Below are 72,089 nucleotides of genomic sequence, written 5' to 3'. Positions count from 1 at the left end.
ATCAGACAAAGACAAAATGTGAGTACAAAACATAGTAGCAAATCAGAAAAATGTATATACAAATTATTTGACAGATAACAAAGTGCACAGGCACTGAAAAAAAAATTCTTTAGCATATTCAGAACAAATAAACAGACTGGCAAAAAATATTATGTTGACAAGTGACATGAGTGTACTTAATGAACATATCAGGAAATCATAAAAGTTATACAAATCATATTGAAAAATGAGAAAAATGCACAGGCACTGAAGTTCAGTAAAAAACATATTAACACCTAACAGAAGTGCTCATGCACTGTAGTTCAGAAAATAAAAAATGTATATACAATATAAAAGACAAAAGTGCACATATACTGTACTTCAGAACAAATAAAAAAAAATGTCTTTAGCATTTTGGTAATAAATAAACATAATAGCAAAAAAATCATGTCCAAAGTGCACACGCACTGAAGAAATGTCTTTAGCATTTTCACAACAAATAAACATAATGGCAAAAAAAAAGTCATGTCGACCAGTGCCATAAGTGTACTCGCACTGGAGTTCAACAAATCGAAAAAATGTATAACCTATGAACATAAATGATGTTACCAAAAAAATTATTTTCTTTATGTGACAACAATCAGGATAGGAAAGGGAAGGATTGCATCATGGTTGTAGCACTTTAGATTGCACACAGCTGTTCTGAAAGTCCATATCTTTCCACAGAAGTACAACACCAAGTGACACAACTTGAAGTTCTTTTCCCATCAGAATTTATCAGTGTAGCCAAGACACTGAACTGTCGTAGTAATGTTCCATGTTTTCATTTTGGCAGTACATTAGGTACACCAAACAGTGGGACCATAATAACGTCTTCATTGCTCACGGTGGTGGACAGCATGTCGTGTCAACACCACGCTCTTACAAGGCACACCAACGTAGAATTAGTGCAAAAACCAAATATAGTGCTCCATGATCACTAGGATAAACAGGACAAATGGACATTGCAGTAATTCAGGGTAGTTAGCTTATGAGGTGAAGGACATCAAGTCACATAATATTGACAATTACAGACTTAATTAGCAGTTTGTGGCATTCATAGCCCAGTTATTGAACATTTCTGTACCAAGTATGTAGTATTACAGAAAAATGTTCATTAATTGTTTTACATAGGATCAGTAGCCTTCTTTTCCTGGTTACAAAGTATTATGAAATAATCACATTCTTTTCAGTTACAGAATATAATTAAGAATCATTAACCTTCTCCTAATTACAGTTAATTAATCATTTGTCATTCCAATAATAATCATTTGCCTTTTCCTAATTACAGTTGATTAATCATTTGTCGTTAATTAATCATTTGTCTAATTACAGTTAATTAATTAATCATTTGTCATTCCAATAAAAATCATTAGCCTTTTCCTAATTACAGTTAATTAATCATTTGTCTAATTACAGTTAATTAATCATTTGTCGTTAATTAATCATTTGTCATTCTAATAAAGTAAGAATCATTAGTCTTCTCCTAATTACAAAGCATTATTAAACAGTACCATAGTTAATTAATTATGTGTCATTCCAATCTATTAAGAATCACTAGCTGGCATCATGGGTAATCGTATTACAATAAACAGTGGCGGTCCTTGGCCAGTTACAAAGTATATTTAGTATGACAGAATAATGTTCATCAGAAGTCTTAGTTGAAAAGGAGAGTCAATTATTGGCCTAGCATTAACATAATACATTGAGTGATACAAATTATTGGCACTCATTGGCCATTAACCAAAACATGAAAACTCAACATGAAAAAAAAGGGCTAATTAATGGCATAATTAATAACAATTCTTCAAGTGACATTAATTATTGGCACTCAGTGGCCAGCAAGTATTGAATAGAATCATCATTCAGTATTATTCAGATTATTACGAAGTCATTATTAAAAATCAGTTAATTACAGTCATAGCATTAATAATCACAGGCATTATAAGTAGTCTCATTACCATAAACAGTGTTCCTCCTTCAGTAGTATTCAGATCATTACAAAGTCATTATTAAAATCAGTTACTTACAGTCAAATCATTAATAATCATGGGCATTATAAGTAGTCTCATTACAATAAACAGTGTTCCTCATTCAGTAGTATTCAGATCATTACAAAGTCATTATTAAAATCAGTTACTTACAGTCAAATCATTAATAATCATGGGCATTATAAGTAGTCTCATTACAATAAACAGTGTTCCTCATTCAGTAATATTCCGATCATTACAAAGTCATTATTAAAAATCAGCTAGTTACAATCAAAGCATTAATAATCATGGGCATTATAAGTAGTCTCATTACAATAAACAGTGGCAGTTATTAGCTAGTGACAAAGCATTATCTTAAATATATACTTTTTTTTTGTCTCATTAAGAAGTCATTACTGAAGCGACATACTATTCAGAGCTAATCAGTATTATTCAGAATTATCATAAACTAGTGACATTATGTGGGACTGGTAATACATTTTTTTGGTAGCAATGCATTGCGTTGGGATCGATAATTAATTGCTGAGACATAACACTATTTGTTTTTGACCTACTGCTGCAAATGAGGATAGGTGACGTCACTCGTCATGAGTCAGCTGTAGCAGGGTTATGTAACAAGGCAGTATATGTGATCACATTTATAAATGATAAACACAAATGGGTAAAAAACAAAAAAAATGCAAGTACTAGAACAGGTATAATAAGTAACAGGTTTAGTAAGTATCATGAAAAGCTTCTCCTGGAAAAAATACAAAAACGGATTATTGACCTGAAAGAAGAAACGCACACTATGCTGAAAAGTAGTGAACGTCGAATTAACAGGTAGTGAAATGTGTATAAAGAATGTGTTCCATAGCTGTCCTTTCCAAAACTTTCCGTCATCCTACTATGCAATATAACACCTGCTGTCAAAGCAAACTGCAACAAATACTTAAATAACTACATAACATAAATACATAACTTCAACATTATCCTCATCTGCAAAGAAAAAACTTCATTATCCATCTCATCATAACACCATTATCATCATCACCTGTAAAGAAAAACTTCATTATTCATATCAGCATATTCTTCATCATTATTCATCAGCACTAAATATCATCTGCAAAAAATCACTTCATTACTCATTATACAACTATTCCTTATCTCTAGCATATTTCATCACTAAAACTAAGATGTGTAGTTCTCTCTGACAGCCTGCATCAATCACCTTGTATTCTGAAAGAAAAAATTAGTTAAGACTGCTATTCTGTGATGAGTATAGTATAGTCTTGTTAATGCTTGTTAATCCTGATCCATTTACTCTTCCTCATAAAGTTATTGCATCTCCTTTCGTTTATCCCGTAGGTGAAATTCCCATTTCTGTTGAATTTATTTCTTAGAATCATCATTCCTTTCTGAAATTGATGAACAAAGATTAATGTCCTGCATTTAAATCATATACCCACTAGATAATGACTGGTTTATGGTGACATAATTAACCATACAGCATAACATGACAGAAAACGTAATATGTCAAAAACATTGACAGTGTTCAAATGCAAAAATATACACAGAATATCACAATGCAGCAGCAAAAGGAAAAATGTAAAACAGTCACGATGTTGAGATATCATAGGGCAAAAAAAAAAAAAGTCAAAGTCGACTGGTGTGTGTTATATCTTAACTATTTCACAGTGCATATAAACAAAACTGGAATACAATCATACATAAAAAGACAAAATGTGACGTTCGTTGTGTTCAGCTTGTATGTAATGTAGTTAATCGAGGCGAGAATTAAAGACTTTAATGGAGAGAGAATTTGATAAAATTAATACGTCATTACATAGAATTGCATAATTATTCATAAAATACGTAAGTTCATTTGGAAAAATATGCACGGTCTGATGTGTAACGACAAGAAAAGCGACCTGCTAACCTTACCTTGCCGGGCACTTGCCAAGAAAAAATACGATACTCGTCAGTAATTAGTCAGGTGAAATAATTGCATTAGTAAATGGCATCATAGTATGTTGAATCATACAGTGGTTTCATTCAATAAACGGTTTAATGTTTGAGATATGGTGATTGCCTTTCGATTTTCTGGTTCTCAAAGTTTCGACGTGTACAACATTGGGGTGAGGGATGCTGCGAATCCGATATGGACCTGCGTATAGAAGTTCAAATTTACTGCACTTACCTTTTAATTTGCTGGATAAATAGTGTGTACGTACTAGTATCTTCTGTCCAACGTGAAAGTCGCGGCGTGTACAAACCTGTTTTTGCTGTCTTCTCCGGCGCTCTGCGGCACGTTTGATGTTGTTCAGCGCAATGTCAATTATTTCGTGGTGTCGTAATCGACGAGATGTAGGAAATGTTATTAATTCTTTAATTTTGTTAGGTGGTTCAGCATTTTTCAGTATAACAGACGGAGATAGCATAGTGGATTCATTTGGAATGGAATTAATTACATCTTGGAAGGAGAGTATGTGTGTATCCCAATCAATATGTTTTTTGTGGCAGTATATTCGGCACAGTTTACCAATTTCTTTCATTAATCGTTCACAGGGGTTCGAAGAAGCGTGGTACTTGGATATATAGATCGGAGAAATGTTTCTGGCTCGTAACATGCGTGTCCATATGGTACTACGAAATTGAGATCCATTGTCAGAAATTACTTTCATCACATGCCCTACATGAGATAGAAAATGTTTTACAAATGCTTTCGAAACAGTTTTAGCAGTAGCTTTGCGTAATGGAGTGAAAGTAACAAATTTTGAAGTGAGCTCAACAGCGACAAAGATGTAGCAAAAACCTCTGTTAGTTCTCGGAATCGGACCAAAAATATCTACTGCGGCCATGTGTCTTAATTTAACAGGTATAATGGGATATAAAGGAGGAATATGTGAAGTGGTGTCTGATTTAGCTTTCTGGCAAATTTTACAAGACGCTAAAACTCGTCGTATACGTTTCTCCATGTTGGTAAAATAACAGTTCTGTCTCAGTATAAGAAAACATTTTCTTGCTCCGTAATGTGCGTAACTTAAATGAGTGTACCAAATTAGTTTGTTAACCAGTTCGTCAGGAATGCATAATAACCAATTGTTGCTGTCAGGATGAGAGCGGCGAAACAAAATGTCATTGCGTACAGTGTAGTGGTTCCTAATCGTAACATTTTTCCTATCTTGCCAAAGGTGTTTAATTTCTCTCCACACGTTGTCTTTATTTTGTTCTCGTGCTATGTCCTGTAATGACGATGAAATAAAATTTTCAAATGCAACTTGCTGAATGTACATGACACTGAAATTTGTTTTACAGAAGTTGGTTGCTACGTCTTGCTGATTGTTGCCGAGAGAACGCGACAGTGCGTCTGCTATAACATTTTGTGTGCCGGGAATGTGAACAATCGTAAAATTAAATTCCTGTAAATACAGTTTCCATCTACTTAATCTATCGTGAGTGAATTTGGCTGAAAGCAAAAATTGTATGGCTCTATGGTCAGTGTAAACGGTGGTGTGTCTGCCATAAAGAAAATGCCTAAATCTCGTGAAAGCCCATACAACACATAATGTTTCAAGTTCTGTAACAGAATAATTTCGCTCAGCAGGTGACAAAATGCGGCTTGCAAATGCGATGTTTTTAATTACTGTGGAACCATCTTCTTCTATTTCCTGGAAAATGTGTACGCCTAAAGCGGTGTTGGAACTGTCGGTAGCAATGGAAAAATTTCTGGTAAGATCTGGGTGCGATAAAAGTGGAGCATTCAACAGAGCATGTTTCAGGTTCATGAATTCAGAGTGTGCTTGCTTATCCCAAGACCAAATACTGTTTTTACCTGTTAATTGACATAATCTGGGTGTGTCTAAAGCAGAGTGATGAATAAATTTACGAAAAAAGTTAATTAAGCCCAAAAAACTGCGTAATTGCTTCTTCGTCGTAGGAACACTAATGTCACGTAGAGCTTGAAGTTTTTCCGGATCAGGTGCAATGCCTTTTGCTGAAATTACGTGTCCAAGAAATTTTATGGAAGTTTTGCCAAAGTGCGATTTACTAAGATTAACTGTAAGTCCTTGTGCATGAAAAGTCTGTAACAGTTGTTCAAGAATCAGATTGTGTTCAGACCAGTTAGCTTCTGCGATAAGAATGTCGTCTACATACGTCGTGATTCTGTCTTTAAATAAAAGCTGCAGAAGAAATAGTTAACCCGAATGGTAATTTGCAAAATTGATAACAGTCGCCAAAACAGAGAAAAGCTGTATATTTTCTACAATTCGGATGAAGTTGAATTTGCCAAAATCCCGATTTCAAATCTAATGTGGAATAAATAGCAGTGCCGTGAAATTTCTGTAAAAGTTCCTCTAATGTCTGTGGTCGGTCTGTTTCATTAATAATAATGTCATTAATGTGACGTGAATCAAGTACAAGGCGAAGTGAGCCATCCTTTTTCTTAACAATATGTAGTGGGTTTATGTATGGACTAACTGCCGGTTCTATAATTCCTTGGTCGAGCATATCCTGCAATTCTTTTTTAACCTGTTCTCTGTGAATGTATGGAATAGGATAATGCTTTGCTTTAAATGTGTCGTGCGGTTTGACTTGAAATTCATACATAAAGCCGGACATAGTACCAGGAATGTTGTCAAAAACTGGAGCTTGCTGTAAAAGAATTTTGTGTAATTGCGTTCGTTCGTCGTCTGTAGTTGCACTGCTTTGTCTAACTTTATCGGAAATCATTTGCATTACGTCGTAGTCAACTTCGTCTGGAGTATTATAGTTGTGTACGTACGTATCCGTGAACAATGTGGGATTACAGGCTATGTTACGTGTTGCGGAAATGACCTCTGTGCGGTTAATTGTTTGCTCTTCCGCAGATAGTGAGTGCTGAAATTCTATAGCCAATTGTACATTTTCATCCTTTAACATTAAATAAGAATTTTGAAAATCGATAACTGCGTCGTGTTGTACCAGAAAATTCGTACCTAAAATTACGTCTGTTGTTAATAAAGGAACAATCCAAAAATTTGCGTGGAAAGTATGATCTCCAATACAAAATGATAAATGCGTCTGTAATTTAACGTCTACTCCTTTACTCGATACTGCTCCCTTCACTTTTGTTTTGCCTAAAGGTAATGTGGGATAAGTATTCGCTTTGTTGCATTCGTTAAAAGTCTCCTCATTTATTACTGATATAGGTGAGCCGGAATCGATTACTGCTGAGAATTTCGATGAACCAATTTTAATTTCGATAACAGGATGTGAAATGGTTTTCTGAATAACTGGTCTTTCCTGCAAGAGAGTGTCTCTGATATCGTCAAAAGTAATTACATTTTCGTGAATAACATTTTGCGTGTCTAAGGTAGTGCTTGTATTATTGCAAGATGCGTCCTGTACATTATCTAGTCAGATTCTATCTGACGTGTTATTATTATTAGGAGGATTCTGTGGCATTTCGACTATTTGAACTGTTCTATTACTTCTTCCAGACATGTTACGCTCTGGATGGTACCTACTGTCGGGTTCATTCATGAGAATATGTTCTTGCGTATGATTTTGCTGTTTGTGAGACCGACTGTTATTATATGTACGCTGGTAATTGTGCTCATCGTTTTTACGTCTGTCGTAATAGTCATTCCTATACGGTGTATTGCGATGGGAATTGAAATACTGTCTTCTTTGTACATAGTTGTTTCTCTGCTCCCGTGCGTTACTATTTGTTGGACCAGGGGCTATACGTCCACGCGGCGAAACATTAAAGCCTGGTTGACCTTGTGTATTCCATTGTTGGTTAGGTATGTTAACCGGCTGGTTTTGATGTTGTTGTTGTGAAACACCTCTATTGTTGCTAAAGTGTTGTTCCTGTTGTTGAAAATTTTGACGGTATTGATAATTAGAATTTTGCCTGTTATTAAAGTTTTGGTAGTTGTCGTTCCTAAAACGTCTGTTATCTTTCCGATTGGAATTACGTCCCTGATCATAATTGCAGTACTGTTGTTGACCTTGGTTGTTACTCGAAAAGTTTTTGTTTACAAAAGAATAATCGGATTGCTGTACTTCCAAGAGCTGTAAAAGATCTCTGAATGCTGAAATGTTTTCTTTTTGCTGGCCCGTTAGAAGTGACACTCGTAATGACCGTGGTAATTTAGAGATGCATAGTTGTATAAGTGCGGATTCACTGTACGGTTCACTTAGGTACTGGTTTTGTTGTACCATGTGCTCAAAAAATTGCGTTACACTGGGAAAATTTGAGTTTTCATAGTTTGGCAAACTAATTAGTTGATCTTTAATTCCGCGCTGTGTCGTCTTCGACCAGTACGCTGACAGAAAAGCATTCTGAAATTCCTCTACCGAGTAACACTGTCTCGCGATCGGTCTCATACGAGTTGCCGGTTCGCTTCCAAAAAACTGCAAATAAATTCAAGTTTATGTGTTACAGGCCAAGTCGGTGGAAGAGCAAAGCTAAACTGTTGAATCCAATCCAGTGGGTGAATCTGCGTTCTATCGTTTTTAAATATTTTGAACTTTCTTACTGACAGAAAATGTTTGTAATCGAAATTATCATCTCTGTGTGATGCAACAGGTTCAGGATCGTAAGAGTATCTATTGAACTGTGGTTGTTCGGAATCTAAGTCCCGTACTCTCTGCAGATTACCCAAATTATACGCGCTGCGTGAGTCTGACACATGTTCATAAAGTGGCGTCTGTTGTGGTATGTTATTCACTGAAATGTTTTTCATCTCTGTTACTTCTTGTTGTAAATTTGATAACTTCCTACGTAACGTGTTGTTAGATGAATCGATCTCATTAATTGTCTGCTGTAAATTTTGAAATTCAGGTGTTTGGATAAATGCAACCGGTGCAGTATCGTCTGATTTATTGTCATTAGTATTTTCGATAACATCAATACGACTGGCCAATTCATCACATTTTTCAGTCAGTATCTTAACCTGATCATCGGTTTTAGAATCAGACGCATTAATCTGTTTTTGCAACTTACGCGTAGTTTCGCTCAGTTTTTTAACATCAGCTTTGATGACATCGCAATCCTGTGTTAGATCTAATTGTTCGAATCTGTCTGTCACTGTTTGAATATTTACTGTGTGTGTATCTGTTTTTGATTTAAGATCAGAAATTTCATCCCGTAATTCCGCGTTCAACTGTTCTATGGTATTAATTTTGTCGGACACTGTAGTAATATTATTGTCTACATACGTCTTCGCTTTCGCGAACATTTTACGTTTGTCCTCTTGTCTTTGTGCAGTGATTGTTTCCATAACCTGACGTTTTACTTTGTTTTGATCCTGAATAAATCTGCGGAAACGCGTATCACTGTTCTGTATGTGCTGATTAAAGCGCTCGTTAATCTGAGTGTTCTGCTGTTCGAATTTCGCGTCTATCTTTGCGTCCATAGTGCGCGAAAGTTCTACCGTCATTGCTCTAAACTCGTCCCGTAATTGTGCAGCTTTTTCAGAGCATTGTTTAGCGACTCCGCTAATCTCGTCTCTGAGTGTTTCTGTTGCGGCTGTTTGCATTTCCCTTAATTCTTGCGCAACAGACTTAATTTCTTCGCTATTTTTTTGAGAACAAGCCTCAATTTCCACGCGCAACTGTTCCTTAGTGTCATGACACTGCGCGGCAACAGCTCTAATTTGTTCACTAAGCTGTCTAGAATTGTCGTCTAATTTTTCATTTAGCTGTTTGTTATCTTCCCTAAGTTGTCTAAAATCTTCACTTTGTTTTTCATTCTGTTGTTTGACCTGTTCACTAAGTTGTTGTTTGAGATTTTCGTTATCTTGTTTGCTATCCACACTCTGTTTTTTGACCTGTTCGCTAAGTTGTCTGAAATCTTCACTCTGTTGTTTACTCATTTGTCGCAACAAAGCCATAATTGGATTCGACTCAAGGTCAGCATTTCTATTCTCTGTGCTGTTCAACAGTGGATCTGGAATTGTTTCACTTTCTGTAACCATTTGGTCATTTTGAGATCTACAAAAAGGTTTGTCAGTCAAATGTATACTATCAGTCATTGTTTCGGAATTAAATAAATCTGTCGTACCTTGTGTATCCTGTTCATTTTCATTAGACAAATTTGTCTGTACATTACTTAGATTTTCTAAATCGGGTGTGTTAAGCTCGGCAGCGCTCATTACTATAGACCGCTCCGCGTCATCAATTGTCGTCAAGTTAACAGACGAGACAATTGAGTTCGTTTGTTCATCATTAAGGTGAAAGTCATCACTAGTGGTTGGAATGCACTGATTGTTAGTGGACGCAGGATTGTCATGATTACACTGCGTGTCATATGTCCTATCGGTAAAGTTGTTTGAGTCGGTAATTTCATTCAAAATACCTCGCGATACACTATTCACAGTCTTTCGCGGCATTTTAACAATAGTCAAAATTATTCACAAAACAAATAAGCACAATGCAAAAGTAACACACAAATACAACAGAGCAAAGAATTGCCGTTGACCTGTAGAAAGAAAGTCATAAGTTAATAAAAGCGTTGCGCCAAATCCTAATTATATCTAAGCAAATAAGAGCAGATATCTGACTGTTGCTCAAAAGACTCTCAACGAAATACGATCCTGGACTGGGTGTCGCCAAGTGTAACCTCCCCACCGTAATTTTTAAAAGGAAAAAGACAATACTTAATACAAATGGGAGCCAAGTGTAACCTCCCCTAGCAATTAAATTTAACGACAATAAAAGTGAGAATCGCAATCTGACTTAAGTATAAGTTTTTCATAAAAAAAATTAAAGTCCATTCAGTGACAAGAAAATTCAATTAAACCGAAATATCGGTCCTTTGCCCTGTGCAAAACAATCAGAGTTAAAGTCTTACCTCAGAATAAATGGATGTCACATTTCTGCTCTTTTTGTTGCGCACCGCTTGGAGGAACTGCATTGCAAATGATAATATTCCTTTTTTTTTTTTTTATTTGTGATTTTACTGAAAATTTTCTTTAAAAAAAGTGGAGTGAAATGGGAAGTGCAACGAATCTTTAGTTCAATAAAAATTAAATTTTTGAAAAAATGCTTTTGAAATAAAAAATTATTATTGGGGGACTTGTTGGAGAATAATTACAATAAATAAAATTTTTCATTATCTAATTATTATATTAATTAACAGTATACCTTATTCACCATCTTGACCAGTGTTGCCGACCGCCTACATCACACAACCGCACTGGGCTGCTACTACTGACCGACCGCTCTGCATGACGACTATTAGCGTACAGCACGCGACGACTACTGACAGAGTACTGCTCTCAACTAGACAGAGCTACAGACTCGCAACGACTAACTGACAGACTGAGAACCGCTCGCAACACTCGCGCGGTCAAGCGCATACTCTCTGGTCACAGATGCTACAATGCCTCGCCATCGCTGCTATGTTACATACGTGTTTCAGAGTGTATAATATCTGAGATTCTGAAAACAGACTTGGACACCACTGTCGAGTTATTGTACATCCTCTTAGGGAAGATATGGGGAGAGAAGAAACTGCCAACAGATTGGAAACGAGGTATTATCGTGAAAATACCCAAAAAAGGAGATGTTATTAACTGCAACAACTGGCGGGGTATTACCCTATTGTCAGTACCGAATAAGGTACTTTCGAGTATCATTTTAAACCGCATTAAGGATTCTGTGGAATCACAACTGAGGAGAGGGCAGGCGGGTTTTAGAAAACATCGCAGTTGTGTGGACCTTATCAGTACTCTCAGAACTATTCTGGAACAAAGTACGGAACGGCAACACACTCTCTACCTTACCTTCATTGACTTTGAAAAGGCTTTCGACTCCGTCAATCGAAGAGTCACGTGGGATACACTTGCAAGATATGGCATTCCAACGAAGATTATTAACATCATCAAGGAAATGTATGAAGACTACGAATGCCAAGTAGTACAAAATGGAAAACTAACAGAGCCTTCCCAAGTTAATTCGGGAGTACGACATGGGTGTATTCTCTCGCCGACACTATTTATTCTGGTGTTGGAACGTGTGATGGAGAGAGTGATGGGGGGACGGAAGAGAGGTGCGCAATGGGGGATGCGAGAAGGCTCGAGGATCTAGATTTCGCAGACGGCATCTGCTTAATGGCACAACGAGATTGAGACGTCGAAGAGAAACTGGCCAGGCTACAGAGCGAAGCAGAAGTTGCAGAACTCAAGATAAATGTTCGCAAAATCAAAGAAATGCGGGTAAATTCGAGCATCACGAATAGGCTGGCCATTAATGGAGAGGACGTAGAACAGGTCCAATCTTTCCTCTATCTCGGAAGTATAGTCACGACTACTGGAGGCGCTGAGGAGGACGTCAGTAGTCGCATCCGCAAAGCAAAGCGTGCGTTTGTACAGCTGTATCCTGTTTGGAGAAATAAGAACAGCTCAAAGAAGACCAAACTCCTGTTTTTCAGTAGCAATGTGAAGGCTGTTCTGTTCTATGGTTGCGAAACTTGGAAGGTGACTAACCACTTCAAAAACTAGCTCCAAGTTTTTATCAACCGCTGTCTCCAGCGTATTTTATATGTAAGATAGCCAGATGTAGTGACAAATGAAGATCTGTGGAGGGAGACAAATCAGCAGGAGGGAGACAAATCAGCAACCAATCAATACACAAATCAAGGAAAGAAAATGGAACTGGGCTGGGCATACATTGAGGAAACCAGATGGAGCTGTTGAAAGGGTGACGTTGGACTGGAACCCTCAAGGAGTTATAGACGTGGTCGTCTCAAACAGACCTGGAAAAGGACGATCGAGAGAGAAGCTGCAGAGGATGGGAAAACCTGGAGTGAAGTGGAGACACTTGCTAGCAATCGTACCAGGTGGAAGAATTTCGTCACTGCTCTATGTTCCAGAGGGAACGACAGGAACAAAAAAAAAAGTGAAAACTTATTATAAAGACCTTTACTCCCTATGTCAACATTGTTAAAGAAGGCGATTAACATTTTACACGTTTTTCTTTTTCAAGGAAATGATTTTGTCTAGCTTTGGTACAATATCGGGAGACTGCTAACCTCAAAGAATTAGTCAAATTTGAAGGCAAATTTTTAAGTGTGAACGGCTCCCAGTTTTAGCCAGCTTTAAAAGAGAGAAAAAGGGCTCACAAAGATACGTGGAACCAAACTGTTGTGTCTAGACAAGACAGCCTAGACACAATGAGAGGAAGCTGAAAGGCACGCGCTAAGCTAAAGCAGGATGGCGTGAGGTCTGAAACAGGATACGTAATGAATGCTATAAAGAAAAGTACGTAGCTTCTGGAATACGTAACTTTAATCCATCCTTTTGGTACATCTGGAGATTGTGGCGATACAAGTGAGACTCTTTAGATACATGCAATGTTACTAATGGCGCCTTGCTAGGTCATATCCATTGACTTAGCTGAAGGCTATTCTATCTCCTCTGCAAATGAGCGATGCTTCGTCAGTGTGCATCGCTAGCTACGTCGTCCGTACAACTGGGGCGAGTGCTAGTCCGTATCTCGAGACCTGCCTTGTGGTGGCGCTCGGTCTGCGATCACACAGTGGCGACACGCGGGTCCGACATGTACTAATGGACCGCGGCCGATTTAAAGCTACCACCTAGCAAGTGTGGTGTCTGGCGGTGACACCACACAAACATTGAGAGAACTTTGGCCGCGTGCTTGTGCAAAATAAGATACTTCTCTCGTGGAAACCAGCTGTAAAAGTCATCCAAAGTCTTACACATAAGAATGCGATCCTTCAGGTGGATTCGTGTAATTTGCAAATGATTTGAACATAATCTGAAGAATCCACATCTTCTTTAACGCTGTGTAATGCAGGGAAGTATCCACAGCTCTCCTCGCGCAATTGTTTTTCTCACAAAATAAGTTTTCCTTTGAAATGCTTGAATCGTCTGCACTAAATCAACAACAGAGTGATTTTCGCCTTGGAGTGAAATGTTCAAAGTATTTAAATGACCAGTTAGGTCACTCAAAAAAGCCAAATGCGCCACCCACTTAGGATCACGAAGTAATTCTTCTAGGCGTTTTTTCATTTCCTAAAAGGTATGGATTTCGTCCCTCGAGCAGAAAAACCGATGAAGCATATCCCTCTGCTGCTCAGCCATCTTACTTCGGCATGGTAGGTATGTCCGGATATTCCACTTTGGTATCACCCAGGAATTCTTTAAATTGGTGATGTGTGTGTCCACGCGAGCGAAGATAATTAACCGTTCGAACAACTATGTCCATAACATTCTTTTTGTTGATAATCTTCGGACAAAGTGCCTCCTGGTGTATCAGACAATGGACTGCCGCGAATAAGGAACAGCCGACTTCAAGCACTTTCGACCTGACTTAACCCAGGAATCCAGTGCGTATCCCTCGCAGCGCAGGGGCTCCATCCATTGTTACACTGCTCAGGCGTTCCCATTTTAAATCCATTGACTCGAACACGTTTTCGATGGCTAGAAAAATATCCAAATCCGTGGTTGTGTCCTTTAGTAGTATAAGGTCGAGAAATTCTTCGGTGACACGCAGTTTGTCGTCGACATCCCGAATGAATATGACGAGCTGAGACATGTCCGCAACGTCCGTGGACTCGTCAAGAGCGGTAGAAAGTGAAATGAACTTTGCCACTCTCTCCATTAATTGCTGCTCCATATCTAAGGCCATATCTTCGACTCGGCGAGCAACAGTTTGAGGCGAAAGAGCCATTTCTTCAAATTTTTCCATGAAGTCTGTTGGACAAATACAAGCCGCCAAGTCAACCAGGCAATCCTTGATGAGATTCCCAGCCGCTAAGGGTTTCCCTGCTTTCGCAATTCTCAGCGAGCATTCGTAACTTGCATGCAAACTTTGGCGACGTGTTTCCTGCTCCTACCATGGCAAAAAAATTAATTTTGAACAGTACTGTTTTTAAAACACTTTTATCAATTTAACCATTAATTGTTTCATTTACTGAAATCCAAATAAAAAACTGACAAAAAAGATTGATTTTAGGTGCATTTTCCCCCACAGTTCCTCTGAAAAGTGCTCACAGACGCTAGCAAAGACAGCGAAATGTGGTCGCAAAATAAATTTTTATCTATTGGAATATCTGCGTTTTAATTAATTGAAAACATAGAACAAACTACAACATATGTTTTCCCATCCATCAAAACACAAAAACAAAGAATGACTCTTAATGACACTTTACTGTCCGAGAGAGCGTCTGTGACGGCTTTTCAGAAAGTGACAAAAAAATAACTCATCTAGAACTTTTTCTGACGTCTGTGCGACGCGATTTAATGCAACCCAAATATAATAATTAACCGAAAAGAAATGTTCCTTGTTGCTGACAATCTGATATTCGATAACTGGCACATTGCTTAAGTGACATATCAGATTATAAAATACAGTTTTATTTATCATCTTTATAAATAATAAAGAGTCATACGACAGGAAATACTTAATTCACTGTAATGCTGCCTGAAATATTCTTTCAGATCTTCAAGTTTTGACAGCGTTCCTCTTGCGACAATTTTTCGGGCTGATCTTCGTGACAGGTATTAAAGTCCTGTTCAATCGAGTACTTTTTTAAATACATGAGGTTCCGATGTCGTACTAAACATTTTGCACGATTTTCGACAGCAGTACAAAAGAAATTAATTTCCCACTCGGGGTTAAATAGTGCGAAAGCGCCGCTCCTTTATTTTCTGCTGCTGTTGACCATCAGTCTTGATCCACTGTAGCTTTACGTCTGTTGATTAACGGCTTTGTGTTGTATCAAGGCTTTTGACCGCTGCTGGCGCGGCGGTTCGTCTTCTACACGAAGCGCGCGTACAGCGGCGGATGGACCGCACGGTCAGATACGCGACACAGCGCGGCCACTGCAACAACATAGAAGTTCACCCGGGGCGCTGGCCTCGGGCGATCGCGTGTGCTAGCGACCCAGGTGCACAGTTTGCCTGCCTACATCCATCCATGTTCATTGTTCATTCCGACCACCTTGTGCAATTCCAATAGGACAATGCGACACCCCACACGTTCACAATTGCTATAGAGTGGCCCCAGGAACGCTCTTCCGAGTTCCGCTGGCCATCAGACTCCCCAAACATGAACATCATTGAGCATATCTGGGATGCCTTGGAATGTGCAGTTCAGATGAGCTCTCCACTCCTTCGTACTCTTACGCATTTATGGGCATCACAGACAGGAGCGCCAGCGATGGTGTACTCAACTTCGAACCTGGGTGCACAAATGGCAAAACGTCATTTTTTCGGATGAATCCAGGTTCTGTTTACAGCATCATGATGGTCGCATCCGTGTTTGGCGACATCGCGGTGAACGCACATTGGAAGCGTGTATTCGTCATCGCCATACTGGCGTATCACCCGGCGTGATGGTATGGGGTGCCATTGGTTACACGTCTTGGTCACCTCTTGTTCGCATTGACGGCACTTTGAACAGTGGACGTTACATTTCAGATGTGTTACGACCTGTGGCTCTACACTTCATTAGATCCCTGCTAACCCTACATTTCAGCAGGATATTGCAGGTCATGTACGGGCCTTTCTGGATACAGAAAATGTTCGACTGCTGCCCTGGCTAACACATTCTCCAGATATCTCACCATTTGAAAACGTCTGGTCATAGTAGCCGAGCAACTGGCTCATCACAATATGCCAGTCACTACTCTTGATGAACTGTGGTATCGTGTTGAAACTGCATGGGCAGCTGTACCTGTACACGCCATCCAAGCTCTGTTTGACTCAATGCCCAGGCGTATCAAGGCAGCTATTACGGCCAGAGGTGGTTGTTCTGGGTACTGATTTCTCAGGATCTATGCACCCAAATTGCGTGAAAATGTAATCACATGTCAGTTGTAGTATAATATATTTGTCGAATGAATACCCGTTTATCATCTGCACTTCTTCTTGGTGTAGCAATTTTAATGGCCAGTAGTGTATTTCCCACACAGGAAGAATAAGTGCTTCAGTGGCTCTGCTTTTTCTGCAGTTAGTATAATCCTCTCTTCACGCACTCTATAAGAACGATATATAATGGTTGTAATATAACCCTGGAGACCTCTTTTAATATAGGATCTATAACCTTTGTAAATTAGTCTTATCTCGTATGGAGTCCACACACTTTGGCAATATTTTAGGATGGGTCGCGCGATTTGTAAACTGACTGCACGTTTTCCTGTATCATAACAATGAACTAACGCTTTGCCACCTGTTTCACCTTCTGACGAACCTACACGACCATTCCACTTCTTACTGACACGAACTGTTGCATCCACGTATTTGTATGAGTTGAATGATTCTAACAGTGACTCAGTGACATTATAGTGATACGGGGTTCGTTTCTGAATTTTATCATATGCACAAGTTTTTCGTTTCTGACCATTTAGAGTAAGTTGCTATTTTTTGCACCACTTTCAGAGCATACCATGATCTGATACGATATGTGTGGCAGCTTTCTTCAAATAGTAATTGACTGTAGATAACTGCATCACCTCCAAAAATTTGGAGGTTACCATTAATATTGTCTGTAAGGTCACTAATATAAGAGGGCTATTCGGGGGTAATCAAAAATTTCCGATGCAGGAGCATCTTCATTGCCCCTGCAGAACGCGGCTGAGAATTGTCTTGAAGAAGAAAACGCACGACAGTTATGTAATGTTGGCTGCATAGCTTCAGGCGAAATTTTGTCACCAGGCCCTCGCACCTGGCGGGAGACACTATTGTTCTAGGTATCTTTATGTGCTCCGTGTGTGCTCAGAATTAAAAAGAACGGCGTAACGCGATCTACGGGCATACTGGAGACACTGCCCAACAAATCTGTGACAAACTTCATCGGATTTTCACTGTGTTTGCCATTTCGTGATCTTACTTTCCGAATAACTCTCGTACAACAATAAGAATCCGATGTTTTCCCCTGCAGCAAATCTGAAGTTACTCCTACATTTCACGATCGAACATGCCGCTAAGTCTGGAAACTAGTCAAAAATTTCGTTCGCTACCCCATCTGATCGTAATTTTATTAATAAGCGCAAGTTTGATTTCGAATGACTGATTATTTCGGAACCCAGGCTGACTGGTATTGAGGAGGTCATTCTGTCCGATATATATTATTATGTGTACATCACGTAGATGTTATTTTATGTTGGACAGTAGTTTTGTGCATTTCTTCTGCTACCGTAGTAGTAGATGGTTGTGCCAGTACATTCTCCCAATCACTGGTTGCAAATTCTGTGTAGAATCTCATAGCGATTCTATCAGATCCTGATACGTTGTTCAATTTTATCAGTTTCAGCTGTTACTGAATGTTAATGACAATAATATCTAAGTGTATCACTCATCCTTTGGCAGGATACAAATTACAAGATCACAAGAAGAACAGAGAGATAAGAGAGGAGCTTCGTGTTCTAGAAATAATAGAAAAGATCCAATAATACAGAACGGAATGGCATCTACTATGTATGGGTCGATGCTGGATACCAAGGAAAACCTGTGACTACAGACCCAATGGTAGAAGAGGAATAAGAAGTCCACGAAGAAGGTGTTGCGACCAGCTTTAAAGTGCTTGGTTTCGGAACAGGCAAACATTTTTAAATCAAAATTGTGCATGATGATGTTGATGGTGATGATGATGAGAATATTTCTGGTTCAGCGTTTCTGATTTTGCTTTGCTACTCTCACTTTCGGTTCCCGTGTCAGCCATTACTATGCCAACACTAACATTTGTGGCACTGACAGGCTTTCTATCTAACCAGAACTGGGTTTGTGAGAGCTCTTTCTGCAACATACTGCAGCGGTAGTCGTTGAAGGGTTCACGCATTGTTCTTTTGACAGCCAAACACCCTTCATTAGGCCGGCCGGAGTGGCCGTGCGGTTCTAGGCGCTGCAGTCTGGAACCGAGCGACCGCTACGGTCGCAGGTTCGAATCCTGCCTCGGGAATGGATGTGTGTGATGTCCTTAGGTTAGTTAGGTTTAATTAGTTCTAAGTTCTAGGCGACTGATGACCTCAGAAGTTAAGTCGCATAGTGCTCAGAACCAACCAACCCTTCATTAAGCAGCTATGTATTTACACATACTGTGCTGTAGTCGCAGTTTCCTTAGAAGTTTCTTTACCGAGGCTGTGTATCATGGAGTATCTCCCCTATCACGAACTTTTCTACACGATGTATACTTACCCAGTGTTTGGTCAGCTATTGTCCTAAACTTGCGTCATAGTTCCTCTGCACGCTCATGCTCAAAGTTGAAAGTTTCGAGTTCCTACTTGAGATGTGACGCTACTTCTCCTTAACCAAGTTACTGACGTGCGAAACTTTCCGCTTGTTTTAGGTGCTGTTTGTACGTCAGTAATCATTGCTGCTAGAGTTGCCTCTTGTTCGCTGATATGAGTTTCAATTCTGACACTCTCAAAGAGATTACTCTATTTGTAACCAATGGCTCTAACATGTTTTCGTAATGAGTGAGCTTTTGAACTATATTTCTAACTACTCTTCAGAGGAGACATTTTGTATTATTGCACCGGATGTCTTACCATTCCAGCCACTTATGAAACTGTAAGTCGACTGTGGGATGATTAAATGAAGGCGGTACGGTTGGAGAACATAAGTATCAGTTAACTAATTATCTAACGTTTTCGGCTAAATCTGGGGGTAGCCTTGAGGATGACGCAAGATCCCAATTACAACCTTCTTGTCATTCTTTGAGAGTTGTCGGATGTACCGCCGGATGTCGTCTTCTTCGTTGAACGGTATTTAGATGACGTGACCCGTGCAACCTTCTTGTACCAGCGGTATGATAAATTCTTGTGGGATCATTGATTCATGCTGTACATTTTTCATTTTCAGTTAGCTATACTTTTCCCTACAATGTGAGTCGAGGTTACCATTCCGATAAAACGCCGATATTCTACTACTCTTCCTGCATTTTGGAACAATCGTTTAGCGATGCAACTTGCTGCATAAGACAGCGTCGTTCTTGAAGCATCTCAGAGATATAACGCCGTTATCTGCTGCACCGTTTGTGTATGTCGTTAATAACACACACGTTATCACACTTCCTCCAGGCAAATCAAATCGTGGAGTGTCTTCTGACAATAGTTCTACTCTGAAAACTTTTTTGTGCATAGAAAATTCTATGCCGATTAGCACATAAGTTGTTCATGGCCAATAATGTGATAGGATACTATGCTACTCCATTTTCTCAGTTCACACTTCACATTTCTTTTGTTGCAACTGAACGTCATGATCCGGCGAATATTCCTTCTTATCCGTATCGGTATGCAAGATGAGTTTAAAAATTCGAAGATTATTGTTATAAAACAAGGAAAATAGAAACGCTTTCATTCGTCTTGAAAGTAACGACCATTGTCGGTAGCACATTTATGCAGCCGTTAATCGAACATCATTGGCACAACGTGTCTCTGATAGCTGTCGCAACAGCCTTATCTCCAACTCAGCACAATCGATTGCAGAGACGGAAGTCTGTTTATCAATAAGTGATTCGGCGAATATTCCTTCTTATCCGCATCGGTATGCAAGATGAGTTTAAAAATTCGAAGATTATTGTTATAAAACAAGGAAAATAGAAATGCTTTCATTCGTCTTGAAAGTAACGACCATTGTCGGTAGTACATTTATGCAGCCGCTGCTCTCTGTGAAGGCTTATTTTGGATGTTTACCCAAAACGAGAAGCAAGCAAATATGAACTCCTCTCGTCACAATAGACTACTGGACTGCAGATCGAACAGATAGCTACAGGTTTCACATCACACAATGATGCTTTGGAGAAAATATTAATGTAGGTCGCACATCTCACAGTTATGGAGGAGTTTATTTTAAAAAAAATGTTGTCGGGTTTGTACCGATTCCTGATTTCGGCAATTTTCATTAGTCTGTAATTAATACAACGTTTGACACTCCCTGGCAGATTAAAACTATGTGCCGAGCAGTAGGATAGCAGTGCGCATACGGGCGAAGATAACGACATATCTCTACGTCACTAATAATAGGGCAGCAGGTTACAGCTCTGGTGTCAGGTAGTATTTTCCACAGTTTTACGCATTTTTCCACAATTTGATCCAATTACAGGTATTTCATCCTACTGCTCTCTAGATCACATCAACCTTGCATAATGTCACGTCACAGCTATGTCATGTCAGCGTCATGCCGCCTCATGTCGACGTCATTACGCTCTCAGCCAATCACAATTAAACGTGTGCCTAAATTATTTGTCGTTCCTAAGCCACCACTACATAACTGGTGTGTGTGATGCCATTGTGTGAGAGATAGAAACGAATTAAGTTGGTGGAAATAATGACGATTTAGCAAATTCTGTAAGCACTACAGTTTTACGGATTTCCAGCCAAAGATACATTATGTATAGTAAATACCTCACCGCAACAGATAGACCCCTGCTAAGTCACCATTACGTTACTAGGCTGTGTGACAGTATAGAAAAATTCTGATGCTTCCAGCCAACGATACTATGGGTATAAGAATTAGCGTAGTACTACAAAATACACACACAAAGAGAGAGAGAGCTGGCCAGTGTGTGTAGTCACTTCAGCAAAAAGCATGACCCCTATATGATAGTCCACCACTCCGAAACCAATGCTTGGAGTACGGCCACAACACACCAACCCCCAACCCAGCAATGAGCAGGTAAATTTGCACAATGTATGTGTAACCGTCTCCAGTCAAGTGGCTGGCACAAAAGGCACTCCTACGGAAATCAAGCATTCAGGGAGGGCGCATGCCGCCACAGTAAATAAGTCGTAACTCGGCGATGCCTACACAGTCACCTGCGGAGATCTGGGGACGATTTTGCGAATAAACGTTGCGAAGAATTTAGGGGCCCAGCACTCACCTCCCCTCCCTCTTTCTTTCTAGACCAATACTGGAGCCTGTGTATGGGTGGCATTTTTCTTGTTCTGTTCACCATTATGAAATACCAGCAACAGCAGTGATCAGCCGGAACTCCAAGGTGGAGTGGACACACATAACATGATACAAACTATCGCATTATTTTTAGAGAGTGTGTAACTTTCCTAGAAGAAACGTAAAAAACTCTAGAAGGAGATCTGCCAATCCTTCTGTGTCCATTGCACTGATAAGTTTAGTCTGGAGTTTCCTTCTAACGCGGGCTGGCACAACTGCTATATCCCCCATCCTACACTTAGACCATACTGGACGAGATCTGCCGCTGCTCCCAGGCAGAATGAAAAGAGATGCAAGTCTCGCAGTATGAGTGTGGGACTCACAACAAGGCGTGTAAATATGCACAGAGTATATATACACGTCCCCTCCACCCAAATGAAACTGAGTTAAAAGTACAGTGCAGCAAAAATAAACTATTTCTGCACATGCAGTCATGTAAGTACGAACTTTTCAAGGTCACCCAGTTACCCATCCAAAAGACTTATGCAGATCAATATAAATAGGAAGCTTTTTAATATTTTTGGTAGGACAGCGACGAAGAAATAATAATCTTTTACAGGAAACGTTATTAATTTTTTATGTAAATTACACAGAGTAAAATTTTAATGACGTCCAGCTTAATTTTAACTTACAATTTAAATCTACATTAGAATCTCATATTTCTCTCTCCAAGGAGTAATTTGACAAGTACAAAGTTTCTTCTTAGTATTTCTCGAATTCTAATATGTATCTGTTTTTCTTCTCATAACATACCTGTTTCGTTGCATTAACAATTAAGTCTGTTCCTCCTTGCAGTGCTTATAGGCGAGAGAATTTGGGGTTTTAGTTTTGCTACTCATCTCCTTTTAAATTTCTTGTTTTTGTTCTTTCTGTTGTTTAATGAGCGTTTTATTTATGCGATTGCGTATTATTATTAAGTGATTTTTATTTATGGTTTAGTTATTCATTTTTCCTGTTTGCTCCTTTTATTTAAGTTGAGTCCTTTTAATTATGTTTGGGGTGGTTATGAAGTCTATATTGCGTACTGTTCTCCGTAAGTTATAGAATACGGTAATACCATATGCGTTTCGCAGCTGCATATCTCGTTGAATCTCCTTGCTGGAACTTCCCCACCTGAAATCGCTAAAGATAATTTATCGTTCTACGGAAATCGATCGGTACAGCCAAATGCTATGCTGTGTCATGTGTATGGCATGTGGCGTCCAACTTCAGTTCGTGAAATTATTTAGGTCTTCGGAGAAACATTCTCCACGAATCCCAAAACCGTGTAAAACTTCAGGTTCACACCATCAAATCACACAACACTTCCGAACGACTTGCGTCTTTATAATCACTGAATGTTTCTTCAGAAATGATTAAGGGTTGTGAACTCTACACACCTGATACTCCTTTTGTGCTTTTATATGTATTTTCTTCAGTACCATAAAAAATAGATTACTGCCTTAATGGCGACCTCCGACAATCTCCTCTCGGTCCGACATAGCACATCTCTCTTTCAGTGTCCAACATGGAATAATTATCTCTTTGCTGTAGCTTAATACCATAGACTTACTCTTAATACAGTCTTTATATCTTTGTTATCGAGTTCGCACGGAGATGCTTAAATTCCACAGAGTATTTATCCCTCGCGCAAGTATTTTAAATTTGTCGTCGTATTAACAGTCCATCGCAATTTATTTATTGGTTTTTGCATCACGAAACACTGCATCCTGTATAACATTGCTGCTAAGCACTCATCTTCTTGGATATACGCCTGCAACTCTTCTGCTACAGATTCTTGCAGTATTTCCGTACAGAACTTCTAAGTTCAGAACTTTTGCAAACGAGTGTCCATTAAATGTATCTGTTCTGTCAATTTTAAACTCTGGAAACGGCTGTCCTGTTGCTAGGTGCTAGAGATGGGCAAACTGAAACACGTAACTGTTTCGAAATAAATGAAACAGTACAATGTAATGTTTCGATACGCTGTTTCGAAACAGTGAAACAGTTTGTGTTTTGTAATTTAATAAACCTACACATTTTATCATCTTGAATGTCTACTGTATAAGTATGTCCATGTAAACACGAATGAGGTGCGAGAGCGCTAATCATATCCCAGAAAGTATGAAACTATCACTTAGGCGTCTTCGCAGTTTCGTATTTCATGCAGCAAATGCGCTGCTTTCGTGTCGTGTGACATTCATACTTTTCAATTGGCTGAGGACAGCCATAGCTCAAGACAGAAGAACCACCACGAACGGAACTGGAGGTGGGAGCAAACTGCAGAAACAACGGATATGCTACTGGGATTCCCACATTCCGTTAGTATAGGTAATATACCCATCCTGCTAATTTCCATGCACACAAAGGGAATCATTGTGGATAATAGGCACAGTGACTATAGCCTTACAAATAATGCCAAATAATTCGAATAAATAACAAAATATAACAGAAAAAATTTTGTCTTTCAAGGTGTTTCGAACCGTTACTACAAATTCACCATGCTTCCCAGCGTTTCCCGTTCACCATTACACTATCAGTGATATGTCAAACAGATTTCTTGCAATTATACCTACATCAAATATGTATATATGTCTAATAACTGTCACTCTACGCCTTTTTTTATTCACAATGTTGTAGGCTTACTTGCGTTTCTTAATATGATTACTGTACATGAACAGAGAAGCGTATGTTATAAAAAAAGTGTAATTTAACTGAATGATTTTCACATATTTATTATTTTGAATGTGAATAGTATGCGTTGTTTTATTGTTTGGTTAGTGTTTATAAAGCAGATGTTACGCCATTTCGGGATAGGACAGTCAGCTAGAAACGAAGCTTTATTTTCGGATATCTTAAGCTTCATGCTATTGCTTGTCAAAAAGATTTCGACGCTCTTGAAAGTGTTTCACGAAGTGGTATATTGTGTTTCAGTACCTGTGCCGAGCCCGAATCTCGTCCGACACAGAGCGGAATGAAACATCACCGTTTCGATACAATTAGTCCGTTCCAAGCACAGGTGGACTGAAACAGCCTTATTTTGAAACAACGATACAGTTTCTGTGTCTGGCTCGAGATCGAATATGGTCCGGTTATCCGAGACAGGGGCGGAATGAAACACCACTGTTTCGAAACAGTGAACCACAGCAGTTCCGAAACACTGAAACAGTTCCACGTATCGCTACACTGTATCGAAACATAGAAACAGTGGCCAAGTCTACTAGGTGCACAACGTCCAATGCACCACGTTTGGATAGAATATAAACATCCCTTTTAAGGAGATCCAAATGGAAATGGAGGTTTTAAAAATGTTTCGTGTAAACAGTCTCGATTCCAACAATCGAGAATACTGAAACATGACCATTTTTCATGGCTGTTTACCGTAAATGTAGATATTTTACACTGAACAGCCGGAACATTATGACCACCGACCTACTGTTGATATAAACTCTTCCAGGCGATAGCAGAGTCACCTGGCGAGGATGCCTGCTTGCCTGCTAATCAGACACACGCACGGTGCACGCAGTATCAGCGAGCTTTCTGTGTGTGTGTGTGTGTGTAGAATGGGGGAAACGCACGTTCTATCAGACTTTGACCGAGGAAGACGGTGATGGCCCGGAGGCTCGGCACGAACATTTGGGAAACTGCACGGCTTGTCGGGTGTTCGAGGAGTGCTGTGGCGAGTGTCTTCAACACATGGCGAACCCAACGTGAAAGCGCGTCCAGACATCGTGGGTTTAGGTGGCCACCCCTCGTTAGGCCGGTATTACACTATCAAATTTCTTTGTCAAAGATTTGATCAAAGATGTGATCCAATATTCCGTCCAATATATTTGACAAAGATCTTTGACGTAGCGCTACAAGGGGTATTACACTGTCATCAAATTTTTCGTCAAAGTTCAAGATGGCTGACAACAACTTGTTATTAACCGCAGCAGTTCTACGTACTCCAATTGCTTTGTGTGCACATGCGGAAAAGAAGTGGGGGGGTGGGGTGGGGGGGGGGAACAATGGAACCATACATACGAGGTTGACAGTCTTAAAAGTCCTGGGATTACAACTTGATAATAAATTCAGTTGGGAGGAGCACACCACAGAACTGCAGAAAGGCCTTAACAAATCTATTTGCAATTCGAGTGTTAGCAGACATAGGCAACATAAAAATGAAAAAGCTTGCATACTTTCATTCCATAATGTCATATGGGATAATATTTTGAGGTAAATCTTGAAGTCAAACAAAAGTTTTCAAGGTCCAAAAGAGTGTAATACGTATTATTTGTGGAGTAAATTCACGGACCTCCTGCAGAAACCTCTTCAAAGAACTGGGTATACTAACTACTGCCTCTCAGTATATTTACTTCTTAATGAAATTTGTCGTAAATAATATATCTCTTTTTCCAACAAACAACTCAGTTCATACATACAATACCACGAACAAAAATGATCTGCACAAGGACTTACAAGCACTTACTTTAGTTCAAAAAGGGGTCCACTACTCAGGAACACTCATCTTCAATAATTTGCCAGGAAACATAAAAAATTTAGTTAGAAATAAAGATCAGTTTATAAGGAGCCTGAAAGACTTACTACTGGCCAACTCCTTCTACTCCATTGCCGAAATTTTTAATAGAAACAAATGATGTATTGTATTTATTCATACTATTAGTATTGTTATTTCAGCTTAAAAAAATTGACATGTTCCACATCCACGAGGATCTCCTCGGCACAGATCTATGGAACGAAAAACTAATCTAATCTGGGTGAAGCCGTGGGTTTTACGACGACACGATAAAAGCATTCAACAAAACTTGTTACGTGAGCTTACAGTGGAAGACGTCAAGTCGTACATCAATTACTTAAGAATGGATGAGCATACATTTCTGTATGTGCTCAATGAAATGTATCCTCATATCACAAAGCACAATATTCACTGAAGAACTGCTACATCTTCAGAAGACAGGCTCACTATAACACTCCGATTCCTTGCTACAGGAGAGTGTTATGTTAGGTTAGGTTAGGTCAGGTTTGGTCTCCAATCTTCTTAATCTATCTTTGTATTCAGGGTGCCTCACGTTGTAAAGCGCCTCATCAGCTTCAGACATTTCTATTAATTTTGTAGTTGTCGGCACACACCAATTGTATTTACCGGCAATGGTTATAAAAACACTACAGACGACAGAACGCTGCAGCGATGCTAGCGCTCCATGTGGTAACATGTCACATTGCAGTGAACAGAAGACAAGCGGTTTCTTTTATCAAATATACAGCGAGGCCCTAGATTTGATCAAATATTGGACGACATTTGACAAAGTCCCTATTACACTATCAAATATCTTTGACAAAGATTTTGGACAAAGATATTGGACAAAGAAATTTGATAGTGTAATACCGGCCTTAGAGACGTTGGACGTCATAGGCTGGGCAGACTGGTAAAACAGGAAAGGCGGCGAACTGTGGCGGAACTAAAATCAGACTTTAATGCTGGGCAAATTACAACTACGTCTGAAATGGGCACGTGATTTCGGCGCAGTGGCTGAGCGTTGCATGGTATGATGAGTCCTGATACCTTCTTTGTGGTGCCGATGGGAGAGCGCGAGTCCGTCGTCTTTCATGGGAACAGCTCCTCGACAGCCGTACTGCGGGATGGAAACAAGCTGCAGATGGCTCCATTATGTTATGGTGGACATTCAGGTGAGCATCCACGGGTCCAGTGAAACTCGTGCAAAGCACCACGATGGCCAAGGAGTGTTGCAACTGGTTGAGACCACGTACAAACCTTCATGACGACCATGTTTCCCGATTACATTTTTCAGCAAGATGATGCACCATGTCAGAAGCCAGGAGTGTGATGGAGTTGTCTGAGGATCACATTGGAGAGTTACAGTTGACGTGCTGGTTCCTCAATTCGCCAAATCTGAACCCAATCGAACACGTCTGGAATGTGATTGAAGGTGGCATCGGAGCACATCGCCTCCCTACCTGGAATTTATGGGAATTAAGTGACGTGTGTGTGCTGATGTGAGAATTCCCTCCTGCGACCTACCAAGGCGTCATTGCTTCCATGCGACAACGTGTCGCCGCTGTTATCCGTGCCAAAGGTGGACATACTGGCTATTAGATTGGTGACCATAATGTTCTGGCTGATCAGTGTAGAGTTTCTGGGTATTACTTACATCATGTTTGCTGGAATCAGTGTTAAGAATGTCCACATAGTTTACAGATAATTAAAACTTTATGCAGACAGAACATACTTTATAAACTGCTCTCGATCTTGAGTCCCTGGGAGGCTTTCTTGTTCACCAGTCCGTTTTCGACTATTCTTATTATACCAGTAGACAAACTGCAGAACGTTGTCATCCACCACACAGCACGTGTTATTCGTTAGCTGACACCACATGGATGTGATTGTGACAGATCACAGCGGGGCACTTTGTAAATTCTGTTTGTTAGAGTTTAAAAAACTTAATCAGTCTTGCACAGGGTCAAAGACAGGATCCATTCTGTAGATGCATGTTGTAGCTTCCAGTTTGATAATACAGTAATTGTTAGCCAAGGAAGGTGTAAAATTTCCTGTAGTTGCATCTCTGGATACTGTATAAAATTTATAAGATGGTTATCAGTATGATTTGACATACAGAGTGTTCAAAATTTCACATTACAAACTGCTAGGACTTGTAGAGGGGAGAGAGTAGATAAAATTTTGAATGGGAACCCACGCCCGGAAACATCCCGTTTCCGTGCTACAATCAGTGGAAAACATGTCGGTTATGCGAACACTTTCATGTGTAATTCATTAGGCGTGATACAGTGCATCATTTGTTTTACAATTCAGCTCATTAATAGCCAAAGAAATTGCTCGTGTACTCGTTGACGGGTTCTCTTCAGCATGATGCAGTAGGGCCTCTTCCAGTTCGGGTATGTACCGTCTACTTGGAGCACCACAGTCACGCCTGGTGGCAATGAAGGTGCCCTTTCTTGAAGCCTTTGCGTGATTGTGGCGAAAAGGGTATGCAGTGTGTCGCATACTTAGAAAATGCAACGGACAGAAGCCAGAAGGAACAAATTTTTCTAGAAAGTGCTCGGAATACAAAGGCGACGCCACAGGAAGGGCGGTGGCTTGGGCGTTGACCGGTGATGTTACGTGGGATCACGAGGTATCACGTGAGCTCACATGGAGAAGCCGCGAGGCGCAGCAAGGCGTTGCAGGGGACCATACAAGGGCCATTCCAAAAGAAATGCACACTATTTTTTTAAATCCATCTTTGATTCTACATGTTTGGAAGTTTTACATTGTGTAGATACATCCTTTAGGAACGATATTTTCATTTCTCCACATAATTTCCATGCCTCTCAACTGCCTTACGCCATCTTGGAACCAGCGCCTGTATACCCGCACGGTAGAATTCTGGACCAACCTGTTGGAGCCACTGTTTGGCAGCGTGCACAAGGGAGTCATCATCTTCAAACCTTGTTACAAGAAGAGAGTCTTTCAGTTTCCCAAAGAGATGATAGTCACATGGAGCCAGGTCAGGACTGTAAGGCGTGTGTTTCAGTGTTGTCTATCCGACTTTTATGATCGCTTCCATGGTTTTTTGACTCACATGTGGCCGTGCATTGTCGTGCAACAGCAAAACATCCTGCTTTTGACCATGTGGTCAAACACGACTCAGTTGAGCTTGAAGTTTCTTCAGTGTCGTCACATATGCATCAAAATTTATGGTGGTTCCACTTGGCATGATGTCCACAAGCAACAAGAGTCATTCAGAATCGAAAAACACCGTAGCCATAACATTTCCAGTAGAAGGTGTGCTTTTGAATTTTTTTCTCTTGGGTGAATTTGCGTGATGCCACTCCATTGATTGCCTCTTCGTCTCTGGTGAAAAATGATGGAGCCATGTTTCATCTCCTGTCACAATTCTTCCAAGAAATTCATCTCCACCATTCTCCTACTGTTCCAAAAATTCGCTGCATACCGTTTTTCTTGTTTCTTTGTGAACCACTGTCAACATCCTGGTAACCCACCTGGCACAAACCTTTTTTAACGCCAACACTTTCAGTATTCTGCAAACACTTTCTTCCCCTATCCCAACGTAGTGTGACAATTCGTTCACTGTGATGCGTCTGTCAGCAGTCACCAATTAGTTAACTCTCTGCACATTGTCTGGAGTGTGTGCAGTACGAGGCCTGCAGCTGCGAGGACAATGCTCAATATTGCCGTGCTCGCTTTCATCACGTAACCTGCTTGCCCACCGACTAACTGTACTGCGATCGACAGCAGCATCTCCACACACCTTTTTTAACCTCTTGTGGATGTTTCCCACTGTCTCGTTTTCACAGCACAGGAATTCCATGACAGCACGTTGCTTCTGACGAACGTCAAAGGTAGCAGCCATCTTGAAGACATGCTGTGACGGCGCCACTCACGGGAACAGGTTGAACTAAGTTTGAAAACAACTGGGGAGGATGTATCTACACACTGTAAAAGATTCACACATGCAGAATGAAAACTGTATTTTTACAAAAATTCTTTTGAAGTGACCCTCGCACAAAGTAACATACGAAGCCCCACATGGCGGTGACCGGAAGCGCCAACGTTGAAGGGACGACGCAGCCTGCTGTACAGATAATAGGCGGGAGCAGCGCAGCCCGCGAGAGAGTTCTGTACTGTGTAGGTCAGGCCCAGGGTCTCGACCTGTAATATTCGCTCTGGCTCTGCTCACGCTCATACTTAGTCACGTACCTACGTCGATGGGGTTTAGGAATCAGGAGTAATGTACTTTCATTCAAGTCACTATCCAGTTCTTGCTCAGGCGAGCAGTTGTTGTTGTTATTCAAGTCTTATCCTTGTTCCATTATTTCCCGATCGAGTTCCATAACTATTTCAAACTTCCAGTTAGCCATCTCCGCGTTAACTGACTGGACTGACCTCCTCCAGTCTCCAGTGCCTTTGAGCGTCTAGGCCACGCACTGGACACAACAAATGGAGTCGGACGTTGTGGAGAACGATCTTGATGATGGCGACGAGCAGCTGTTCCATTACGTGAGCTCCGCCATTCAGAAGAATCATATCGGTATAATCTGCAAACGTGTACTCAACCGCGTTGCTCAACACAGACATGTGAGAGAGGCTTGAACCAGGTCGGAGAGGTAGGACAGACCTCAAACGACATCAGCCGATCCGATGTGATCACCCTCCACCGTGACTACCCTTTGCACACTTCCCTAGCAAACATACGAGGGCTATCCACAAAATACATTACGTTTTGGAATTAAAAATAAATAAAGTATTGGAAATTTTTTTAATTATATACAGATGAAAGCCACACTTAAATACTACTTTTCTACATAGTTGCCATTTAAATTAAGGCACTTATCGTAGCGATGGACGAGCTTGGAAATTCCTTCGTCGTAAAATTCGGCCGCCTGCGCCTTCAACCACGTGGCGACTGTCTTTTGGGACAGAAACGGTGTGATTTTTGTGGATTTCTTGGAAAGAGGCACTACAATAAACTCTCAAAGGTATTGCCAAACTCTGCACAACCTCAGAAGAGCAATACAAAACTAGCGCAGCGGAAAGTTGGGCTCAAAGATCTTGCTGATTCACGACAACGCCCGGGCCCACAAGGCAAATGCCACTCGTGAAGTTCTCGAATCTTTTAAGTGGGAGTTGTTTACTCATCCGCCGTACAGTCCCGACGTGGCACCGAGCGACTTCCACTTATTCCCAGCAATGAAGAAGTGGTTGGCTATGCAGCGTTTTGATGACGACGCGCAGCTTCAAGAAGAGGTAACCACGTGGTTGAAGGCGCAGGCGGCCGAATTTTACGACGAAGGAATTTCCAAGCTCGTCCATCGCTACGATAAGTGCCTTAATTTAAATGGCAACTATGTAGAAAAGTAGTATTTAAGTGTGGCTTTGATCTGTATATAATTTAAAAAATTTCCAATACTTTATTTATTTTTAATTCCAAAACGTAATGTACTTTGTGGATAGCCCTCGTATTTTCAAACGGCTGTAGCATGGAAGCGGTACGTTTCTGGACTTGGGTTCCTATTCAAAATATTATGTACTCTTTCCCCTCTACAAGTCCCAGAAGTTTATAAGGGGAATTTCCGAACGCTCTGGTTCAAATGGTTCAAATGGCTCTGAGCACTATGGGACTCAACTGCTGAGGTCATTAGTCCCCTAGAACTTAGAACTAGTTAAACCTAACTAACCTAAGGACATCACAAACATCCATGCCCGAGGCAGGATTCGAACCTGCGACCGTAGCGGTCTTGCGGTTCCAGACTGCAGCGCCTTTAACCGCACGGCCACTTCGGCCGGCCCGAACGCTCTGTATTAATTTATTATACATCTTTATTCTGAACGTTGAGCAGTCTATTCCAGCTGTCTTATAACTGTCCACAATTACATTGCTGTTTCCCTGGCGGTCATTTTCCATGCAGAAATCGTAGATTGATATTAGGTAGTCGCACATCTCCATTTTATTAAAAACTATCTAATTACCTGGCGTTGCCTGGCTGTGTACTTATACCAGTTCTATGACTCCATCTACTCCTTCCTCCCCCCCCTCTCTCTCTTTACATCCCTCCACCATCCTCTCCGTCCATTTCTTTCTCCCCCCCCCCCCCTCTCACTCTGTCCACCTCCTCCATCCTCCACTTCCTGTCCATCTCCTTCTCTCCCTTTTTCCGTCCACCTTCTCTTCTTTCCTTTCTATGTCCATCTCCTCCTCCCCCCTTTCTCTGTCCATCTGCTCCTCTTCTTTTTCTCTGTTCATTTCCCACTCCTGCTCACACTGTCCATGTTCTCTTCCCCCCATATCCTTGCCCATCTGTGTCAGGCCACCTCTTTCTCCCACTTCTCTCTCCTCTCGCTCCGCCCCGATAGCTGAGTGGTCAGTGCGGCGCCTAGGGGTCCGGTTTCGATTTTCTCCGCTCAGGAACTGGGTGTTGTGTTGTCCTCATTATCACTTCATCATCACCAGTGGAAGGCAACGGGAAACCACCACTGGAATCACTTCCCTAGACGATCATGTAGTGGACTTCTCTGACGAGGCTTACCCCATGACAAGACCTGCCGTAAGGCAGAACACAAAGTTAGTTTCTCCTCTCGACGTTATCACCCTAACCCTAGTAGCAGATTGCTGGTTCTTAAAACCACGGTGTTTCTTTTCAGGTAGTAAGTGGTATGTGTACCAAGTTGATTTGAATTCGATCCAGGATTTAGGAGGAGCTTTGTCCGCATACACACATGTCACATATATCTCACGTATATTTAACGTATTCCATACATCGTTGTTCACGTACTTCACCTGTATCTTTAGAGGATTTCGCCCTGCAGTTTAGTTTTCATGCAATTCAATATTTATGACGTCATATCTGATGAACTATGTGTCATACAATGATATAATTTTGTAGGTACATTCAGTGGTGTATGAGGATACTGTCTGTGATAAGTATTTCGAATAGATTTAGTGGGAAAAAGGAATAAATTTAAACGTCAGGCATGATGCGGCAGTTTTTTTTACCCATGTTAGTGTTTATGACGCCATATCTCCTGAACTATCTGTCATAAAATCATACAATTCTGCGAGTACATTTCATGGTATGTGTGAGTACTGTCTGCAAAATGTGTCGCGTATACAGTTGGTAGCAAAGAAGTAATTAAGACGTCATACCATGAACGGCTAAAATATAGTAAGCGATGAACTTCTTTCCTTTCATCATTTTCTGTTTTTTGGGGGGAGGGAGGGGGGGGGGTGCCAGCGAGAAGAAGTTTCGTAAAGGTTTGAAACAACGGGAAAAGTCTGTTGTTAATCACTAAGTCCTCTCATTCTCAAATGGTGTATGAATAAAGTATGGGTATTCAAGTGCTGTTGGCTACACTCCCTTTTCACCCCCAGCCGCACCCTTACCCGACTGGTAGGTAGGTGGTTCTTACCCCACAAAGATTCTTTCCAGACAGAAACTGATATGTATACCAAGATTTGTTGAAATCGGTCCAATAGTTTTGGCCGGCCGCTGTGGCCAAGCGGTTCTAAGCTCTTCAGTCCGGAACCGTGCGACCGCTGCGGTCGCAGGTTCGAATCTTGCCTCGGGCATGGATGTGTGTGAATTTCTTAGGTTAGTTAGGGTTACGTAGTTCTAAGTTCTAGGGGACTAATGACCTCCGATGTTAAGTCCTACTAGTGCTCAGAGCCACTAGAACCAATAGTTTTGGAGGGGATGTGGACATATACAGGGTGTTACAAAAAGGTACGGCCAAACTTTCAGGAAACATTCCTCACACACAAAGAAAGAAAATATGTTATGTGGACATGTGTCCGGAAACGCTTACTTTCCATGTTAGAGCTCATTTTATTACTTCTCTTCAAATCACATTAATCATGGAATGGAAACACACAGCAACAGAACGTACCAGCGTGACTTCAAACACTTTGTTACAGGAAATGTTCAAAATGTTCTCCGTTAGCGAGGATGCATGCATCCACCCTCCGTCGCATGGAATCCCTGATGCACTGATGCAGCCCTGGAGAATGGCGTATTGTATCACAGCCGTCCACTATACGAGCACGAAGAGTCTCTACATTTGGTACCGGGGTTGCGTAGACAAGAGCTTTCAAATGCCCCCATAAATGAAAGTCAAGAGGGTTGAGGTCAGGAGAGCGTGGAGGCCATGGAATTGGTCCGCCTCTGCCAATCCATCGGTCACCGAATCTGTTGTTGAGAAGCGTACGAACACTTCGACTGAAATGTGCAGGAGCTCCATCGTGCATGAACCACATGTTGTGTCGTACTTGTAAATGCACATGTTCTAGCAGCACAGGTAGAGTATCCCGTATGAAATCATGATAACGTGCTCGATTGAGCGTAGGTGGAAGAACATACTGACGAAACTAAAATGAGCTCTAACATGGAAATTAAGCGTTTCCGGACACATGTCCACAGAACATCTTTTCTTTATTTGTGTGTGAGGAATGTTTCCTGAAAGTTTGGCCGTACCTTTTTGTAACATCCTGTATAAATACAGTGAGGTGACAGAATTTATGGTGATGCAGCAACTAGACGTGGCACGGACTCAAAACGTCGTTGGAAGCTCCTGCAGACAGGATTTTGTGCATAGGCCAGTCTTTCGATTATGTCCGATAATGTTCTATGGTATTCATGTCGGGACATCTGGGTGGCCAAATTATTCGCTTGAATTGTCCAGAATGTTTTGACATGGCGCATTGTCGTCCATAAAAATTCCATCTTTGTTTGGGATCATGAAGTCCATGAATGGCTCCAAACGGTCTCCAGCTAGCCGGACATTACCATTTCCAGTCAGCGGTCGATTAAGCTGGACCAGAGGACCCAGTCCATTCCGTGTAAACACAGCCCACACCATTATAGAGCCACTACCAACTTTCAGAGTGTTAAGTCCCGTAGTGCTCAGAGCCATTTGAACCATTTTTTGAACTTTCAGAGTGCCCTGTTGACAACTTGGGTCCATGAGTTCGTGTGGTCTGAGCCAGACTCGAACCCTACCATCAGCTATTACCAACTGAAATCGAGACTCATCTGACCAGGCACTCGTGTCCGTCGTCTGCTGCCATAGCCCATTAACGCCAGATCTCACTGCGGTGTCCTAACGGATACGTTCGTCGTACGTCCCACATTGATTTCTACCGTTATTTCAAGCAGTGTTGCTTGTTTGTTAGTACTGACAAGTCTGCGCAAACGTCGTTGCTCTTGGTCGTTACGTGAAGGCCGTCGGCACCTAAGTTGTCCGTGTTACTGAAGTTTGATATTCGCGGCATGCTCTTGACACTGTGGACCTCGGAATATTGAATTCCCTAACGATTGTTTTCTTCGAAATGGAATTTCGCGTTCAAAGTCTGTTAATTCCCGTCATGCGGCCATAAGAACGTCGTAAACCTTATCACACGAATCTCTTGAGAACAAGCTCCGGCACTCCCCTTTCATATCTTGTGTACGCGATACTACCATCATTTGTATATTTGCATATCACTATCCCATTACTTTTGTCACCTCAGTGTACATACTTCCACTTCTATAATATAATTCTGGCCATTAAAATTGCTACACCAAGAAGATGACGTTCTACAGACGCTAAATTTAACCGACAGGAAGAAGATGCTGCGATATGCAAATGATTACCTTTTCAGAGCATTCACACAAGGTTGGCGCCGGTGGCGACACCTACAACGTGCTAACATGAGGAAAGTTTCCAACCGATTTCTCATACACAAATAGCAGTTGACGGACGTTGCCTCGTGAAACGTTGTTGTGATGCCTCGTGTAAGGAGGAGAAATGCGTACCATCACGTTTCCGACTTTGATAAAGGTCGGATTGTAGCCTATCGCGATTCTGGTTTATCATATCGCGACATTTCTGCTCGCGTTGATCGAGATCCAATGACTGTTAGCAGAATATGGAATCGGTGGCTTCAGGGGGGTAATGCGGAACGCCGTGCTGGATCGCAACGGCCTCGTATCACTAGCAGTCGAGATGACAGGCGTCTTATCCGCATGGCTGTAACGGATCGTGCAGCCACGTCTCGATCCCTGAGTCAACAGATGGGGACGTTTGCAAGACAACAACCATCTGCACGAACAGTTCGACGACGTTTGCAGCAGCATGGACTATCAGCTCGGAGACCATGGCTGCAGTTACTCTTGACGCTGCATCACGGACAGGAGCGCCTGCGATGGTGTACTCAACGACGAACGTGGGTGCACCGATGGCAAAACGTCATTTTTTCGGATGAATCCAGGTTCTGTTTACAGCATCATGATGGTCACATCCGTGTTTGGCGACATTGCGGTGAACGCACATTGGAAGCGTGTATTCGTCATCGCCATACTGGCTTATCACCCGGCGTGATGGAATGGGGTGCCATTGGTTACGCGTCTCGGTCACCTCTTGTTCGCATTGACGGCACTTTGAACAGTGGACGTTACATTTCAGATGTGTTACGACCCGTGGCTCTACCCTTCATTCAGTCCCTGCGAAACCCTACATTTCAGCAGGATAATGCACGACCGCATGTTGCAGGTCCTGTACGGGCCTTTCTGGATACAGAAAATGTCCGACTGCTGCCCTGGCCAGCACATTCTCCAGAACTCTCACCAACTGAAAACGTCTGGTCAATTGTGGCCGAGCAACTGGCTCATCACAATATGCCAGTCACTACTCTTGATAAACTGTGGTATCATGTTGAAGCTGCATGGGCAGCTGTACCTGTACACGCCATCCATGCCCTGTTTGAATCAATGCCCAGGCGTATCAAGGCAGTTATTACGGCCAGAGGTGGTTGTTCTGGGTACTGATTTCTCAGGATCTACGCACCCAAATTGCATGAAAATGTAATCACATGTCAGTTGTAGTATAATATATTTGTCGAATGAATACCCGTTTATCATCTGCATTTCTTCTTGCTGTAGCAATTTTAATTGCCAGTAGCGTATGTATGGATTTCGGCAAAATCATGCGTTCTGTCCAGATCCAAGAGGTAATAGTCGTCTACTCGTAGCTGCTGCAGTATTCCAGGCACCTCTTCCTTTAAAACACCCATTTTAACGCTGGCTAATTCCACCTTATACGATATAGGCACAGAGTTTTTGTGTTTCTTCGAAATGGGTTCCAGTACATCCTTGCCGTTCTTTTTTCCATTATTTACCTTGCTGTCACGCCACCGTTCTCGTGTAGGAGAAAAGGTAGCTTCTTCTTGACGCCATGTCACGCTTTGACGAACTCTGAGAATTTAAACATTATTTAATGTTGCAGACCAACAGTCATACAATATTTTTTAAAGAAACACACCGCCATTTGTCTGTTTTATTGTTAATTTAAGCACAACCCAGGTATCGGCCTTTCATACAATTTTCAAGTATCTGATTTTATGTCTTTAACATATATTGGAGAATTTACGACACAGGTAATAGTTAAATGACTCACACGTCTCCTTCTTTAACATTACAGATCATCCCTTCTCTCACTGTTCACGACATTCCAATTGATTCCAGATTTTTAACTAACATAATGTCATCGCAAAACGGTTCTGTGCTAGGCGTAAGCAATGTTAAATTGTTCTTGCTAAGGAGTATACCATTTTCGGTGTAATTTATTTTGCCAACGGCAATAGCCATATTGTCCAGGTTCTCCAGTAATAACCGCAAACCAAAGCGTTCGGCGGTTGGTCTCATCTTGCTCCCTAATATCTGAGGGATGTTTAGCGCTTTAAAATTGCCACTGAAGATTGATCAGTTGCGGCATTGAGGTCTTCTGTTTCACTTTAAAGATCCAAGATGATGATAATTCCTGTCATATGATCTTCTAGACATGCCTTCTCAGTTTGGTAATGCTTGCAATCTATGGATTCCAATTATTCTACTTTGTGTCTCAGTCAGAAAGAATTAAATATCAGAAACAATTGTGGTGAGTCGCGACAGCACAGCGGCAATTTGTAATTTAACTATAAATAACTGAGCTCCGTGTCACCGTAATGTCCATAAGGAAACCTTGCACTCCCTTTATCAAAAACATTAGGAATGTATTGACAGTTTCCATTCATCGTGCTGAGAAAATCGAAACAGCTGACTTAGACCCTATTTATACAGAACAACTGACGCTCAGAAAACCGATATTTATCGTACTAGCAAAATCGTTTCTGAACTGTACACCGAGGACCGGTTTCCGTAATGTTGCACTCAGTCTTCTGAATCAGCACGTTGCCTCAGGAATGAACATTCCAGATGCTACTACACTTTTTACGAGACTACAGTTCTCTCTTTTCAGCCGCGTCCTTGTAATACCACTGCCTTCAGTTTGTATGATTTTATTTCACTGCATCTTAATGCTGGAACAAATGTGAATGCACGAGTCTTTCCACAGTACAGTTAAGTGAGTCAGGCAGATCGCTGTAGCAGGAGCATGGAACAGAGTCGCCGCGCAGGCGCTAAGAGTTGAACCGACGTAAAGTGAGCGCGAGATGTGTTTCTCACCTAAGAAAAAATATTTATGAGCCTACACTGTAAAGTAATGTCGCACTTTAAACAAAGGAGGTATTAAGTTTCTGTTTCCACGGTATTACACAACTCAATCAACAAAACTTAAAACAGTTTTTGAACGTTATTTAAAAAGGTGGTTTCGGAATCTTTACACAGTGGTGAGATTACTCAGGTGGCAGGGTGTTTCCACCAGTGATGGGGAAACTGAAACACATGACTGTTTCGAAACAAATGAAACAGTACAATGTAATGTTTCGAAATACTGTTTCGAAGCAATGAAACAGTTTGTGTTTTGTAATCGTATAGACCTACACATTATATCTTGAGTGTCTACTGTATAAATATTGTCATAAAAACACGAATAAGGTGCGAGAGAGCCAGTCACATCACAGTAAGAATGAAACTTTCACTTAGGCGTCTTGGTAGTTTCGTATTTCCTTCAGCAAATGCGGTGCTTTCGTGTCATGTGAGTTTCATGATTTACAATTGACTAAGGACAGACTTTGTATGTTTGACACAACAGATGTTGTCGAACTCGTTTCCCTGTATTCTAGTGCCTAATTTTGATAGGTCTTGTGAGTGCGTGTGCTCTTGAAAATGTATATCATGAAATATAATTCTGAGAAGCGAGGCACTGAATTAACATGTGCCACTCACACTTTTCTTACAGTTAAAGTTCCATTCTTTGACACACAGAGCAGGATGCAAAGTAACTGATGCACACAGATGAAAAAATTACCATAACAGTCTGGAGCCAATAGCACAATGGTCAGGTATGGCAGTTTTTCATCAGACATTCACAAGTTAGCTAGATACAGTTCATAATATGTACACTTGATGGAACTGGAAAACATGTTAAAACATTTCAAGGTAACTGAAATGCAGAGATCGGTATGTTTCCTTGAGGTATAAAATCCAGACTAAAATTTAAAACAATTCATACAGTGTAATGCCTTTGTGATACCGATATCATGGCAGATCTGGCTCTACACCACTTACAATTCTTGCTAAAGAAATTTGTTTGATTTACAGGTATACGTAGTTCTCTCAAGTACTCACAGTAAGCAGATATATTGTCATTCTATTATAAACTTCCGCAGGAAATCAGAGATGAAGTCAAGTTGCTGTTGAAATGCAGTTTTTACCACAGTATCTGAACGCCAAAAACAAAAGTATATAGTACCATTGTTGATCTGCCTGAGAATTATTTATGATATGCAAGAATAAGATGGCTGTAGTGTGATAACTAAACATAGCAAATTTACAAAAATAAACACACAAACATATACATACTGTGGTGTCACCGCCAGACACCACACTTGCTAGGTGGTAGCCTTTAAATCGGCCGCGGTCCGGTAGTATACGTCGGACCCGCATGTCGCCACTGTCAGTGATTGCAGACCGAACGCCGCCACACGGCAGGTCTAGAGAGACGTCCTAGCACTCGCCCACTTGTACAGCAGACTTTGCCAGAGATGGATCAATGACAAATACGCTCTCATTTGCCGAGACGATAGTTAGCATAGCCTTCAGCTACGTCATTTGCTACGACCTAGCAAGGCGCCATTACCAGTTATATTGAGATTGTAATTATGTATCATCAAGAGCGATGTTCTCCAATTATGGATTAAAGTTAAGTATTCCAGAAGCTATGTACTATTTTTGGCTACTATAATTACTTTACCTTGTTCCAGACCTCACGCCAGTCTGCGTGAGCTTAAACGCGTGCATTTCGGCCTCCTCTAGCAACACGGTGTTGGCTCTTCTGCCAACACATCACATACATAAATCAGATAATTATACTCAAACACGTAAATAAATGACATACTCAACGAAATTAAACTCACTGAATGGTGAGAAAAAATGTAAGTGTCTTCTGCGAGCAACAAATTTGACAAAAATGTTTTTGTAAGGAAGCTAGCCCTACATGTAAGATTTAGTGGACTAAACAAATTACAGTCAAATACAAATTCAGTACACATTGCCCAGAAAAAAGCAAAATCAATTGAAATTTTACTGTTTCATTTCTGAGTAGATCTATTGTACTTATTCTAAGTTATAGTTTATAAATATCACTTTTTATACTGTTTCCCTTGAAAGACGGAATCGTCTGTTCTGTTATTGCTTGCCCCTGCTTTGAAAATATACGCTCACATGGAACAGAAGTGGCCATAATACAAAGACGCCATTTCATTATTTCACACAGTGTAGGAAACAGCACATGATTTTCTTTCCACCACAGCAAAGGATCTTGTGATCTGTAATTCACTGGAAATGTTTTCAGTTGTATGCTTGTCGCGGATTTTAAAACTAGATAACAAATATGACTACAGACTGCAGTTTTCATCAATGAAGTGAGCAGTCAATGCAATATAATTCTCATTTTTCACAGATGCCCATCCATCAGTCGTAATGCAGATGTAGGAAGCAGCTTGCACTGCAGACCTTACTTGCACTAGTGTGTTGTCGAACACTTGAAAGTGTGTACTGTTGGAAAGTGTTTTTCTACTGGGAGGTACATAGTTTTCGTTTAATAAATAAGTCATTTTTCTGAACTCTACAGTCTCAACTGCATTAAATGGAAGATATTCTTTAACAACAAGTAGCCGGCCGAAGTGGCCGTGCGGTTCTAGGCGCTGCAGTTTGGAACCGCGAGACCGCTACGGTCGCAGGTTCGAATCCTGCCTCGGACATGGATGTGTGTGATGTCCTTAGGTTAGTTAGGTTTAAGTAGTTCTAAGTTCTAGGGGACTAATGACCTCAGAAGTTGAGTCCCATAGTGCTCAGAGCCATTTTTTTTAACAAGTCTTAAAACCTGTTCGTCTATTTTGGCTCGTTTGGATGGAGGTACTGGTCTTGATGTAAATCCAGTAATCTTTGCTTGTCTACCTCACCTACCCAGCACTGAACAGTGGAAGTGCTGGGCATTTCTTGCACAAATTGTTCATCTTGACGCACAGGCACAGAAATGGCAGATTCCTGAACAGTTGCTGTGGAAGCTGAATTTTCTCGGGATTGATCTTCATAAAATAATCCCATACGGGGCTTCGTAAAGCCATAGCTGAAGAAAGAAGAACCAGCACGAACGGAACTGGAGGCGGGAGAAACTGCAGAAGCAAGGGATACGCTACTGGGATTCTTCACATTCCGTTAGTATGGATAATATACCCGTCCAGCTAATTTCCATGCGCACAAAAGGAATCTTTGAGGAGAATAGGCACATTGACTATAGACTCACAAATAACGCGACATAATTCGAATTAATAACAAAATATAAGAGAAAAAATTTTTCCCACAAGGTGTTCCGAACCGTTATTATAAATCTACCATGCTTCCCAGCCCTTCCTGTTCACCATGGCACCTTCAATAATCCGTCAATCAGATTGCTTGCAATCATACATACATCCAATTCATGTATATCTCTAAAAACTGCCACTCTACGCCTCTTTTATTCGAAATGTTGTAGGTTTACTTGCGTTTTTTTAATATGATTACTGTACATGAGCAAAGAAGCGTATGTTATAAGAGATGTGTAATTTCACTGAATGTTTTTCACACTTTTATTATTTTGAATGAGAAAAGTGTGAGTTATTTTATTGTTTGTTATTGTTTATAAAGTAGATATTACGCCATTTCGGTATAGGGCAGTCAGTTTGAAACGAAGCTTTATTTTCGAAAACTTTAAGCGTCGTGCTGTTGTGTGTCAAAAAGATTTCGACACTCTTGAAACTGTTTTATGAAATGGTATGTTAAATGTGTTTCACTATCTGTGCCGTGCTCGAATCTCGTCCAAGACTAAGTGGAATGAAACACACTGTTTCAATGAAACTAGTCCGTTCCAAGCACAAGTGGACTGAAACAGCGTTATTTTGAAACAACAATACCGTTTCTGCGTCTGGTTCGAGATCGAATATGGCCCCGTTATCCGATACAGAGCGGAATGAAACACCTCTGTTTCGAAACAGTAGAAAATAGTCGTTACGAAACAATGAAACAGTTCCATGTATCGATACAATGTATCGACACACAGAAACAGTGGCCAAGTCTAGTTTCTGCCATCTCGAGACCATGACGCCATCTCCAAGCAGTCTACAGGTTATTGAAATAAGACTGAAAGTAATAAGCAACAGTTAAGCATACGTTACTTTATTAGATGTTTTGTTTTGCAAGGTGTAGCAAGAAGCTAATTGATTTTACGATTCCAAAAGGGTAAAATTATTCTGCCTGCCAAAACTCACGTAAGTAATTGTTTTCAGAGTCAAACGCACTGCAAGCTGCGTACTCCCACTTTCCATAAAAATTACACCGGTACAGCGCTTAATTTTTCCATATTCTTCACAACTTATGCAGTGTTCTACATCTTTTGAAGACAAAAAATCGCATCAACAAAGTGCTTTTCTTCTAAATCGTCATCAGTATTATACGAGGGCAGTTCAATAAGTAATGCAACACTTTTTTTTTCTGGAACAGGGGTTGTTTTATTCAGCATTGAAATACACCAGGTTATTCCCCAATCTTTTAGCTACACAACACTATTTTTCAACGTAATCTCCATTCAATGCTACGGCCTTACGCCACCTTGAAATGAGGGCCTGTATGCCTGCACGGTACCATTCCACTGGTCGATGTCGGAGCCAACGTCGTACTGCATCAATAACTTCTTCATCATCCGCGTAGTGCCTCCCACGGATTGCGTCCTTCATTGGGCCTAACATATGGAAATCCGACGGTGCGAGATCGGGGCTGTAGGGTGCATGAGGAAGAACAGTCCACTGAAGTTTTGTGAGCTCCTCTCGGGTGCGAAGACTTGTGTGAGGTCTTGCGTTGTCATGAAGAAGGAGAAGTTCGTTCAGATTTTTGTGCCTACGAACACGCTGAAGTCGTTTCTTCAATTTCTGAAGAGTAGCACAATACACTTCAGAGTTGATCGTTTGACCATGGGGAAGGACATCGAACAGAATAACCCCTTCAGCGTCCCAGAAGACTGTAACCATGACTTTACCGGCTGAGGGTATGGCTTTAAACTTTTTCTTGGTAGGGGAGTGGGTGTGGCGCCACTCCATTGATTGCCGTTTTGTTTCAGGTTCGAAGTGATGAACCCATGTTTCATCGCCTGTAACAATCTTTGACAAGAAATTGTCACCCTCAGCCACATGACGAGCAAGCAATTCAGCACAGATGGTTCTCCTTTGCTCTTTATGGTGTTCGGTTAGACAACGAGGGACCCAGCGGGAACAAACCTTTGAATATCCCAACTGGTGAACAATTGTGACAGCACTACCAACAGAGATGTCAAGTTGAGCACTGAGTTGTTTGATGGTGATCCGTCGATCATCTCGAACGAGTGTGTTCGCACGCTCCGCCATTGCAGGAGTCACAGCTGTGCACGGCCGGCCCGCACGCGGGAGATCAGACAGTCTTGCTTGACCTTGCGGCGATGATGACACACGCTTTGCCCAACGACTCACCGTGCTTTTGTCCACTGCCAGATCACCGTAGACATTCTGCAAGCGCCTATGAATATCTGAGATGCCCTGGTTTTCCGCCAAAAGAAACTCGATCACTGCCCGTTGTTTGCAATGCACATCTGTTACAGACATCATTTTAACAGCTCCGTACAGCGCTGCCACCTGTCGGAAGTCAATGAAACTATACGAGACGAAGCGGGAATGTTTGAAAATATTCCACAAGAAATTTCCGGTTTTTTCAACCAAAATTGGCCGAGAAAAAAAATGTGTTGCATTACTTATTGAACTGCCCTCGTATGTTCCTGAAGTTAATCAGCGGTATTAGGTCTTCTTCTTCTTCTCATTTTGACTAGCGAAAAGTATAGCTTCCATTATTTCTCCTCTCCTAACCTTTCTTTCTCGTTTTTAATCTTTGTCGCTTCTGCTGTTGTCCTTAAAAGTTTAGATTGTTTCTTTCTAGCAACAGAAAACTTTTTCATTAACTTTCCTTCCTCGCAGTCTCATATGCTTCAATAAGTTTCTTCAGTGAGGTTTATGTCAGTTTAGATTGTGCATTACCCTTAATTTGCTCCGTTGTTCGAATTTGTAAGGTGCCCCATATGTTTGAGCCACATTTTATTTCCTTATTTTACAGTTTTACAATTTTGTATCGCATCTGCAGATGTCATGTAGGATACAGTGAGTAAAGCGGCACTGCAGAATGCACACAGTGGGGAGTAAGATTTCAGTTCCCACGCTGGCTGAAGAAGCCGTGGACCATGTGGTGTTGCCAGGGGGCCGTGGTGTGAGGCGCTGTGGCTATACTCAGTTCATCATAAGAATAAACCTGATGTAAACATTACGCCATGTATTCTTCCGCGTTTGCTTGAATCTTATTTTCGTTTCACGTGGAGCGGAAGCCAAGCTGTGTTCAGTAAAGTCAAATACGGTCATAAGGATACGTTTTATGCTGAGTTACACGCACACAGACTCAGCGATAAAGCAGGACAACAGCTTTATTGGCGCATTAAACATTGACAGCAATGGCCAGCCAGCGGTCCAACTAACATGCAATGGTGTGAGCTGTTGCAGTTCAGACGTAAAAAGAGAGGAACAAAGAAACAATATGCTTCGGATGTTATTTAATTTTTAAAAAAGAATGAAATAGTATTCAACGAAACTCCAGCACTGCCGCGCGCTTCTTAAGTGACGAGACGAAAAGTATAAAATGCTCCCGTTCTTACTTTACATAGTATTCTAGTTACAAAGAAGAGTGATGAAAATTCCTAACACAGGGTAATTTTTCTTAGCTAGCTATGTGTGATGCAAAAGCGTATTGCAGGAATTTCACTCTACTGTTGAATACTGAAGCCAATGAAGGTACTGATTACAGCCAGTCGTCAGGTAAACTCTTAGCTTCGTCCTTATCCGAATCCGAGAAATACTACGTTGATAACTAGTCAATCAACGACATAATCCACGAAGCGAACCAGGCATCGCATTTTCTCCTTTTATGACGTGCCGTTCTGGATCTCTCCAGCGTTCGGCAGTCACATGTGAAAGAGCTACGTGCGTTAGTTTCACTATGTCTGGTAGCTTAATAGTCTTGTTATTTCTCGGGACAAATCCCTTAACTTGGCTCCAGGTCAGTTCTATTGGGTTCATATTGTAATGGTGCAGTGGAAAAAGGTAAAAATGCAGCATTTGTATGGTGTGCTCAATGCTATGAAAATAATTGTTTTCCATGTTTCTACGATACTTATCTACATCTGTGGTATACAACAATGGACATCGTCCAAATAAAGAGTATTTGGTTTTTCATTTTTGCCTTAAAAATTTAATTGTGTGCTTTTTTTTTAAATTTAAGCGACCTTTATTAACAGTCTCTCATAAAATATCGATAATTAAGAACTTACACTTGAAATGAAAACAGGAATTTCGCGTGCAATATGTAATTAGAAGCAGTGGTAGGGAAGGGAGTGAGACAGGGTTGTAGCCTCTCCCCGATGTTATTCAATCTGTGTATTGAGCAAGCAGTAAAGGAAACAAAAGTAAAATCTGGAATAGGAATTAAAATCCATGGAGAAGAAATAAAAACTTTGAGGTTCGCCGATGACACTGTAATTCTGTCAGAGCCAGCAAAGGACCTGGAAGAGCAGTTGATCGGAATGGACATGGTGTTGAAAGGAGGATATAAGATGAACATCAACAAAAGCAAAACGAGTATAATGTAATGTAGTGGAATTAAGTCGGGTGATGGTGAGTGAATTAGATTAGGTAAAGAGACACTTAAAGTAGTAAATGAGTTTTGCTATTTGGGGAGCAAAATAACTGATGATGGTCGAAGTAGAGAGGATAGAAAATGTAGACTGGCAATGCGAAGGAAAGCGTTTCTGAAGAAGAGAAATTTGTTAACCTTGAGTATAGATTTAAGTGTCAGGAAGTCGTTTTTGAAAGTATTTGTATGGAGTGTAGCCATGTATGGAAGTGAAACATGGACGATAAATAGTCTGGATAAGAAGAGAATAGAAGCTTTCGAAATGTTGTGCTACAGAAGAATGCTGAAGATTATCTAATCCTATAGCTAATGAGGAGGTATTGAATAGAATTGGGGAGAAGAGAAATTTGGTTCAAATGGCTCTGAGCACTATGGGACTCAACTTCTGAGGTCATTAGTCCCCTAGAACTTAGAACTAGTTAAACCTAACTAACCTAAGGACATCACAAACATCCATGCCCGAGGCAGGATTCTAACCTGCGACCGTACCGGTCTTGCGGTTCCAGACTGCAGCGCCTTTAACCGCACGGCCACTTCGGCCGGAGAAGAGAAATTTGTGGCACAACTTGACTAGATGTAGGGATCGGTTGGTAGGACATGTTCTGAGGCATCAATGGATCACCAATTTCGTATTGGAGGGCAGCGTGGTAGGTAAAAATCGTAGAGGAAGACCAAGAGATGAATACACTAAGCAGATTCAGAAATATGTAGGTTGCAGTAGGTACTGGGAGATGAAGAAGCTTGCACAGGATAGAGTAGCATGGAGAGCTGCATCAAACCAGTCTCAGGACTGAAGACCACAACAACAACAACAGCAACATGTAATTAGAAAGAAGAAGATGTGCATTATTCATAAAAAATGATCATGAATTTTACAATTACGAGATGTAGGTATTTCAAACTGAAGGAGAAAAAAGAACTGATTTGGACGAGACTTGAAGTCGTGAACTATGTCTTAGAATAAATTATCGATCGGTTACGTACTGGAAGATCTATACATGAAGTGTGAGTTTAAAATTCAACTGTATGTAATAGAGTCCCTTGGAAAACTTAAAAGCCGATTCTTTCTGTAAATTTATGAAAAACATTAAGAACAGCCTACTTCTCGGTACTTTTTGACCGTTTTCCACACACTTGTTTCACTACGGAGCAGGAAGCAGACTCAGCCATTTTAACACTGCGTATTAATAGCGCGACAATCAGAGCACAACAGTGTAGAGGCTGTGACTGTACACGATGTTTGAAATAAATACTACATAGCTAAAGAGTGATTAACAAATACGTTGATGGCTGTTCATACATTTGAATATCTTTAAGTTCCATTTAACGTAACTTAGTAATTATATATAGCATGGGCGTACCCGGCGAGGGGCAGGGGGGGGGGGGCAGCTGCCCCCCCTCCCCCTAGAAATATTCCCAGTTTTTCACTAGTTTACTGTTTTATTTATTAAGAAATGCTGCATGTTTTCTCGGATTGTTCAAGTGCATTCTTGTATTTAAAATGTTTATTAAAAGCTGTTTTTCACTGGTTTATTGTTTTATTTAATATGAAGTGCTGTATGTTGTCTCGAGTCCTTGTTTCCTGAGACTAGTATGACCTGCCCCCCCCCCACCCTCTCCCCTAGTTCAGATCGTGGGTACGCCCTTGATATATAGCATACATAAGTAGGACCTACTTCCAGGAGCGTAACACCAGTCTACGTGTGCTGCGGCTTCTGACCAATCATCGCATTTGTGTTTGTTTACTTCAGGTTTATTCTTATGATGGAATGAGTATAGACATGAGAACGCCCGTTACGACAGCAACAAGGTACGTTGGGAAAACACGGTTATTCTGGCGAAAAGCAAGTAATCTTGCTTAATAAATATTTGCCAGTATGAGTCAGTTTTAGCAATACAGATATTAGGAGAAGCGTGCAGGTCATAATTACTTTCTTACAACCATATTACAACGCCAAAAAACGATTGTCTTAATAAATAAATGAATAATGTTTAAGATAATGAAAATGTACGAACTGCTACGAAACATCGCGAGCGTAAGTACGAGGTACACGAGCGCCACAGTCACCAGTCACCGAGAGGATGCCTCCCGACCCATAAGACCATGTTCTGAGGAAATTGTTAATCATTATTAACTGTCACAATGTGATCAGTTTATGGTGTTTAGTAAATAGATATATCATAATGGCGTCCCTTTTGAACGTTAATACGAATAATTTGCGTCCTGTCTCATCACTTAGAATCACAGGCAGCTGAATTGCACTTTAGAGTGAACCCGACGGCGTTGATACTGCTTCTCAGGGACGTAAACTTCGAGAGCTTCTCGGTAAAACAGGTAGAAAGAATCATACATGACGACTCACTAAAATAGGTCAGGGGGATTGTCTTAATCTCCGCGAAACTCGGATAAGCACAATCAGTCATACTGTACGCCTATTATACCATCCTCTTCGGACTCACTGACTAAACTGAGCCATTCTAGAGGTTTGGCGCAAGTGTAGGGGGGGGGGGGGGGTTAGTTTCTTGCAAATTGAAGCTCTGGAGATTACTTCATCAATGCAGATGCACTCGTGCACTCGAAGTTCCAGCCATCATGACTACAGACAGTCTACAGTTTATAAGCTTGGGACAGATTTCTGTTATCAGTTGCTGCTCTACACGATTTTGCCGGTGACGAGACAGCTCTTTCATATCGCGCGGGTACACACACTGCTTGCCTTGAAATCTTTCAGGATGTACAGCTTATGTTCTTGTACTTTTAAAGCCTTTGCCTTGAAGTCTTACAGGATTTATAGCATATATTCTTGTACTTCCAAAGCCAGATATCTGTTATCAATAATTGCTATATTTGTGCACGCTTGATACAAATGTACGCTACTGCATAAGGAGTCTTCTGTATATTTGGCCTAGTGAAATTGTGACATTATCTATCGAAGTCGCTTTTGAAGTGGTTCAATTTATGTGATGTAGATGGTGGATTGGAAATCATATGAATGTGGAGCTGCTGACAATGATCGTAGCTCTAAAAGTTTGTTCACTACGCTGACTGCCCAGTGCAACGCGGACTTCTCGAAATGCTTCAGCCATTCATGGGAATGTTCATTATTTGATCACCCGTTTTACAAACTTCTACTAATTATTTTGTCCAAAAAATGAAAAAACATTAAGAGAAGTTAAGGTGATGGTTTTAATGCTTCAAGTGTACTTGAGTGCAACGGACAGAACATTCATACAACCATGTGAAATTGTCAGAAAAGTCTTTTCTTTGTGCTGTTGTTCAACTATCGTGACACATTGGCTTGAATATCGGTTACCGTCAAAGCCTTGACCCAACATGAAAATTTCTGTACTTTGTCGTTTTGCAATAGGTTCGTATTGGCGACACCAAATCTCATCACCTGTGACGAATCCTTCGAGGAAAGAATTATCTGTGTTTCGCTTTTCAATCAAGTCACAGTTGGCATCCACACGTAGCGTTTTGTGTGTGTGTGGGGGGGGGGGGGGGGGAGGGGGGGATGGAGTCTAATTGCGTGGGGCAAACTTTGCTCACACTTTTCTTCAAAACATTCTGCAGAACGTCTTGAAAACTTGATTTAAAGTTGGTAGTTCACTGCGATTTGTGACAACAATGTTGACACACTAAGGCTGCACGTCCACTACTTAACACTGCCTGCTCTCAACTGACAGCTCGAATGCGCATCTGTTGTTAACAGTTGTTAGTTCAAGCTGCTATCGTAGTTACTGTGCTGGCGTCGCTTATACACCAGGTATAAAATCTATCTCGAAACTTTTTGGGTGGACGGTGTAGGAGGCATCTTCGTTCCCACTCGCTAATTATTTAAGGCCCTCATTTACAAGAGCTTGTTTCCTCGACTATGGCTGCAACATATCGAAACGACTTATACTTTGAATACTCGCAAGACATTAGGTTGTGGGCCTGATATCTGCAAACAAAGTCTGCGTATTTTCGAGTGTTCCAGTGATTCAACTAGGTCCGAAACGAATCCTGTTTCATGGCCTTTGCCTCATTTTTTTCATAACAGGAAGAGTAATGAACTAAATTATTTACAGGAGTTACTTTCGAGTGTTTCACAAATAGACATCGTTAGGTCTGACACCTGTCTAGTTCTCGCTGGATACCTGGGTGACAGATTGTTAGGTGCTAAGTGGTACTATGTTGTGCAGACAGACTTTCCATTGACGTTTAGCGAGCATTAACTATAGCAATGCCAATGGGGGAGGGGGGTTGATTTTTGCCCACTGTTGCAAATATTGTAATCTATTCGTGTGCTTTATATTTTGAAATTGTGAAAATAATATTTATTTTTAATGAAATCTATTAGAATATAAAACTGTTGTAATTTTTTTCAAATAAACTTAATGGAAGTTTAACTGAGGTGGTCATAAAATTCTTCGCCACTTAGTAGTAGAAGCGACTTTTCACAATGAGTGTCTTCTTCTTCTTCACTTCACAAATTAGGCAAATTGCCTGTTACAGTACTCTATCTTTTGTATGATCTTCTTACATCTGTTGTTTCTGCGCATTTATAACTGAGAGCCTAAATATTTCCTTGTATCTTCATTTCTTTTTCGATCTTCCCTTTTACATCCTTCCAATCTTCTGAGAAATCTCATTTATTGAGCCCGTATTCTACTTTCATGGCGTCTTGTAGTTACCCGCTTCACTTCCGTAAGATACTGCTATTGTTTTATAAAACTTCAGCGTGATTTCTTTCCTGGCATTATTCCTCAAACTTTTTACGATTATTCCACATGTGGAAATAAATTTGTTTAATTTTTGGTCCACGTCATGGTTATATTGGTAAGTGATGTCGCATTCCAGATGCTCCAAGATTTTATTATTCAAGACTATTTTAGATGTTATTGGTAGTCTGCCCTGAAATGCCATGACTTTGGTTTTTTTTTTCTACCGGCATTGTTAGTTTGCAATCTGAGGCTATATGCTGCAACTTATAGACTCCCATCTGAAGATCATCTTCATTCTCTGTAATGAGAACTGGGTCATCTGTATATAAAATTACATTTAGTCCAGTGTCGTGATCTAAAAGAGCTCCATTTATGTTCAACATTTTCCATTTGCTGATAACTATGTATATACTGAAGAGTGTCGGAGAAACACATCCTTGTCATACCCCTTTGTCAGTGTTCATTGGCTTTGTTGTTATATTTCCCATGTCTATAACAGTTTCGGTGTTATGAAGTGAGACGGAAACCTCGTTCAGCCATTATATTCCGTAGCACTTCTCTATTCGCAATATCGAGTGCTTTCTCAAAATCAACAAAAGCAAAACGGTTTACCCTGTTAAAAAAAAAATGGTTCAAATGGCTCTGAGCACTATGGGACTTAACATCTATGGTCATCAGTCCCCTAAAACTTAGAACTACTTAAACCTAACTAACCTAAGGACAGCACACAACACCCAGCCATCACGAGGCAGAGAAAATCCCTGGCCCCGCCGGGAATCGAACCCGGGAACCCGAGCGTGGGAAGCGAGAACGCTACCGCACGACCACGAGATGCGGGCTACCCTGTTAAACCCTCGTCTCTTTTCCATAACTTATTGCAGTGTTAAAACGTTGTCAATAGTTGATCGTCCTTTTCTAAAACCTGGATTTTGGCATTTAATTTATAGGCTGAATTTTATTGGATAAATAATAACTTTAAAGGATATTTTTAGGTTCTGGATCCTATTTACGCATCATTATCTCTTTAAAAGAAATAAGTCGTTAACAAAGTCAATAACAGTTAACGAACTTTGTATTTTTTGTGGTGGTCTCCCACCACCCCCTCCCCGCTGGTAGTATATGTTGTTGAAAATGCGTTGGTATTGCTGGGATTAATCGGATGGAAAACAAAGAAAGTTTTCCTGGAAGCTCTGTTGTCACCAGATGCCACTGAGGATGTGCAAGCAGGGCGTGTTATCTATCACTTGACAGGCGCCGCGTGATAATGAAGCGAGGACAGAGCCAGGCGGTTGCAAGACGCTAAGCGACTGACAGAGACTTTCACACAGGAAGGGACAATAGACGCTCCCACAATAGATTTCCGGAGTAAAATGACACATTCAGTGCCAACATATGAATACCATGTATCCGCAGCATGACGCAAGAGAGAATGAGAAAGAAGCAGATCCCCTCGCAAAGAAAATTCCTATGGGGCACTCCACAGGTCAAGGAGATGTCACACATTACTGCAAGTTTCACAAGCATGCATGGACAAACGGTTTAGGCAAGCATGGTTGAGCGCCTTTTGGGAAAGACTCCGCAAGCACTTTAACCACTTATGCGACATCAGGTTTGAACGGTTTTGAATTCACAAAAATTTGAACTTTTCTCTTTCCAGGAACGTTGGAAATGTGTTTCTATCTGTCGTAGTTTGTAAGCAATTAATGTTTGAAATCTGTTCCTTCCTTTTGAATAGTCCTGTATTAAAAAACTTCGTGTTCTGCCTTACGGCAGGTCTTGTCATGGGGGAAGCGTCGTCATAGAGGTCCACCGCATGAGCGTCTAGGGAAGTGATTCCATTGGTGGTTTCCCGTTGCCTTCCACTGATGATGATGAAGTGATAATGAGGACAACACAACATCCAGTCCCTGAGCGGAGAAAATCTCCGACCCAGCCGGGAATCGAACCCGGGCCTCTTGGGGTGACACACCGCCGCGCTGACCACTTTTTTAATTTTTTAATTTTTTTACTACTTTTTTAAATGAGAGAAAAAATGAACGAAAAATAGTTGTTACTTTTTTGTTTTTATTTTTTTTAATTTCTTGCGGGAAATGGATCAGGCAGTGGGATGGCGGAGGCAAGGTGAGCAGGGGTCGTAACCCGAGGCCTGGCCTCGATGTCTCTTCCCTCCTATCCTGGGGGTGTGATACAAAGGATGCAATGAGTGCATTATTGTGAATGTTTTTTTGTTATTTTATTTATTTTTAATTTTTTTACTTTTTTTGTTTTTTAACAGTAATAACTGAAACTAGTAACTACACTCGTTGCGTCGAGTTGGGGACACACATAAATAAAAACATGCCTACAGTTGCAGCAAAGGGCGTAAAGAGAGAGAGTAAAATGTGAGGCTAAGGAAGCCATGAAATAAAACCTAAGGCTGGAATCCATACCACCATTAACCTGTGTTACATCTTGCACCGGATGGGAAACAAAAACTACGAAGACATTTTCGCACCGGGGACAAAAAGAGGAAATTGGGCAAATACTGCTATAGTAGGTACTGGGAGATGAAGAAGCACAGGATAGATTAGCAGGGAGAGCTGCATCAAACCAGTCTCAGCACTGAAGACCACAACAACAACAACTGCTATAGAGTGCGAGGGGTCACGACGAAATTCTCCACCTGCTGTATCATCCAGGTATGACTTCTCGTAATGACCAAGGTAGATCCCACGTTGTACCGTGTAGTGTTCCGTCATCGTCTTGTAATTTTAGCTTTTCTTACCCGTGATGTTCCAGCTACGTGGAGGGTCGTGGATCGCACTCCACAAATAATTGGAAAAATATTAGCGATACTTTGGATTACGGAGGACCTTGCAATATCGTTCCTGCAAATAGTTCCAAAAGTCTAAAGTGTCCTTGGTGCCGTCTTGAAAAAAATAATGCACTGCTCGTCCACGAAGCCACGTCACGGCACGTCACGGCACGCCTCATCCGGGAATAAGATAGTCTTGGGGTCGATATGATTCGGCGTCACTCGAAGGAACTATGCTGACGTTTGCTTCACTAAGTGCCACAATGCCATAGACTCGCCACAGCTAAGACGGTGTTCATCGTTGTCTTGAACGCCACAGCTCGTGCACGTGGGTGAGTCTACCATATGGATCGCATATAACAAAAAATGGTTCAAATGGCTCTGAGCACTATGGGACTTAACTTCTAAGGTCATCAGCCCCCTAGAACTTAGAACTAATTAAACCTAACTAACCTAAGGACATCACACACATCCATGCCCGAGGCAGGGTTCGAACCTGCGACCGTAGCGGTGGCGCGGTTCCAGACTGTAGCGCCTAGAACCGCTCGGCCACCCTGGCCGGCTCGCATGTAACCTTGACCCGGTCACCTGCTTACCGTTGACAGTGATATACCACATCGCCGTGACGTCAGTGTCCAGTGTTACGTGGTGAATTGTCCTCCAAACTACTCACCAGTTGCCGTTCGGGTGCTTCCTCCCCACGGCGTTATCGGGTCGTCCCCGTTGCAGGACCCAATAAACCGTCTTTGCCGTCGCCAGTTGAGTCGCTGGTAAGGCAAGTCGAACGTAAGTGAGTTCGAGGTAAAAGACACCAATGTAGAAGAGCGAGGAGGGGACGTGGTGTATCGCCAAAGGTGGCAACAGGTAGGGCGGTGCTAGTTCTTCTATTAACAAACTCGTCAGATTGTCCGGACGGCGGTGCCATAGTTTGACTAATGTGCTCACAAACAGGGCGACCGCTCTGTCATGAACGAGATAAAGGCCAAGCCCTCCCCGATCTGGGGGAAGGGTGAGAGTCCCATATTTGATCTTCAAAAGTATTCCTGAACTCATGAAGGCCCCAAAAGCCGCCAGTATTCGGCGACCTTACATCACCGGTATAGGTAATACGTCAGCGATGTGCGGAATGCGTGTCGCTAAATGTGTGTTGACATACTGGGTCCGTTGGACGATGTCGTAGGCGGTTGTTGGCTATTCCAGTCCGAACATTTTTAAAAGCCGTCCCTTCTTGCAGCGGTGTACAGCAGGTCTCTAGAAGAGCGTAGCATACCAAAGGATTGGAAAAGGGCCCAGGTCATCCCCGTTTTCAAAAGGGACGTCGAACAGATGTGCAGAACTATAGACCTAGATCTCTAACGTCGATCAGTTGTAGAATTTTGGAACACGTATTATTTTCGAGTACAATGACTTTTCTGGAGACTAGAAATCTACTCTGTAGGAATCAGCATGGGTTTCGAAAAAGACGGTCGTGTGAAACCCAGCTCGCGCTATTCGTCCACGAGACTCAGAGGGCCATAGACACGGGTTCACAGATAGATGCCGTGTTTCTTGACTTCCGCAAGGCGTTCGATACAGTTCCCCACAGTCGTTTAATGAACGAAGTAAGAGCATATGGACTATCAGACAAATTGTGTGATTGGATTGAAGAGTTCTTAGATAACAGAACGCAGCATGTCATTCTCAATGGAGAGAAGTCTTCCGAAGTAAGAGTGATTTCACGTGTGCCGCAGGGGAGTGTCGTAGGACCGTTGCTATTCCCAATATACATAAATGACCTTGTGGATGACATCGGAGGTTCACTGAGGCTTTTTGCGGATGATGCTGTGGTATATCCAGAGGTTGTAACAATGGAAAATTGTACTGAAATGCAGGAGGATCTGCAGCAAATTGACGCATGGTGCAGGGAATGGCAATTGAATCTCAATGTAGACAAGTGTAATGTGCTGTGAATACATAGAAAGATAGATCCCTTATCATTTAGCTACAAAATAGCAGGTCAGCAACTGGAAGCAATTAATTCCATAAATTATCTGGGAGTAGGCATTAGGAGTGATTTAAAATGGAATGATCATATATAGTTGATCGTCGGTAAAGCAGATGCCAGACTGAGATTCATTGGAAGAATCCTAAGGAAATGCAATCCGAAAACAAAGGAAGTAGGTTACAGTACGGTTGTTCGCCCACTGCTTGAATACTGCTCAGCAGTGTGGGATCCGCACCAGATGGGGTTGATAGAAGAGATAGAGAAGATCCAACGGAGAGCAGCGCGCTTCGTTACAGGATCATTTAGTAATCGCGAAAGCGTTACGGAGATGATAGATAAACTCCAGTGGAAGACTCTGCAGGAGAGACGCTCAGTAGCTCGGTATGGGCTTTTGTTGAAGTTTCGAGAACATACCTTCACCGAAGAGTCAAGCAGTATATTGCTCCCTCCTACGCATATCTCGTGAAGAGGCCATGAGGATAAAATCAGAGAGATTAGAGCCCACACAGAAGCATACCGACAATCCTTCTTTCCACGAACAATACGAGACTGGAATAGAAGGGAGAACCGATAGAGATACTCGAGGTACCCTCCGCCACACACCGTCAGGTGGCTTGCGGAGTATGGATGTAGATGTAGATGTAGATGTAGAAAGTTGTGAGCAGCGGTTCGTCATATATCCTCTGTAAAATCAATGCCGAGACATTTCAAAGTATCTCTGAGCTGTAAGGGGTGACGCTGTCCTCAGACAATCCGACCCCGATGGCCAGCGCCACTGATTTTGCTACGTTGATACGACTACCAGTGGCCATGCTATGTGTCGCTATCCAATTCCATGCGCTAGCGGTGTCGTCGCCGTTGCGGGTGACAATCACCAGTTCGTCAGCGAACGCTTTACATCGCTAAGTGTGGCCTCGTAACGTAATACCCGTTAGTCGTTGGCGCAGGCCGCATAGGAGTGGTTTCATGGCCACAGCGTAAAAGTAAAGTGGACAGAGGGCAGCCTTGGCGTATCGATCAAGAAATGGTGAGGGGCTACGTAGGTCGGCCGTTGACGATCACCTTGGACGTCGCGCCACGGAGTAGTCGCATGACGACAGTGACGAATGGCTGTGGGTACCGCATATGTTGGAGGACCGCTTCCAAATAGTGGTGGTCCACTCGGTCGAAAGCTTTACTGAAATCGTCTGCCGCCAGTGCACCCTTCAGACGACATGCTCTCGCCAGTGAGATCAAGTCACGATATTCACTGAGTGCTGTTTGAAAATTATTGTCGCCTCCTAATGAGGTTTGATCGGGTGGGACGACCTTTCGTAAGGTCTGGTGTATCAGAGCCGCCAACAGTCGACAAAAAATCTTAAAGTCGCAGTTCAATAGCGCCAACGGACGGTATTTCAAATTTTCAAATTTGTGTGAAATCGTATGGGACTTAACTGCTAAGGTCATCAGTTACTAAGCTTACACACTACTTAACCTAAATTATCCTAAGGACAAACACATACACCCATGCCCGAGGGAGGACTCGAACCTCCGCAAGGGCCAGCTGCACAGTCCACGACTGCAGCGCCTGAGACCGCTCGGCTAATCCCGCGCGGCACGGGCGGTAGTCCTGATGTTCGTCCATCGAGTGGCTAATAAATATTGAAAAGTTTGGTAAAATTTCAAGGGGAGGCCATCAGGACCCGGAGACTTGTTGACAGCTCCTTTTCTAATGGCGTCGATCACTCCTTCTTCCGTAACTTCTTCCATCAAGGCTGCTACCATCGCCGGGTGACGGTGCCGTAAATCGTCTGAGAGACGTCCTCCAGTGCTGTCGGATCAGGGGTCTGAGCGGAATAGAGCTGGGAATAATGATCGTAGAACGCTGTGTTTATGTCTTATTGCGTAGTGAGGCGTAGACCGCCCTCCGTGTCGATGAAGCGTATCAGCGCTCGTTGGCGTCGTTTACGTTCACGAAGTACGTGGAACATCGACGGGCGTTCGCTCGGTATTCGGTCCTGCGTCCTCGAGCGGATGACCATCCCCTCTAGGTGGCGTCGCATATTAGCGATGATCTGAGCCTTAGCACGGTGGACCGCCGTTTGTTGTTCCGGAGACGGCGCCATAGCATCGCAGTCGCGCAGTACCCTGAAGTAAAAATCGCTTGTATGTCTACGCCAAGCAGCGTGGTTGCGACCGTAGGTTATCAACGTTCGTCTCAGTGCCGGTTTGGTGCAGCACAACCACCAGCGGATCGTTGTGGGATATGCATGGAGGCGATTTTCACACGAATGCCACGTATCCTCAACGGCTTGGCGGCAATCCGGGAACGACAGGTGAGTGATGTTTAATTTCCACGGGCTGCGGCTTCTCCACACTTGTTGCCGCCGCAGGGTGACGGCACAAAAGTAAGCTGAGTGGTCCGAGAAAGCTGCAGGCCACAGTTCCGCATCCTGTGTTCCAGCGGCAAGAGAGCGTGAAATATAAATCCGGTCGATGCGACTGGAAGAGTGACTCGTGAAGTGTGTGAATTCCGGTCAGTGGCCGTGAAGATGTTCTCAAGTGTCCATCATCTGCAGGTCTCGAATAAGCGTCTCGAGTTCCGGGCATGGATTATGTCGTGGGAGTTGGTCTCTGGGCTCCAGTACGCAATTGTAATCACCTCCAAACACCAGATGGTCGTGGCGGCCTTGGAAGACGTCTTTCGCAACGAATCGTGAACGTTCGTGACGTTTGTCAGTCCCGGAAGGTGCGTAGATATTGACAAGGCGGACACCTGATACTGTGAGTGCCATTTCTCTTGCCCCAGGCAGAAAGAGGATACCGTCCGCCACTATCCCTTCCTGAAGAAGTACAGCGACACCGCTGCCTGTGGGGGAAGCTGGAGAGACGCAAGCATCGTAACCGTACATGCCTGGGAAGTCGTCGACGTACACTTCCTGGAGAAGGTTATATCGATGGAAGCAGAATTCAACGTATCCTGAAGCAAGGATAACTTAGCGCGCGTCCGTATAGTGTTGATGTTTATAGTCGCAACGCGATAAGTTTGAAGTCTATCCATTGCGCACGTGTTGGCCATCAATACCCTTCTAAGGCTCTCTCGTCACTGTATTGATGGCGGGAAAGGATCAACACTGGTGGGGTAAAGTCCCCCGCGTGTCGTCCGACGCGATGGGCAGGAGTTTTCCTCACTGTCGTCTGCCCTTTCGTCATGAAATACCATCGGCTGTTGGTGGCTGTTTGTGGCTGCTGCGGCACTCGGCGCTGACTCCATAGGCTCTACTGGCTGGGAATCGGCAGCGGCTGTCTGCTTGTGATCCTGCTGTTCTCTGGAGTCGGACAGACTGAAGCCGTCACCATGGCGATATGTTGGGTGGGGTGTTACTGCAGCCTCTGTACCGCCGGTACCGTCGTCGGAGTGTCCACAGTCCATGTCAGACGAACGCTGCAAACACTCGTCCGATGGAGCACGCCGCCGTCTCGTGTTTCCGCGGGGAACGCTGTTTACGGACGTGTGTTTCAGTATCCGAGTGTGTGGATTTCTTCAGCTGCACCGGTGTCTGCAAGAAAAGCCGCTGTCGGCACAACCTGTGGGTCAATGTCCATCCTGGCACCCTTGCTTTCTTGCAAGGTCGGTCGGTGATTATCTTCAGGTGTGGGCGCCGTTGTAGAGGCCGGATCCGGTACTGCAGAATCCATCATGGTGTCACCATCGGGGGCGGCTATCGGACGAATGTGGTCAGCATCGGAAAAGGTTGCTGCCCGTGCAAGCTCGGCATAATTGAGAGGAAGGGTCGTTACCGTAGAAGGAGGCATAGATTGGATTTGAGTAAGCCGTCATCGGAGACAATCCGACCGGACGTGCCCTTCTTGACCACAACCGGAGCAAGTGCATGGCTGACCGTCATACATAATGATCGTCCTACATCCGCCGATGACAAGATAGAATAGTACATGTTTGTTCAGTTCAGTTTTGATTTGTCGTACCCCGTTTAGAACCGGGTACGTTGTACAGGTGGTCCATTTTTCGGCCATATGGCTGACCACTCTGCCGTAAGGCTGGAAAGCCGCGGTGACTACGTCCGGTGGTACTTCGAAAGGGAGTTCGAAGACGCGTATCGTACGGAGGCCAAGCCCCGCGTGATCGATAGAGACCGCCCCAATATGGTCATCAGAATGTTTGAATTTAAGATGGTTCGCATGTGCGCGCATGATTCTGTTGCACACCTCGTCACTTACTAGCTTGACGTAGACAGCACTGCTCATCATAGATTGGTTCAAATGGCTCTGAGCACTATGGGACTCAACATCCGTGGTCATCAGTCCCCTAGAACTTAGAACTACTTAAACCTAACTAACCTAAGGACATCACATACATCCATGCCCGAGGCAGGATTCGAACCTGAGACCGTAGCAGTCGCGCGGTTCCGGACTGAGCGCCTAGAACCGCTAGACCACCGCGGCCGGCGCTCATGATAGAGAAATGGATACTAATTACGTCCCGCGCAATTAAGTCCCGCGGTTCAATTTTAACGCCGTCACGTAGAAAACGTTCCACTTCAGAAGCTCGCGGTCGTGCGTGATCGGGTTGAAAACTGATCTTGATGGTGGTTTGTCTGTATGAATGTGCCATATTGCGTCGGTAGTGATGGACTCTAAACTAGCGACGACGAAATAGTAAACAACTACGGGCACTCGAGACCGCGCGCCGGCCGAAGTGGCCGTGCGGTTCAAGGCGCTACAGTCTGGAACCGCAAGACCGCTACGGTCGCAGGTTCGAATCCTGCCTCGGGCATGGATGTTTGTGATGTCCTTAGGTTAGTTAGGTTTAACTAGTTCTAAGTTCTAGGGGACTAATGACCTCAGCAGTTGAGTCCCATAGTGCTCAGAGCCATTTGAACCATTTGAAGACCGCGCGGACGGGACGTAAACAAGACGTCCTCGCCGCAGCGCTGCAGAAAGCACACTGAGACCACTCAACTGTCGGGGCGGCCTGTTCTATTTTACCAGTTGTTCGAAAAACAAAAAATGGAATAGCAGAAGGTGGGTGCAGAAAAGAGGAAAGAAGAGCGACAGATTAGAGAAGGCTGTCAAGGAGGAGAAAGCCAAGTTCTCGTTTTATTGGGCAAGCGAAAGATATCTGACGTAATTAAAGACGTTCCAGTGATGCCTGATTCCACAAACATGAACGATGAAGTGAACGGAAACGGGCGTGAAACACACGGAGTTGCTTTGACCTGTTGTACAGGGTATGGAGGGAATGCATCGTATGTTTTGTTCTTGTTATTTCAGTGTTATTTCAGCGGTAGGATGTAGTGAAGGTTCCAACAGCCAGAGTTTCTGCATTTAAAATGGACCAAAGACGTGAATAATTTTTTGCGTTCACCGTGGGCTTCGCAAGCAATGCTTGAACAGCTAGGTAACCGCGCAGGAACTAGATCTCAGTCCTGTGTGACTGTGGATGATGTCTGTCAAAGGCAAGACATCCATTTGAATATGTAAATCACACACGTTGCAAATGCCCACTATTTCCTCTGTATAACGCTTTTCTGAATGATGCACCTATAAAGTAATGTAAGTCACGAATGACTCTGACATACAGTGAAGGCAGCACCTAACAAATCGAAACGCAACGAATGACAGACGAGAAACGCACTCGAAAATTGAAATTATTTCCCGAAACGCGTCATGTAGGTGACAAATAATTCTAGTGTAGTGCTGTATCGCTGAAGCTGACGTTTTGAGACTGTGGCTGTATAGATTGATTCTTTCAAAAAAGAAGATAGCAAACAGGGAATATTGATAAATCTATTTATTTATTAGCGCCGTAACCAGTTTCGAACTGACAGGTTCATCTTCAGACGGCTGTTCACATCGACATTCAGGTTTGCTGAAGTTTACAAAAGTTTTCGGTTCTTTATTAACCTTTTTGGTGAAACATTCTACGGATAATGGCGCCCTACGACATAAAACGATGCTAGAAACGACCTATTTAAACGTAACTAATGGTTCAAATGGCTCTGAGCACTATGGGACTTAAATTCTGGCGTCATCAGTCCTCTAGAAGTTAGAACTACTTAAACCTAACTAACCTAAGGACATCACACACATCCATGCCCGAGGCAGGATTCGAACCTGGGACCGCAGCGGTCGCGCGGTTCCAGACTGAAGCGCCTAGAACCGCTCGACCACTCCAGCCGGCTAAACGTAACTATCCTTCGTAACGATCGAAACAATGTAAACAATTATTAAATATTTGTTTCTAGCTAGAGGAGAATGCGGCTTGGAAGCATCTAAAAACCCAGTGTCAATGCCATATAAATCGGAACTGACTGACTTTAAAATGGATGTTCTGACTGACCAACTGCATGGAATATTGTAGCAGTTCCATGTAAGTGATCATTATCTTCTGAAAGTGGATATACTACAAGATTTTGCTGGTACCTTTTTTTTAACAAAATGGTGATGTTTGACAACGTAACATCAACACTTGACTTCTATGTGCGAGGGAGCTATTAACGAAACAGGAGTGTGATTGTGTCCTAGGTATATAAAGTTTCTTACTATCCCCAAATGCAGCACCAACTGCTGAAACGTTAAAAGTCTTATACTTATGATTGTATACACGCATCTTTGGATGATGATCTCAAGAAGTAGTTGAGTGGCAATAAATAGCTGAAAAAGGTTAGTTGGATGAGCAATTTACAGGAATTGGTTAACATATGTCAGACACCTCTGGAAACGTGGAAGAATCCATCAAATGGGGTGCAGTGTAAGTTGTAATAGTATATCCTCACTAGCATGACCATTCATAAATTTGGTCGTCAAAAGAAATGCTTTGTTAATGGACGCACATCTGCATGCATTGAAAATGCTTTAGAAAATCCTGTGAAACATCAGATGCTATAGCACGCTTATGGATGTGCATCCTGCTGCCCAATGTGCTCCTAAATTTAGAAAGCTGTTCCCTCGTTCCACACAGCTAAAAAAAGTCATTAAGTAGACTAAGAGTAGATAAAATGTGTGGAGAAGCAATAATTTTTTAAAAGATACAATTTTTTAATGTCTACTGTATTAAAATACATATATTTCCCCTTAAGTAGATGTGTTTATTTCGGGTAAAGCATAATAGTGTGCATACAAAACCAAAGTCTATGTTGTCAGGGTCATTTTGTTAAAAAACTTACCTTAGTTCTGCTAAAACAGAGCTCAAAGCAATCCATATACACTCCTGGAAATGGAAAAAAGAACACATTGACACCGGTGTGTCAGACCCACCATACTTGCTCCGGACACTGCGAGAGGGCTGTACAAGCAATGATCACACGCACGGCACAGCGGACACACCAGGAACCGCGGTGTTGGCCGTCAAATGGCGCTAGCTGCGCAGCATTTGTACACCGCCGCCGTCAGTGTCAGCCAGTTTGCCGTGGCATACGGAGCTCCATCGCAGTCTTTAACACTGGTAGCATGCCGCGACAGCGTGGACGTGAACCGTATGTGCAGTTGACGGACTTTGAGCGAGGGCGTATAGTGGGCATGCGGGAAGCCGGGTGGACGTACCGCCGAATTGCTCAACACGTGGGGCGTGAGGTCTCCACAGTACATCGATGTTGTCGCCAGTGGTCGGCGGAAGGTGCACGTGCCCGTCGACCTGGGACCGGACCGCAGCGACGCACGGATGCACGCCAAGACCGTAGGATCCTACGCAGTGCCGTAGGGGACCACACCGCCACTTCCCAGCAAATTAGGGACACTGTTGCTCCTGGGGTATCGGCGAGGACCATTCGCAACCGTCTCCATGAAGCTGGGCTACGGTCCCGCACACCATTAGGCCGTCTTCCGCTCACGCCCCAACATCGTGCAGCCCGCCTCCAGTGGTGTCGCGACAGGCGTGAATGGAGGGACGAATGGAGACGTGTCGTCTTCAGCGATGAGAGTCGCTTCTGCCTTGGTGCCAATGATGGTCGTATGCGTGTTTGGCGCCGTGCAGGTGAGCGCCACAATCAGGCCTGCATACGACCGAGGCACACAGGGCCAACACCCGGCATCATGGTGTGGGGAGCGATCTCCTACACTGGCCGTACACCACTGGTGATCGTCGAGGGGACACTGAATAGTGCACGGTACATCCAAACCGTCATCGAACCCATCGTTCTACCATTCCTAGACCGGCAAGGGAACTTGCTGTTCCAACAGGACAATGCACGTCCGCATGTATCCCGTGCCACCCAACGTGCTCTAGAAGGTGTAAGTCAACTACCCTGGCCAGCAAGATCTCCGGATCTGTCCCCCATTGAGCATGTTTGGGACTGGATGAAGCGTCGTCTCACGCGGTCTGCACGTCCAGCACGAACGCTGGTCCAACTGAGGCGCCAGGTGGAAATGGCATGGCAAGCCGTTCCACAGGACTACATCCAGCATCTCTACGATCGTCTCCATGGGAGAATAGCAGCCTGCATTGCTGCGAAAGGTGGATATACACTGTACTAGTGCCGACATTGTGCATGCTCTGTTGCCTGTGTCTATGTGCCTGTGGTTCTGTCAGTGTGATCATGTGATGTATCTGACCCCAGGAATGTGTCAATAAAGTTTCCCCTTCCTGGGACAATGAATTCACGGTGTTCTTATTTCAATTTCCAGGAGTGTATTATAGCAAACAACCCTAACTTCTGATATTACCAGTTGCTTTGTATTACCTTGTGTTTAAAACTTCAGTTGTTCTATACCATTGCCTGGATGGGATGTATTATTTGCTTTGGAGCGACATCTCGCATTTAAAAGACACAGAGGCTGACAAGAGAGATGTACATTGCAGTTAAATGTATTGATAACAGTTTTAAGACTTCTCTCTGTAAAGCTATAGAACATTTATGTACATTTTTTGGGCAATTGGATATAATTTGACTGTAACGTAAGGTATTTTGTTACCGAATTTTTGCTGAGTCATGGGGTATTTTACTATAGCTTGGAGGGGGGGGGGCAATTTGTTACATTTTGTGTGCAATTTGTTAAATTTATGAGTAATTTTTTACAGTTTTTGCTGAAATATGGAGCAAATCATTGATTTCAGGTGCACGTACAGCAGAATCGCGCTAATCCGAACCCCGGTAATCCGCACGTTCGGTTAATCCGAACATGAAAAATGTTAGTCTAAGTATGGAGACCTGTGCGGTAAACTGATGTACATACTGACTTTTAATTTACACTTAACAGTAAACATGTATTACAAAAATTGGCAAGAAAACATTAGGTTTAAACAATGCATAACAATGAAAGAAAAGCAGTCAAAGTTACTAAAATATAGCGGACATTTTATCCCTACTTTTTAGACGACAAAATCTCAGTCATTTTTTGGCGTAATGAAGACAGTCAGTTATATGACGCATAGTTGCGCCATCGTCTCATAAACATCAAATCAGCAGGTGTAGCAGTGGGCTGTTGGTGCAAATAACGGAGCGCGAGGTCAAGGGCTTCTGCTGCGTCACTGTGTGCCACCAGTTCTCCTTTGTCGCTTTCTGAGATACCCATACAGGTCGTTTACATCCAAGTAAAGGATGTATCCTGTATAGGCGTTCCTGTATACAGGAACGCCTAAAACTTACCTACATTAAACCCACAAGGGGATTGCTGCACTTTCTTACGGGGCACGGACCCTACCCGACATATCTGTGTCGGTTCGGGAAAAGGGCAACATCAGCGTGTGACTGTGGAGCAGTGCAGGGCACTCCAGACCATGTGGTGTACGAGTGTCCCCTCTTCGACGATGTAGCACAACAATTAAGGGAGCAACTGCCGAATAACGAACGACACGCACCACCTGCTCAGGCACGGAAACACCTTCAATGTTTTGAATCATCTAGCAGATGTAATTTCTGAAAAAGTCCTCAAAGAATATTTAAGAAATAATCAATAAATAAATAAACACCAGACTTGTCACGTACACCCTCCCTGTTCCGCCGGGACTTGGACTTGGCCAGCCGCCTCACGGCTGGAATCCGCCAGGTTTTCGGAATAGGTTGGGGGGGGGGGGGGCAGTACATTACCACCGGACCTGACCACGCACCGATTATGACATTAGATATAAGGTTAGTTATAGGTTCAAACTAGGATAGTTGAATAAGTATAGAACTGCAGCGATGACGTCACCGGCCAGCCCAGTGCCATGGGCACTGCCACTGGAGTTAGCTCAGTGGGAATGGCCAAAAAATTAGGTTTGTATCTTATTCTGGCACACTTGTAACGCTGCAGGTAGAGTAGTCATAATAATAAACATCTGCAAGTAGTGTCCTAACAATAGAAGCTAAAATCAAGGTAACACTAGACAAATAATAACATAGTATAGTATAGTAGAATAACCCCCATAGTGGTGATGGATTGTAGTAAAAACCTGTAGTGTTAAACATAAGAGCTGCAGATCGAATATAGAAATAGTTAAAAATAGGACCTACTAATGTATTTAGGTAGTAGGTTACATTGTATCATGAGAATGATTAAATAAAGATTTAAAAAAAAAGTAAAGAATGTAACTTAAATCGTTATACGGCCTGTACTCCTCCTGACTCATCCACGGGTTATTCATCTCAGCGCACCTGTGGATGCACAGGCAAAGCCCCCAGCAAATCCGTCATTTCGAGAACAGCAGCGCATCAACATCAATCAACAGTTCGATGCTGGCACTTGCACTACTTACCAATGTGTCCCACAAAAGCCCTGTTGCAGTGAAATAGAAGGCAAGATTCGGATAGGGTGTGCCCAGGCATACACACCGGACCTTCTCGAAAATATGTGCGAGCAGGTTTTCATCGCTGCTCATGTATAATCTATCATATTCACCTAAACAGGGATGCCGAACTGTGGCCAAACGTTCACTCTGTGGTGATGCTCCTCATCTGTCATGGCAGTGCTTGTTAGTTTACCGGAGAATGTGATTATGTTGTGTAATGTGATTTCTTGGACTCTCTCCATCGCACCCAGGTATCCATATGGGAAGACTCCTTCTGCATCACAAACTGAAACTTTGCATCATTCTGCATTACAAGCTGAAACGCATCGTGGGGGTTGGGTTGGGTTGTTTGGGGGAGGAGACCAGACAGCGAGGTCATCGGTCTCATCGGATTAGGGAAGGACAGAGAAGGAAGTCGGCCATGCTCTTTCAAAGGAACCATCCCGGCATTTGCCTGGAGCGATTTAGGGAAATCACAGATAACCTAAATCAGGATGGCCGGACGCGGGATTGAACCGTCGTCCTCCCGAATGCGAGTCCAGTGTGCTAGCCACTGCGCCACCTCGCTCGGTAACGCATCGTGATATGCGGAGCCTATGATATGCATGTCCACCTGATGCGTCACCTCAGCAAATTCCCAACGAGAAGTGTGAATGAAGCAAGGCGAATCCAGGAACTTAAGCATTTTTCTTGACATGACTCTCTTTGAAAGTGACATGTACTTCTTAATGGTGTCAGGACTTACACTGTCATTACCATCCTTCAAACCGAAATCACCCAAGTGTAGAACTAGAAAGTGGGCATCATACCTGCTCAAATCGTGAAAGAAGATGGGTATGTGTCATGGCAGTTGGTACTTCAAGATGCATGCATTGTGAGCAGTGCCGCAGAACTTCCTTGTTGGATGCAAATGGCCTCTACATGAGGTTTTCGCTTCTGTATCTAATGGCAGCCCACAAATATTACAGTTAACTGTGTGCTCATATAAGGCATCATTCTCTGGGCCAGTGATGGCGACATTGTTGCTATAAATTCCATCAACTTCCAATCAACCACCTTGCAGAATTAATCCTGGCCTAACGTTCGAATTTATTGCGACTGGAGTCAAACGAGCAGAGAACTTGACATGACAGTATGTGCTGTTCTGTGAAGGTAGTATGGGAGGCAGAAGGGTAGTCTTCACAATGCACCACAGCACCTAGGAAGACTCAAAGGTGACGTAAACGACGAAGGGACATCACTCGTGGTACTGGACGTTCTTAAACTTTAAGAACTTTTTTTTCCTCTGTAAGCGTTTTCTCATGTACCGGTTTCTGCCTCGAGCAGTCAATGAGCTGACTTTCTAGGACCTCATTTGTGCTAAAAGAGCTGAGGCCTCTACAGCAGAAATGTAGTTTATATTCCTTTCCACTCATTTGGGTGGAAAGTAGATAGGACAGACTTTTGATCCATACTTAGTGTTATTTCTCGCCTTTGGAGAATAGCAACAAATTTACAGGTTTGGGGTTCTGACCAGGTAATATGGAAAAGTAGAGGGGTCCAAAAACCTTATGCTCTACTTCTTTGCTCTGCACAGTGTGCTCATGGTCTTACTCTCTGGCTTGTCAACATCTTGAGAGTATAAGTGAAGTGACGAAAACAATCAAACTTTGGTAGGTCATAGTGTTTTACAGAAAATAAGATTCCTTTGAAATTATGAGAAGGCCCATGGAATCAGATGTTCTGTATTTGCATGTACACTTAGGATGACCAATACAATTTCTGTCACTAGCGGAAAGCGACAATGCAAGTAATATATATCCCACTGATTTAAATTCAGACATTAATGCAAGCTTTTTTAGGACTGTACTTTCCAGAATAGGGATTGAAATGGAGTGGGTCCATGAGAGTATATGTCGAGGCAGAGTATACGGCTGAGTGCCTTACTGGACCCTCCTTCCTGCATGTTGGAAAAGTCGTCGCATATGACATTCTGGACAAAAGTTACGAATCACCTTGTGATTGAACAGAATCCCAATATCACGCCAGTTCTGCTCCAAATTTGGAAGATGTGTTTCTCCTCGCCAGCATCTCTGCCCTCTGTTGGAGGTTGCATCAGCTCACAGTACAGAGCTATATTAAATTTAATGGCAGGATATTGTGGGTCACTGACAATTTCGTGGAGCATCTTTTCCAGAACACCCTGGCAGGCATTCAGGTTATCAATTTGGGCTGGTTAGAGCCGTTCCACAAAGAAGCCAACAACCACAGACTAGTCCAATGTGGCTGTGGGACTTACTTGGTGATCCACAACATAGTAGGTAGTGCACTGCTAGTGCTTGCTCGAAAATGATGTTGAAGTAATGACTGATGTCATGTAAGGGTATGACGATTGAGAGACTGTCCAAGGTGCAGCTGAGTCATCAAACAAGCTGGTGTCCAAATAAGTACTCGAGTCCCTCATCGCACTGTTATTTGCAGTGCTGTCTTGTAATATCATATCAAGCTGATCCATCACAATATTATCATAAAGTACGTCTAGAAACAGATGTCCATGGTGATAGCGAGATGGTCGGGGTACAGTTGCGTTGGCAAATAAGCTGGAATCCCCAGCCCATACCACATTAATGATGACGATCACGAAACAGGCTGTGGTGGTGGAATTTACATGTGCAGCGAATACATTGTAGATGAACCACGCTGGGTTCAAGAACGCAACAATATCATCATCTCGGCAGGTCGTGGAGTAGCTATGACAGGCATATGACTGAGTCCGCACATGTCCATCACATCTGCAACAGAAGAAGAAGTTAATCATCAGAACGAACACTCACAAAGATGGCAAAGGAAGAAAAATACCTGTAGGGTCACTGGAGCCAAATCGGGGTCACTTATTGCCCCGAATGAACCTTCATTTCAACTATGGCGTTTCATTCTGCTAATTCTGTCGGTGCCACTGGCGTTGCTGCTAGCACGTCTCACACTAGAGTAGCTTCTCATATCGAAATAACTTGTATTTACAGCCAAAAATGACATTCCTTTGCTTATTTCAACCAATAGGAAACAAGTATTCTAATCTCCAGTCATGTGGCTTTAGATGTGATGGCGTCTGCTCGCACCTGTGCGTATGCGTCACATCTCACACCGCTTCCGCCTTGTTGTTGTCGTTGTTGTTGTGTTCTTCAGTCCAGAGACTGGTTTGATGCAGCTCTCCATGCCACTCTATCCTGTGCAAGCTTCTTCATCTCCCAGTACCTACTGCAGCCTACATCCTTCTGAATCTCTTTAGTGTATTCATCTCTTGGTCACCCTCTTCGATTTTTACCCTCCATGCTGCCCTCCAATAGTAAATTGGTGATCCCTTGATGCCTTAGAACATGTCCTACCAAGCGATCACTTCTTCTAGTCAAGTGCCACAAATTCCTCTTCTCCCCAATTCTATTCAATACCTCCTCATTAGTTCCGTGATCTACCCATTTAATCTTCAGCATTCTTCTGTAGCACCACATTTCGAAAGCTCTTATTATCTTCTTGTCTAAACTATTTATCGTGTATGTTTCACTTCCATACATGGCTACACTCCATACAAATACTTTCAGAAACGACTTCCTGGCACTTAAATCTATACTCGATGTTAACAAATTTCTCTTCTTCAGAAACGCTTTCCTTGTCATAGCCAGTCTATATTTTATATCCTCTCTATTTCGACCATCATCAGCTATTTTGCTCCCCAAATAGCAAAACTCATATACTACTTCCGCCATATTCTTATATAATGGATTATATTTCAGTGCAGGACGTGCTCGGATCCATCAAAAAATTGTCGCTCCCTCTGTTCAGAGGGACAAGATGGATTTACCTGTGCTTTTGGGATCGGCTGTGCGCTGTGACCAGTATGTGCATTCCACTAACTACACATCAGACGCCACTGGCAAAAAGTACGATACATATTTTAGTAACGCGCCTTTTCCAGGCGTTCGCTAGCGCAGAAGCCATTGATGTAAGCATGAGCCGTCGCTTCACCACCAGCCTCTGACATCCGATACAAAAAAATGATAAACATCTGAATGTTTTTACCAACAGCACTCTGCAAGGAGTGTTTATAAATCGTTCTGTAGTATTTTATATGAGCATGAGATTGTGTCATAGATTCCCACGTTAGCAATTACAATTCTGCATGAGACCTCACAGGTCAAATACAGTTTAGTTGATTAGTCACAACGGTAGCTAAGAAAAAACTAAAAAAATCTGCGTAATGACACTACCTTGGGTCATACCATCTAAGCGTAGATGTAATTACACTATTTTCTTTGTGTGTGTGTGTGTAGGGGGGGGGGGGGTGCCGCACCATGGATGCCCCTATGGTCAGCAGTAGGGTGGATGTGGTTTTTATTGTGTGCATAGTGTTACTCAAAACACATACAAATAGAGGAAAATTATTTTTAACGCCATCCAGATCCACTTTATAGCAAGAGTGTAATCGTTCATTTAAATAATAATAATGTATGATGGTAAAATGTTAAACAGAGGATGGCGACGGGAGCTCACTCGCTGATGGACAACGATACAGAACGATCCAGAGATAGAGATTTCGGAAAGTAGACCTAACCCACCAAACCATGGCGATGTGATATGGACTATGTATCTGTGCTGATTGCACATCTTCAACTGTCTCACTCTCTCTCTAACATGTGTTCCAATTCAAAACTGTCAGTTTTGTGTGTGTCGAAAGCAGTATACATCCCAAAACTGATACTGTTGGAAAGGACAACTGAAAAAATGGTTAAATGTAGGACAATTGGTTTTAAAGGCCGGACAAACGACGAACAACAGCAGTATTAGATACTAAACTAAGTCACGTAGATAAAATGCAAACTTCTCAGGGTTTCGTCTACAGTAACGTCAATATGCGATTCAGGTATATCAGTTCTGAAATCATACCACTTAACATCATATCTAAATATTTTTTTCTCTTTTCTCTTTGAACAACAGAAGCAGCATTCGCGTGATGGACCAGCGGGCTCACTTGCAGTGAAATATAATCCTTTATACATGGTGATTTTTTCCATCGTATGAAAACTCTAGGGGTTGATCGATGAGAGGATGAGCAAAAAAGATCTAATGAACTTATGTCCAGAAAAGCATGGTTTCCATGCTGGAGACCTTTTACTCAACCATACTATGTTACAGAGAATGCAGTCTAACACGCGCTGTACCGTGCAGTCACAGTTTTAATATGCATGGTTTCCTCATAGAGGATGGTACTGTTCCTCATACGTCATGCCCTAGCGCCCTCTCTTGC

This window comes from Schistocerca americana, chromosome 4 (assembly GCF_021461395.2).
Source record: "Schistocerca americana isolate TAMUIC-IGC-003095 chromosome 4, iqSchAmer2.1, whole genome shotgun sequence".
Classification (NCBI taxonomy): domain Eukaryota; kingdom Metazoa; phylum Arthropoda; class Insecta; order Orthoptera; family Acrididae; genus Schistocerca; species Schistocerca americana.
This window is presented reverse-complemented; position numbering follows the sequence as displayed.